Raw genomic sequence first — 72,089 nt, 5'->3', positions numbered from 1 at the left:
AGACAGGGGGTGGTATCGCTTGCATACACCGGAATAATATCCCAGTAAACAAATCCATGTCCCCTGTATTCCCTTCTTGTGAATACATATGCCTTGGCATCAATAGCAATGGCAAACCAATATGCTGTCTACGCACCCTTTATCACCCACTAGGTGATAACCCCACTTTTACCGAACACTTCATGGACCTAGTTTCTACTAATGCCGGACATCAAATTACCCAAATATTTCTCGGAGACCTCAATCTCCACTGGAATGACCCCAATGATGCAGTGGTCAATAGTCTCAAAAACTTCCTCGCTGACCTCGACCTCACCCAAATTTGCAACAGCCCTACACATGATAAAGGATCAATCCTTGATTTAGGAATCTCTAAAGTTGATTCCATCCTGCTAGATACGATCCATCCATGTGATTGGTCAGATCATCACATCATCACCTTCTTTATCAATGAAACAGTGAAATGCAACTCGGTTCAACCCACAAGACCTAAAGTATGGAAGAGGGATCTGAAAAACATTGACCCTAACATAAGCACAACTCCCAGCTACAACTCACTTCTTCCTCCTGAAGGAATATCTGATGTTCATGATCTCACCAACCACTACTTCAATTCCATGAACATGATATTAAATGAGGTAGCCCCCCTTCAACTGAAGAGAGTCTCCACAAAAGATTCCAAGCCGTGGTATGATGGAAGATTAAACGAGGACAGACGAGTCCTAAGAATAACTGAACGCAGATGGAGATCAGCTCCATCCGCCAATCATCTCAAGATACTAAGAAAGAAGAGAAACACATACGACAGAAAGATCAAGCACAGTAAAGCAGACTTCTTCACTCACCAATTAGACCAAGCAAAATATTGTCCCAGAAAACTTTTCGAGTTAGTTAAAACTCAATCTAAGGATGCACCTCACCGCCCCCAAGATAAATGTGGCCCACGACCCAATTGTGAAGAATTTGCTATCTTCTTCACTCAGAAGACCAACAGCATAAAGAAGGATCTTCTCAACGATCTAATCACACACACTGTCGCACATACAAACCCCTCACCTTCCCTTACAAATGCACAACAGCGAAACTCATCAAAGTTCGACTTAAAAAATAATGCATCTTGGTCTTCTTTCAATACCTACAATGAAGAATCTATTCTCAAAATGCTTACTGCCCTGAACCCGGCCAATCACTTCACTGACCCACTCCCTGCAAACTTCGTAAAAGACTTCACCCCGCTGCATCTATGGACCAAGATCATAAATAACTCTTACGCCAAGGTTGCATCCCTGACACCCTCAAAGCCGGGCAGGTATCCCCCATTCTAAAGAAGCCTACGGCTGACCCTGCGGACTTAAACAACTACCGCCCTATATCCAACATCCCTACCTTGGTAAACAGACATAATATCGAATAAAAAATATCGACAGGACAGAATATCGAGTTTTTAATATAGAATGGACAGAATATCGAATTGCCAAAATATAGTGGTGAAGAATATCGAAAATCAGGTAAGAAATATCGATTTAAATAATATAGAAGTATGTAATATCGACAGTCATAATATAGTTGTTAAAAATATCGAATTTTTTTATAGTGTTTTAAGTGTTAGTATATGTGTTAAAAGCATGTATTAATTTTGGAATGTATGTTTGAATATTTTTAAAGTAATGAATTTTAGGTTACTTAATTTTTGTGTAATTTAATTCCGTAGCGGGTTGTGGGTTTATAGGGGATTAGGGTGGGAAGTAATTTAATTATAGTACATTAAATAATACTTTTTAGGAATTATTAATTATTTTTAATTTAACTTTGCGTTTTACCTCTGTAGCGGGTTGTGCGTTTATAGGGGAATAGGGTGGGAAGTAATGTATTTATTATTAGGTAATTATTAATTGGTATTGAAAAATAATTGGTTGTTGATTAATTAATAATTGGTAAATAATTTTTATGAATTGGTAATTAATTTGTATTAATTGTTTAATTGATAATTATGTTAATTGTATTAATTTATTATTTGTAGCAGGTTGTGGGTTTATAGGGGAATATGGTGGGAAGTAATTTAATTGTAAATAATTAATTATTGAAATAATTTTTGTATATTGATAATTAATTTATTATTAATTAATTATTAACTGGTATTAATTGCATTTATTATTTTTTGTTATTGAAAATTATTTGTTTGTTAATTAATTATTAATAGGTAATTAATTAAAAAATACATTATTGGTATTTATAATTAATTAATTATAAAATATTGTGTGATTGGTAATTAATTTTAATACTTTTTTTGGTATTAATAATTAATTCATTTTTAGTAAAATATTAAATTATTATTTTCCCCACTATTGCACTCACTGGAGTGGGAATAGTAATTTTTACCCCTACGCTATCCAACGCTTTCCCTACTGTTGCACTCTTTGGAGGGGGAATAGTAATTTTTACCCCTACGCCATCTGACGTTTTCCCTACTGTTGCACTCACTGGAGTGGTAATAGTAAATTTTGACCTCCCGCTATCCAACGCTTTCCCTACTGTTGCACTCTCTGGAGTGGGAATAGTAATTTTTACCCCTACGCTATCCAACGCTTTCCCTACTGTTGCACTCTCTGGAGTGGGAATAGTAATTTTTACCCCTACGCTATCCAACGCTTTCCCTACTGTTGCACTCTCTGGAGTGGGAATAGTAATGTTTACCCCTACTCTATCCAATGCTTTCCCTACTGTTGCACTCTTTGGAGTGGGAATAGTAATTTTTACCCCTACGCTATGCAACGCTTTCCCTACTGTTGCACTCACTGGAGTGGGAATAGTAAATTTTACCCTCCCGCTATCCAACGCTTTCCCTACTGTTGCACTCTCTGGAGTGGGAATAGTAATTTTTTACCCCTACGCTATCCAATGCTTTCCCTATTATTGCACTCTCTGGAGTGGGAATAGTAATTTTTACCCTCCCGCTATCCAACGCTTTCCCTACTGTTGCTCTCTCTGGAGTGAGAATAGTAATTTTTACCCTCCCGCTATCCAACGCTTTCCCTACTATTGCACTTACTGGAGTGGTAATAGTAAATTTTACCCACCCGCTATCCTACGCCAAAAATATTGAATATTTTTAATTAACATTACGTTAATATATATGTATTATTATTTATCTTTTTTACTTACATTAATTATTTATTAATTTTAAAGTTATTTAAGTATTTTTAAGTATGTTTCAGTTAATTATATGTATTTGTGATGATGCTGGAATAGAATGTTCAGGGTATGATGCAATGGAGTTATTGTATTCCAATGTTCTAACTTGAGCCAGTATCAGTGTAATGCTGGAGGTTGTTATGAAGACTGATGCCAGTAAAGATCTCTATATCTAAACTTGGAACTGGACTTATTTATCACAAATTGGCGACGAGCGAACTTGTGCAGGGAACAAGCAAGCAACCTTCATCCCTGGAACGACACTGATGTGGAAATCAGTGCTAATGAAGCGATTTTAACGAGCCTGAGCTGAGCTGTTAAATTGGAAAAGAAGGAGGTAAACTGACGATTTTATCCCGTCCAGCTTTTAATAGCCAAATTTACTGCATATTTGAACTTGAGCAGTTGTTAATAACCGCGTTACGGTATAAGGTGACAGGATAAGGGACGGTTAATAGTTTGGATGCAAGTTGATGCTTCGTAAACGTGCCTCGAATGGTAAACAAGCCGGTGTAAGGAGGTTGGAGCACGGTAATTTGAGCCGTATTTAACACGACTAAAGCCTACGAAGTAGTCGATTGCTTAAAAGTAAACAAACAAATCGCGTGATGACAGTGCGCGTGTTTCCTGATGTTGGCAATGAAGGAGGATTAGCGCGAGTCAAGCCGTGTCTTTAAAAGTAAACACAGCGCGAGTTAACGCAGCGCGTGTTGACAATATTCTCGGTGAAGGAACTCAGCGCATGGCAACAGTGCGCACGTTAAGGAATTCATAGCACGATTCATTTACAGAGGAATTAAACAATTACCTTAGTAACAGAGCAGGTCAAAGATCGGCGAAATCTCGGGTGAATTAAGCTGGAAACAACAACGCTGGTACGAACAATGAACGTGTAGGTCCGTGGAAACAGCAGAAGGACTAACAGGAGAATCCAGATATATGAAAAACTGAAAAAGGACTTGCGTGCAAAGTGCCAAGAGGAAAGAAAACAGAATTTCAAGTTGCAGTGTATACAGTGATTATCATGATTGGTTGTTTTAGTTAATTATTTTAATTAATTGTTTTAATTAATTATTTTAATTAATTATTTCAGTCAATTGTTTTAGTTATATTTTATTCCTATTCATACTTAGAAAATGTCTGATGATTCAATGTCAGCTCCACCAACATTTTTGCCGGTGCCTGGTGATCCCATTATTCCATGGAATAGATGGAAAAATATTTTTTTCACTTATTTATTAGCCATTGGTGGAGATAAATATGGGCCTGTTAGGAGACAAGCCATATTATTACATCATTTGGGTGTTGAAGGGAGGCGCATTTATGATGATTTGCCAGAAATTTCTCTGGGGATGGGTGATGGGCAGCCGGTAAACATTTATGAAATGTCATTGCAGATGCTAGAGAAACACTTCTTGCCAAAAATTAATGTTGTGTTTGAAAGACATAAGTTTTTTTCTAGAGGACAAAAGTCTGATGAGGGCGTTGTATCTTATGTAGCGACTCTTCGAGGGTTAGCTGTCACGTGTGAATTTGGAATATTGTGTGATTCGTTAATAAGAGATCAAATAGTCAGATGCACGAATAATAAGAAGGTTAGAGAAAAGTTACTATCAAAGAATCCTACTTTAGAAGAGGCTATTCAGATCGCTAGAAGCATGGAAGATACAGACCATTGGATCAGAGAGATAGATAGTGAAAAAAAAGTTTCAGAAAGTCCGTCAACAGTGACGGTAAAAGAAATAGCAGCTGAGGTAAAAGACATGAAAAAAGATGTTAAGAAAACAATATATAAGGGGTATGGAAACACATCGATGAAACAGGTAGAGCGAAGGCCAATAATCTGCTACAGGTGTGGATGTCCTGGGCATATAAGTTCAAGCTTTGCATGTGGTGCTAGGAATGCTACGTGCAGGTCTTGTGGAAAAAGGGGTCATTTGGCTAAGGCCTGTAGGTCCAGAGGGAATGTTCCGACAACAAGTGTGAAAGAAATAGAAAATGAGGAAGAAAATTGTGGAGAGATATTTTTAACTGTTGATGGAATTGAACTGGGAGATCGCCAGTTGATGGAGGCAGGCGAGAAAGATAATGTAGATGTGGTTTTGAAAGTCAATAATAATCCGATGAACTTAAAGATGGAAAGCACAGGAAAACTGGAAAAGCCACATTGTGAAATTACTGTGGGCAAGGGTATTGTGAAATTATTGGTGGATTCAGGGAGTTTATTCACTCTCATTTCAAAAGATGCTTTTGTGGGGAACTTGGGTGGAGAAATGTGTGAATTTACAACCCCGGATGTGAAGGCAGTGGGATACGGGGGTTCTAAAATCAACATTTTGGGAATGCAATGGACAAGAATAGTTTTTGAACAAAGAGGGGTATATGGAAGAGTATATATCACGGATGAGGGATCTAACTTACTCGGGTGGAGACACCAGAAAGATTTGGGGATAATATTGAATCCTAATGCGCCAGAACCAGTAATGACAGTGGAAAACAATGTTGGGAGCAAGTCTTGTGATGGAAATGCAAAAAATGATTGGGGTGAAAAAATAATGAATAAGTACTCCAAAGTGTTTGCTGAAAATCTGGGTATGTTGAAGGGTTTTACGCACAAGATTGTGTTAAAAAACAATGCGAAACCTGTGGTACATAAAGTAAGGTCTGTACCTTACATGATGAAGGAAGCCTTGCAAAAAGAATTGGAAAAATTATTGCAAGCTAAGATTATTGAACCGATTGAGTCCTCAGAGTGGTTATCTCCGATTGTCGTAGCTCCTAAGGAGGGTAATAATATTCGTTTGTGCATTGACTTACGAGACTTAAATAAAAACATATGGGTAGACGTGCAACCTTTGCCCAATATTGGAGAAATGTTAAGTGGGATGGGTGGGGGTTGTGTTTTCAGTGTTCTGGATATGTCATCGGCGTACCCAGATTCACGACATTTGACCTCATTTGTCACACCACTAGGGGCATTTCGCTACCGGAGGATGCCATTCAGTTTGGCATCGGCTTCCGCAGTTTTCCAGAGAGTGATGCACAACATATTGAAGGGTTTGGAGAGAGTGATGTGTTTTCAGGACGACATCTTGATAGTGGGGAGGTCACACAAAGAGCATGATGAGATTATGGAGGAGGTTTTATGTAGGGTTGAGAAGTGTGGATTGACGATAAAGAAAGAGAAATGTCAAATTAGATTGGGAACGGTTAATTATCTGGGTCATCAGATATCGGCAGAAGGTAAAAGACCTAAAAATAGTATTGTGAGAGCAGTTAAAGATGCACCTTCTCCGATCAATAAAGAGCAGTTAAAATCTTTTCTGGGATTGGCGGAATATTGTTCAAAGTTTGTTCCCAATTTCAGTGAGATAGTGGAACCTATGAGACTTTTGTTGATAAAGGGAGTAGTTTTTGATTGGAACTTGGATTGTGAAAGAGCATTTGGAAATGTGAAGTCTTATCTTGCAGGGGCACCCGCGTTGGGGCATTTTGATCATAGGAAAAGAACTATTGTGGTTAGTGATGCAAGTAACGTGGGAATTGGTGCTGTGTTGTTGCAGGTGTCTGATGGGGAAGAGAAAATTATAGGTTTTGCTTCCAGGAGATTGCAGGGTGCAGAGAGGAGTTATTCCACAATTGAGAAAGAAGCCCTTGCATGTTGTTGGGCTGTAGCGCATTATAGGTATTATCTGTGGGGTATACCTTTTGTACTGAAGACAGACCATAAACCTTTGATTCATTTATTCAAGGGTGGTCGGGGTTTAGATGGTAGTGTGACTCCCCGAATTTCTAGGTGGTTGACATCGGTATTGGATTATAATTTTATTGTAGAGTATGTGCGGGGAGAAAAAAATGTCTTGGCTGATTGTTTGTCCAGAATGCCAGTGGAAGGAGATTCTGGTGTTCTAGATGTGGAGGAATTGGTCGTGGAAGTTGATGGTCAATTTGCCATAAGTCAAGATGAATGGAAGGAAGCGGTGGAAAAAGATGAGGAATATAAAGGATTGAGAGAAGTTATCATGAATTGCTGGGGTGAGTCTGATGTGTTGCATAAGTACAAACAATATTTACAAGTTAAAGATGAATTGAGTCTACAAAATGATAGAATTTTGCGTAGAAGTAGGATTATTCCACCGAATGTGTTGAGAGTTAAGATATTGAAGATTGTACATGAGGGTCATCTTGGAAGAAGTTTAACCAAGCGGAGATTGAGAGAGTCGTTTTGGTGGCCAGGGATGGACAAGGATGTGGAAAACATGGTGAAAGAGTGCTATGCATGTAGCAATAGTGACAGGATGAAGATTACTAGGAATCCTCCTTTGAGGTGCATGGAGCATCCAATGAAACCATGGGAAAAAATAGGTTTGGATATTTTAGGCCCAGTTGATAAATTGGGGAGTAACAACCGATACTTGGTGGTATTGGTAGATTACCATAGTAAGTGGTTCACGTGCAAATCTATGACAGATGTGACTTCAAGGAATGTGATAACATTTTTGAAGGAAGTTTTTCTTGAAGAAGGGGTGCCTAAGACGCTTCTGACTGACAATGGTGTTCAGTTAGTTTCAGTGGAAATGGAGAACTACTTGAAAAATATAGGAGTCTGTCATGAAAAGGTTGCTTTGTTCCATCCTCAGGCTAATGGGTTGGTGGAGAGGGTTAATCGCATGATTATGGAAAATATTCAACTTTCATTAGCAAATGGGTTGTCCTGGAAAGATGAGTTAAGGAGAATGATGTGGGTTCATAGGATTACTCCTCATTCAGTGACAGGGGTTTCTCCTTTTGTTGCGTTAAGGGGTAGGGAGCCCGGAACGAAAGAGTCACCAATGTGGTTGCAGGATAAAAAACAGGTTTGGATCGATAGAGAAGGAATGAGGTTAAGAGTGCAAGAAAGTCAAAAGCGGAATAAAATGGAGTATGATCAAAGGAAGGCAGTTAAGGAATTGGTCTTTAACAAAGGTGATTGGGTGGTGGTAAGGAGGTTTGGCTTTATAAAGAAAGGTGAAAGCAAATTTTCTCAACCATGCAAAATAATATCGGTGGAAGGTTCTGTAGCTCTTCTTGAGGATGGAAGGAAGAGGAGTGTGGGAGATTTATGTAAGGTAACTCATTTATGAAATGTTATTAAGAAGAGTTGTGTAAAATATTTCATGTGTGTAATGTCATGAAGGGGATTTATGTAAAGTCTCCATTAATGACTATTTCATGTGTGTAATGTCATGAAGGGGATTTATGTAAGTCTCCATTAATGAAATTTTAGTTAAGAAAAAAAAATAGCGAAGGAAAATATGCATGTTTATTTTCAGATTGCATTGTTTAATTGTCTATAGGGGGGAGATGTGTGATGATGCTGGAATAGAATGTTCAGGGTATGATGCAATGGAGTTATTGTATTCCAATGTTCTAACTTGAGCCAGTATCAGTGTAATGCTGGAGGTTGTTATGAAGACTGATGCCAGTAAAGATCTCTATATCTAAACTTGGAACTGGACTTATTTATCACAGTATTATTTCATTAATTTTACATTACTTTTAAGACATTTAAAAAAATCGATATTTTGACTAACTATATTTTTTACAACGATATTTTGGATTTTATATTTTTCTACTTGCCTGTTTGGAGATAGGCATTCGATATTTTGGCATTCTATATTTTTTCCTCTATATTTTGATAGGTCGATATTCTCCTTCTCGATATTTTGTCAGTGATCCCCCTACCTTGGCCAAACTCTTAGAAAAATGTGTACACCTCCAGTTGGTAAGACACATTGCACATTTCAACCTACTCAACAAATACCAATCAGGTTTCTGTGCAAGTTATAGCACTGAATCAGCCATGACCGATATAATTGATGATGCTCTACAAATCCTTGATCAGAAAGGAGCCTGCTTACTCATCTTGCTAGACCTTTCATCGGCCTTTGATACCATCAAACACGATAACCTGATAGACCTTCTGAAATACAGAATGGGTTTATCTGGATCAGTTCTAAATTGGTTCACTTCGTTCCTCCAAAACAGATCGCAATGATTTACGGTCAACCACTCATTGTCCAAACCCGTCCCAGTCACGTTAGGAGTCCCACAAGGATCTTGACTTTCTCCAACACTGTTCAAGTTATTCATGGAACCACTCACTGAAATTCTCAACTTGTCTAACGTGCTAGATCACATGTACGCTGACGACACACAATAATACCTTAAGATCCATACCCTAGAAGACATCAAAGCGCTCAACACAACTCTTGGAAAAACTCAAACTTGGCTGGCAGAAAACCATCTAAAACTGAATGCCCTCAAAACCGAATTCCTCCTAAACACTCCTCCCACCCAAGTACCCATAATGCAAGACTCGATAAAACACCTTACTGCACTCAACTGCCAACCTCTCATTGTTGACTTAGCAAAATCGCTGGGAATTACACTGGACAGAAACCTCAATATGCAAAAACACATCAGCAACGCAACAAAAGGAGAAAACTTTCAGATACATACTCTGAGAAAACTGAAACCTTTCCTGCCAGAAAAAGACTTCAAACTGGCAGTACAAGCTCTAGTCATCCCAAGACTTGACTACGGGAGTGTCTCTCTCTGTAGCTTGCCCCGAGCTGCAACGGCCCCTCTAAGAGCCTCAATCAACGCCGCAGTTAGACTTATCACTGGCTCCAAAAGAAGCTCCCACATATGCCTTGATCTAAAATCTCTTATGTGGCTACCTTTTGAAGCTAGAATACATCTGAAAATAGCATGTATGACACATAAAGCCATTCACCACAACACACCTAGCTATTTGGCACAGAAACTGGTGCCCTTGTGTGGGGTCAGATCTTCAAGAAGTGCTAAAAACCTTCTACTGAAACCGCAAAGATTCAACAAGAAGAAAACATATACCCAAACTTTTTCAGGGATGGCGCCTAGAATATGGAATGCTCTACCCCCAGAAACTAGACTTAATCCCTCTATGGCATCTTTCAAAAAAGAAGTGAAATCGCTTCTCATGGCTAAATTCACTTGAGCATGGACTACTGTTATTATGCTACACAACGTATCTACTGTCCAGCCAGGTTCCCTGGATACTGTATCTATATTTTGCTTGATATACATTGAATGTTTTGTTATGTACCTCAGACCCATTTATCCATTATAGGATGTTTATACTATCATTGACCAGCATTGAACCGTATGTTATTCACTTTGTACCTATGTAACTAAGACACCCTGTAAAGCGCTCTGAGACCCGCAAGGGTCTGGTTCGGGCTATATACAACTTTCAAATAAATAAATAAAATAAATGAAAATGCCAATTATAGAAAGTTGCGTAAGAGACTAGAGCGAGATGCACTAGACAGGGACTGCACTACTCTTAAAACTCAAAGCTGAGTAAAGAACAAGTTAAGCATCATTGATCTATTTAGCATAGCAGTAAATTGTGTTCATCATCAAACCATCAATAATCATTTATAAATGGAAGTAACAAATCGTCATTTCTTCTTGTCAAAGTGTTATTTTATTCACACTTCTACCAAGATCAAAGCAAACCACAAAATCATGTTTACAAAATCCTATAGTACATATAATATAGCTTAATCTTCCCAATGCATTTCGGGCGCAATGTTCGCCCTTCTTCAGGGGTTATCTGGAAGTGAAACATCAATCAGTCATATGCAAAATCATTAAAAGATTCACAACGAAAAAGATTTACGGAAGGCAATTCTGGCGTCACACGGGTATTAAGACAAGATGAAAAGTTAAGAATTGAGGCCACTAAGTTACGTAACCAACGAGTTGGTGAGGATTCTGATAGGTATATACAGAGAGGAGGGGTGGTCCCAAGCAAGAGAGCAACACGGATAGAAGCGGAGGAGTAAGTGAAACACCATGAGCGAGTGAAAGTAGTCACACGTAAAAAACGTGAAAGAATTAGACCATCACCAAACCAGGAGATCGAATAGTTACCTGGAAAAGCTAATGTAACTGGAAGCTATCCGGAATTGTAAACATTACAGGGGACAATCTAAAAAGAGTGAAACCTGTGTCTTAAAAATAGTCAAAATGAAATGTGGGGCTATTTGAGTCATAAAACAAACTTGAGAGAGCTTACCGAGAGTTCTATCAGCCCTAGCGAACACAAGAAAACAATCGATGACTGTGTTTACAAACACGAGGATACGGCGCTGTGGTGGAGAAGACAAGAGCCTGCGGGTAATGGATACGGGGGGTTAAACACAACGCTGTGTGCACTAAACGGGAAAATTAAATGCTTTTAAGAGAGTCAACCAAGGTACCTGGGGGTTTCTGTCGGTGTCTGCAAAGGTGGTCCGTAGGTTCGTGGAGCAGCGAGTAGTCCCGCACGTGGATTCCGGTGAAATACGGGTGCACGAGTGGGAATCACAGTATGAGAAAGTGAAGAGGGGCTTATAACGCGCGGGACCAGGAGCGGCCATATTGGATTGGGAAGTGTGTTCAGTTAGACAGAGAACGGATCGGAAAGTGAAAGGGTCCAGTGTTGAAAAAGCGTAAAAGGACAAGATGTGGAAACAGAGTGAAAAAACGCACCTGTGGTTTAAAATATCGACATAAGAAGTGCATGCACAAATTTTGAGAAAAATAAACGGAATCCTACCTATTTACAATCTAATAAGAAATAATATTCCCTAAATTAACATCCTACCTATTTACAATATGAATCGACGAGAGGTACTAACAATATCTCTGACAGTAAGAGCATTTCTATTGGCATCCTGCCTATTTACAGTCTGGATGAAAATGGAGATTCTAACAATGTATCTAACGAATGACACCATCGCACATGTAAAGTGTAGTAAATACATGGGTGAATACAAATATCTTTATTGATAAGTCAAGAGGTGATGTTAACACCATCGCACATGTAAAGTGTAGTAAATACATGGGTGAATACAAATATCTATATTGATAAGTAAAGAGGTGATGTTGACAAGTCTCCGAGTATAACGTGATATGTCCTAACTGTTACAGATATGCGTGTAAGTGTTTAGAGACAAAAAAGGTGGAATATACTGTGTGTGGCACAGAGCCCACGAATATATGAGGGGAAAGTGGGGTGAAACAGTGATGGAACATACCAAACTCCATAATGAAGCAAAATAAAAATATATTAGTGCTCTAATGCAAAGTAGGGACTACTGTGTCCCCCCCTTTTTTTTCTTTGAAAGTGCAAACGGAGGTGCTTACAGGAAGCATGTGAATTCAATTTTATCATTGAGACCCTAGGGACTCAAGGTATTAAGATACCGAATCCAGAAGGACTCCCTTTGAACAATGAACTTACTCATGTCACAATCATTACAACATTTAATGACTTCGATCACACTGAATTTGAGTTGAGCAATCGTGTGATGTGAATCGCACCAATGACTAGCCAATGGTGAAGATGTGGATCTATTGCGAATACGGCTTTTGTGCTCCGTAATGCGAGTACGTAAAGATCTCTCAGTTTTGCCTACATAATATAGGCCACAAGGGCATCGAATGATGTATATGACATTTGAGGTGTTACAATTGGCAGTGAAATTAAATTTGACTGGCTTACCCGACCAGGGGTGAGCCAGAGACACACCTGTAATAACATTATTACAGTGTGAGCAATTGTAACATCTAGTCATCCCTTTAGGTGCCACATCGGTGATAGGTTCTCGTTTTTTGAGAAGTTCCTTCAGGTTATTAGAGCGTTTGTATGCAAAAAGCGGTGGATTTGTGAACAGATTCCCAAAGTCTGGTTCAGTCTGCAATATATCCCATCTGGTGAGGATCGTTCTTTTGATGGCAGGAGAGAGGGTCGAGAACTTGGAAACGTAAACTTCCCTAGTTTGAGTGGGTTTGAAACGTTTCTCAAGGAGTGTTAGTCGAGACACCTGGTTCAGGCGTTGAACTGAAGATTCAATGAGTTTTTTGGGGTAACCACGTGCCAAGAACTGAGTTTTAGTCTCTTCAAGGGTGGTGTGGAATTGTGCGTCATAAGAGGTGATGCGTTTAATTCTCAAAAATTGAGAATAAGGAAGATGTCTTTTCAGAGATTGCGGGTGAAAACTGTCATAAAGTAGCGTGTTGTTGCGGTCTGTGGGTTTTTTGAACAAGGAGGTAACCAAATGGTTGGATGATAGTTCTATGTGTACATCAAGGTACGAAATTGAATGTTTGTCCAGTGTGTGTGTGAACTGGATTCTAGGATTGAAATCATTTAAAGCTGCAAGTTTTGATTCCAATACCTGTCTGTTGCCTTGCCACATAATGAAAATATCGTCAATGTATCTACGATATATGACGAGGTTGTCTGTCCATTCACTATCATTGAGGATGTTCTCCTGTTCAAATTTCATCATGTAGATGTTTGCGTAGCTGGGAGCTCCCGCAAAACCCATAGATGTTCCGTGAGTTTGGAGGAAAAATTTATTTTTCCATTTAAAGTAACTGTGAAATAAACAAAAGTGTAAGAGTTCCAAAAGAAAAATGTTGTTGGCATGAATAGTGTCCATTTGGAGAAGTGCCCATTCAATAGCTTCAATGCCCTCAGAGTGTGGGATCGAAGTGTATAAGGCAACGACATCAACTGTAAGTAACCATATATCATCAAAACTCTGAAGATTGAGATTATTTAGTATTTTCAGAAAGTGTGTGGTGTCTTGTATATATGTTGAACCAGCCTGAACAAATGGTTGCAAGAAGTAATCCAAGTATCGACCAATGGGGTCGTGGATGGAATCACACCCTGATACTATTGGTCGAAACGGTGGATTGATAAGACGTTTGTGTATCTTAGGGAGTGCGTAGATGACTGGTCTACGCGGATGTTTGTTGTACAGGAAATCGTATGTTTTGGTATTAATCCACTCCATATCTTTAGCATGTTTAAGAATGGTGGTCAAGATCTCCTGAAATTCAACTGTAGGGTCCGATTGTAATGGAACGTAAGTGGACTCATCAGACAGCATTTCATTGATTGCGGATTCATAAAAACTTGTGTCCATTATGACCAATGCGCCACCTTTATCGGCCGCTTGGAATGTGAGGGAGGAGTTGTTCCTCAAGCTTTTCAATGCTGTTTTATCCTGTGGTGTCAGATTCTGATGTTTTTTCGAGGGTATACTGAGATGTGATAAATCATGTTTAACCAGTGATTCAAAAGTATCTAACACTTTATGCGAAACAGGGGATACAAAGGTGCTCTTAGGTTTAAACTCTTTGTATTCCATCTCACTAGTTATCGGGGCGGAGACCATTTGGGTGGAAAAGAAGTATCGCAATCTTAGTTTTCTCATAAATTTGTAGAATTCAACCTCCGATTGAAATGGAGTGGTGTGATAAGTGGGAACAAAGGATGTTCCCTTATTAAGAAAAGCGATTTGGGAATCTGACAAGCTGGAGGAAGAGATGTTCACAACTAATGTTCTCCTGCCTGTACTTTGTGTTTTTGTGCTTTCCGCTACCTCTGCGGGTTTTGGTGGAATTGAGTCGAGGGAAGATTGATTCGTCGGTGGACTGTTGGCTGCTGGGCTTGTTTCTAAAAAAGAAACCTTAGTACTAGAGGTTGATGGAACTGCTGAAGTCCCTGACTCACTTGCAGAAGGTACTGGAGGTCTGGTTAAGCGGGTATCACTTACCGAAACTACGCTTTCCTCAGATGAAGCGTCTCCTGATTTGGCAAATGTACGTTTCTGGGCGTAGACTTCCGCCCAGGAATAAACTTCATCGAGTTTATAGTCAATAGTATCCCGCCTAAACTTGCGGACTTTGCGTTCGTGAATTTCCTTGGCGTAACCATCCAGCTTATTGTTAATCATTTCAAGGGAGTGTGACCAGTCTTCTCCAGTCATGTGTTTTTTTAAAGAGTCTTGTAATTCAGAAATTTCTGTTTCAAGATCAGCCAAGACTTTAGAAAGTTCTTCCACAATCAATAAAATTAAGTCTAATGAGCATTTATTGAGTATTGAATACCACTTTTCCATGAATTTCTTATTCATCTTAAACATCATGGGCCTTAGTGGAAGTCTCAGCCCTCTCAGAATCCTGCTGGCTTTGTGGTACTGTACTAGAGTCGTGGCATGCAGTCGCTGATTGATTTCGCGACGCATCAAGTATTCCAATTGTCGTAATTGTTGCATGGTTGAGCCCTGTGTGGCATCAAATGTGCGAGCCTCCCGGATAAGTCCGTATATTTCTTGTGCTTCAGTGTCAGTGTATGCCTTGGTGTCCGCCTTGTTGGCGGTGAGGTTGAGAATGTCCTCAAATGACATGTTGAGTGTGGTGCTACAGTTAGCTGTTGGAGGTGGAAGTTAATGCACTAAATGTGGGAGAGAGACAGACAGCTGGCGTGCACTCAAATATTTGAAATAATACCAGATTTAAGACATTGTTCAACAACTTAAATTAAGCTTGGTGTGCTGACCCTGAGGTGGTTCCACCCGCCACCTAAATTCAAAATAGCGTAAGAGACTAGAGCGAGATGCACTAGACAGGGACTGCACTACTCTTAAAACTCAAAGCTGAGTAAAGAACAAGTTAAGCATCATTGATCTATTTAGCAAAGCAGTAAATTGTGTTCATCATCAAACCATCAATAATCATTTATAAATGGAAGTAACAAATCGTCATTTCTTCTTGTCAAAGTGTTATTTTATTCACACTTCTACCAAGATCAAAGCAAACCACAAAATCATGTTTACAAAATCCTATAGTACATATAATATAGCTTAATCTTCCCAATGCATTTCGGGCGCAATGTTCGCCCTTCTTCAGGGGTTATCTGGAAGTGAAACATCAATCAGTCATATGCAAAATCATTAAAAGATTCACAACGAAAAAGATTTACGGAAGGCAATTCTGGCGTCACACGGGTATTAAGACAAGATGAAAAGTTAAGAATTGAGGCCACTAAGTTACGTAACCAACGAGTTGGTGAGGATTCTGATAGGTATATACAGAGAGGAGGGGTGGTCCCAAGCAAGAGAGCAACACGGATAGAAGCGGAGGAGTAAGTGAAACACCATGAGCGAGTGAAAGTAGTCACACGTAAAAAACGTGAAAGAATTAGACCATCACCAAACCAGGAGATCGAATAGTTACCTGGAAAAGCTAATGTAACTGGAAGCTATCCGGAATTGTAAACATTACAGGGGACAATCTAAAAAGAGTGAAACCTGTGTCTTAAAAATAGTCAAAATGAAATGTGGGGCTATTTGAGTCATAAAACAAACTTGAGAGAGCTTACCGAGAGTTCTATCAGCCCTAGCGAACACAAGAAAACAATCGATGACTGTGTTTACAAACACGAGGATACGGCGCTGTGGTGGAGAAGACAAGAGCCTGCGGGTAATGGATACGGGGGGTTAAACACAACGCTGTGTGCACTAAACGGGAAAATTAAATGCTTTTAAGAGAGTCAATCAAGGTACCTGGGGGTTTCTGTCGGTGTCTGCAAAGGTGGTCCGTAGGTTCGTGGAGCAGCGAGTAGTCCCGCACGTGGATTCCGGTGAAATACGGGTGCACGAGTGGGAATCACAGTATGAGAAAGTGAAGAGGGGCTTATAACGCGCGGGACCAGGAGCGGCCATATTGGATTGGGAAGTGTGTTCAGTTAGACAGAGAACGGATCGGAAAGTGAAAGGGTCCAGTGTTGAAAAAGCGTAAAAGGACAAGATGTGGAAACAGAGTGAAAAAACGCACCTGTGGTTTAAAATATCGACATAAGAAGTGCATGCACAAATTTTGAGAAAAATAAACGGAATCCTACCTATTTACAATCTAATAAGAAATAATATTCCCTAAATTAACATCCTACCTATTTACAATATGAATCGACGAGAGGTACTAACAATATCTCTGACAGTAAGAGCATTTCTATTGGCATCCTGCCTATTTACAGTCTGGATGAAAATGGAGATTCTAACAATGTATCTAACGAATGACACCATCGCACATGTAAAGTGTAGTAAATACATGGGTGAATACAAATATCTTTATTGATAAGTCAAGAGGTGATGTTAACACCATCGCACATGTAAAGTGTAGTAAATACATGGGTGAATACAAATATCTATATTGATAAGTAAAGAGGTGATGTTGACAAGTCTCCGAGTATAACGTGATATGTCCTAACTGTTACAGATATGCGTGTAAGTGTTTAGAGACAAAAAAGGTGGAATATACTGTGTGTGGCACAGAGGCCACGAATATATGAGGGGAAAGTGGGGTGAAACAGTGATGGAACATACCAAACTCCATAATGAAGCAAAATAAAAATATATTAGTGCTCTAATGCAAAGTAGGGACTACTGTGTCCCCCCCTTTTTTTTTCTTTGAAAGTGCAAACGGAGGTGCTTACAGGAAGCATGCGAATTCAATTTTATCATTGAGACCCTTGGGACTCAAGGTATTAAGATACCGAATCCAGAAGGACTCCCTTTGAACAATGAACTTACTCATGTCACGATCATTACAACATTTAATGACTTCGATCACACTGAATTTGAGTTGAGCAATCGTGTGATGTGAATCGCACCAATGACTAGCCAATGGTGAAGATGTGGATCTAGTGCGAATACGGCTTTTGTGCTCCGTAATGCGAGTACGTAAAGATCTCTCAGTTTTGCCTACATAATATAGGCCACAAGGGCATCGAATGATATATATGACATTTGAGGTGTTACAATTGGCAGTGAAATTAAATTTGACTGGCTTACCCGACCAGGGGTGAGCCAGAGACACACCTGTAATAACATTATTACAGTGTGAGCAATTGTAACATCTAGTCATCCCTTTAGGTGCCACATCGGTGATAGGTTCTCGTTTTTTGAAACAGAAATTTCTGAATTACAAGACTCTTTAAAAAAACACATGACTGGAGAAGACTGGTCACACTCCCTTGAAATGATTAACAATAAGCTGGATGGTTACGCCAAGGAAATTCACGAACGCAAAGTCCGCAAGTTTAGGCGGGATACTATTGACTATAAACTCGATGAAGTTTATTCCTGGGCGGAAGTCTACGCCCAGAAACGTACATTTGCCAAATCAGGAGACGCTTCATCTGAGGAAAGCGTAGTTTCGGTAAGTGATACCCGCTTAACCAGACCTCCAGTACCTTCTGCAAGTGAGTCAGGGACTTCAGCAGTTCCATCAACCTCTAGTACTAAGGTTTCTTTTTTAGAAACAAGCCCAGCAGCCAACAGTCCACCGACGAATCAATCTTCCCTCGACTCAATTCCACCAAAACCCGCAGAGGTAGCGGAAAGCACAAAAACACAAAGTACAGGCAGGAGACAGAAAAAACATTAGTTGTGAACATCTCTTCCTCCAGCTTGTCAGATTCCCAAATCGCTTTTCTTAATAAGGGAACATCCTTTGTTCCCACTTATCACACCACTCCATTTCAATCGGAGGTTGAATTCTACAAATTTATGAGAAAACTAAGATTGCGATACTTCTTTTCCACCCAAATGGTCTCCGCCCCGATAACTAGTGAGATGGAATACAAAGAGTTTAAACCTAAGAGCACCTTTGTATCCCCTGTTTCGCATAAAGTGTTAGATACTTTTGAATCACTGGTTAAACATGATTATCACATCTCAGTATACCCTCGAAAAAACATCAGAATCTGACACCACAGGATAAAACAGCATTGAAAAGCTTGAGGACCAACTCCTCCCTCACATTCCAAGCGGCCGATAAAGGTGGCGCATTGGTCATAATGGACACAAGTTTTTATGAATCCGCAATCAATGAAATGCTGTCTGATGAGTCCACTTACGTTCCATTACAATCGGACCCTACAGTTGAATTTCAGGAGATCTTGACCACCATTCTTAAACATGCTAAAGATATGGAGTGGATTAATACCAAAACATACGATTTCCTGTACAACAAACATCCGCGTAGACCAGTCATCTACGCACTCCCTAAGATACACAAACGTCTTATCAATCCACCGTTTCGACCAATAGTATCAGGGTGTGATTCCATCCACGACCCCATTGGTCGATACTTGGATTACTTCTTGCAACCATTTGTTCAGGCTGGTTCAACATATATACAAGACACCACACACTTTCTGAAAATACTAAATAATCTCAATCTTCAGAGTTTTGATGATATATGGTTAATTAAAGTTGATGTCGTTGCCTTATACACTTCGATCCCACACTCTGAGGGCATTGAAGCTATTGAATGGGCACTTCTCCAAATGGACACTATTCATGCCAACAACATTTTTCTTTTGGAACTCTTACACTTTTGTTTATTTCACAGTTACTTTAAATGGAAAAATAAATGTTTCCTCCAAACTCACGGAACATCTATGGGTTTTGCGGGAGCTCCCAGCTACGCAAACATCTACATGATGAAATTTGAACAGGAGAACATCCTCAATGATAGTGAATGGACAGACAACCTCGTCATATATCGTAGATACATTGACGATATTTTCATTATGTGGCAAGGCAACAGACAGGTATTGGAATCAAAACTTGCAGCTTTAAATGATTTCAATCCTAGAATCCAGTTCACACACACACTGGACAAACATTCAATTTCGTACCTTGATGTACACATAGAACTATCATCCAACCATTTGGTTACCTCCTTGTTCAAAAAACCCACAGACCGCAACAACACGCTACTTTATGACAGTTTTCACCCGCAATCTCTGAAAAGACATCTTCCTTATTCTCAATTTTTGAGAATTAAACGCATCACCTCTGATGACGCACAATTCCACACCACCCTTGAAGAGACTAAAACTCAGTTCTTGGCACGTGGTTACCCCAAAAAACTCATTGAATCTTCAGTTCAACGCCTGAACCAGGTGTCTCGACTAACACTCCTTGAGAAACGTTTCAAACCCACTCAAACTAGGGAAGTTTACGTTTCCAAGTTCTCGACCCTCTCTCCTGCCATCAAAAGAACGATCCTCACCAGATGGGATATATTGCAGACTGAACCAGACTTTGGGAATCTGTTCACAAATCCACCGCTTTTTGCATACAAACGCTCTAATAACCTGAAGGAACTTCTCAAAAAACGAGAACCTATCACCGATGTGGCACCTAAAGGGATGACTAGATGTTACAATTGCTCACACTGTAATAATGTTATTACAGGTGTGTTTCTGGCTCACCCCTGGTCGGGTAAGCCAGTCAAATTTAATTTCACTGCCAATTGTAACACCTCAAATGTCATATACATCATTCGATGCCCTTGTGGCCTATATTATGTAGGCAAAACTGAGAGATCTTTACGTACTCGCATTACGGAGCACAAAAGCCGTATTCGCACTAGATCCACATCTTCACCATTGGCTAGTCATTGGTGCGATTCACATCACACGATTGCTCAACTCAAATTCAGTGTGATCGAAGTCATTAAATGTTGTAATGATCGTGACATGAGTAAGTTCATTGTTCAAAGGGAGTCCTTCTGGATTCGGTATCTTAATACCTTGAGTCCCAAGGGTCTCAATGATAAAATTGAATTCGCATGCTTCCTGTAAGCACCTCCGTTTGCACTTTCAAAGAAAAAAAAGGGGGGGACACAGTAGTCCCTACTTTGCATTAGAGCACTAATATATTTTTATTTTGCTTCATTATGGAGTTTGGTATGTTCCATCACTGTTTCACCCCACTTTCCCCTCATATATTCGTGGGCTCTGTGCCACACACAGTATATTCCACCTTTTTTGTCTCTAAACACTTACACGCATATCTGTAACAGTTAGGACATATCACGTTATACTCGGAGACTTGTCAACATCACCTCTTTACTTATCAATATAGATATTTGTATTCACCCATGTATTTACTACACTTTACATGTGCGATGGTGTTAACATCACCTCTTGACTTATCAATAAAGATATTTGTATTCACCCATGTATTTACTACACTTTACATGTGCGATGGTGTCATTCGTTAGATACATTGTTAGAATCTCCATTTTCATCCAGACTGTAAATAGGCAGGATGCCAATAGAAATGCTCTTACTGTCAGAGATATTGTTAGTACCTCTCGTCGATTCATATTGTAAATAGGTAGGATGTTAATTTAGGGAATATTATTTCTTATTAGATTGTAAATAGGTAGGATTCCGTTTATTTTTCTCAAAATTTGTGCATGCACTTCTTATGTCGATATTTTAAACCACAGGTGCGTTTTTTCACTCTGTTTCCACATCTTGTCCTTTTACGCTTTTTCAACACTGGACCCTTTCACTTTCCGATCCGTTCTCTGTCTAACTGAACACACTTCCCAATCCAATATGGCCGCTCCTGGTCCCGCGCGTTATAAGCCCCTCTTCACTTTCTCATACTGTGATTCCCACTCGTGCACCCGTATTTCACCGGAATCCACGTGCGGGACTACTCGCTGCTCCACGAACCTACGGACCACCTTTGCAGACACCGACAGAAACCCCCAGGTACCTTGGTTGACTCTCTTAAAAGCATTTAATTTTCCCGTTTAGTGCACACAGCGTTGTGTTTAACCCCCCGTATCCATTACCCGCAGGCTCTTGTCTTCTCCACCACAGCGCCGTATCCTCGTGTTTGTAAACACAGTCATCAATTGTTTTCTTGTGTTCGCTAGGGCTGATAGAACTCTCGGTAAGCTCTCTCAAGTTTGTTTTATGACTCAAATAGCCCCACATTTCATTTTGACTATTTTTAAGACACAGGTTTCACTCTTTTTAGATTGTCCCCTGTAATGTTTACAATTCCGGATAGCTTCCAGTTACATTAGCTTTTCCAGGTAACTATTCGATCTCCTGGTTTGGTGATGGTCTAATTCTATCACGTTTTTTACGTGTGACTACTTTCACTCGCTCATGGTGTTTCACTTACTCCTCCGCTTCTATCCGTGTTGCTCTCTTGCTTGGGACCACCCCTCCTCTCTGTATATACCTATCAGAATCCTCACCAACTCGTTGGTTACGTAACTTAGTGGCCTCAATTCTTAACTTTTCATCTTGTCTTAATACCCGTGTGACGCCAGAATTGCCTTCCGTAAATCTTTTTCGTTGTGAATCTTTTAATGATTTTGCATATGACTGATTGATGTTTCACTTCCAGATAACCCCTGAAGAAGGGCGAACATTGCGCCCGAAATGCATTGGGAAGATTAAGCTATATTATATGTACTATAGGATTTTGTAAACATGATTTTGTGGTTTGCTTTGATCTTGGTAGAATTGTGAATAAAATAACACTTTGACAAGAAGAAATGACGATTTGTTACTTCCATTTATAAATGATTATTGATGGTTTGATGATGAACACAATGTACTGCTTTGCTAAATAGATCAATGATGCTTAACTTGTTCTTTACTCAGCTTTGAGTTTTAAGAGTAGTGCAGTCCCTGTCTAGTGCATCTCGCTCTAGTCTCTTACGCTATTTTGAATTTAGGTTGCGGGTGGAACCACCTCAGGGTCAGCACACCAAGCTTAATTTAAGTTGTTGAACAATGTCTTAAAGCTGGTATTATTTCAAATATTTGAGTGCACGCCAGCTGTCTGTCTCTCTCCCACAATTATAGAAAGTTGGCATTTTCCTGCCTTAGCCATTTGGTGCCAGCAGCCTGTCTCTGGTCACATGACTAGATGTAGTTAGCAATTGGGTTTTTTGTATTCCTCTTAGACAGTTACAGACATTGGGACCTTATGTGTGACTGAGTGGCCCATCACTGGCAGGTTGGGGAGGATGAGCTGGGCCCAACCTCACTTACAACTGAATATGTTGTGTCCTGTCCTCAAAGAAAGAGCTGCATACCCCTTGTAGTTAGACTGGACCCTAAGCAAGGACAGCAGGGCATCTGCACAATTCAAAGGTACTTTTTTAGAAGCATCTACCCACTTCAAACTGTGTATAGAAGAAGAACCTCAGACACCACCACTTTAGTACACTTCTGGACCTGTGAATACTCCAGGAAGGAGAATTGATGTGCTACTGAAAAGACAGCCACTCTGCTGGACGGAAATCTGTTGCACTCCTGCTTTGTTGTGCTGACTTGCTGCCTCCTCCTCTCTTGCTTGATTGAGAAGGATTGAACCCAGAACCCAGACTGACTGCAAGGGCTAGATGGTTGACCGAAGCTTTAGGGAAATAATAGGATTCAAACAACCTTGCACCTGTACTCTGCCATCTGTGAGTCCAACATGTCAAGTCGTGCTACCCTAGTCCTAGACCCTTGGAAGTGGGCCTAAGGTGCTTGCCCGTGGAACCGATGCATCTTCTCTGCTGAGTGACACATCCCTGAGCAGCACCGATGCATCTCCTCGGCGGAGCGGCGCATCTCCAAGCAGAACCGACGCATCGCCGCTGCTGCGTGGATTGGACCTGTCGCAAAGACTCGCATTGCCCATTGAGTTCTTTGGAACCAACACATCACCCCGACAGTGCAGCCCATCAACAGCCCAGTTCCTCACATCTCTCGCTGACTGCAGCCTAGACGACGGACTCTGCATTACACCTTCACAGTTCCTCAGAACCAACGCGTCGACAGCTGTGTGCCACATCCTCAACACCGGACTTTGCATGACAAGCTCTCTTGATGAGATCCTCGACGACGACGCAAAAGGACCTTGCACCACTGCATCTCAGAACAGACTTATCGCTTTGCATGCGCAATGCATCTTCAATTTAAGGTACTCTGTTCAGTGGGTCTACCTGGGTTCCTGTAGCTGGCCCACTCTCCATTGAGGTTGGCCTAAACTTGTGACTTTGTCACGGTCCGACGCGGTCAGATATCCCCAATTAGCGGTTGGTACTTTTTGGCTCTATTTTAACTAAAAACTCTTAAAATTCCATCTCTTCAGTTCTACTAATTCGATTTTTGTCAGTTTGGTCTTGTTTTATCCAAGAAGTGTAACACCATGGTGTGAAACCGATCACCTCCTAAGACGAGCGAAATTCACATGAGAAATGAATAAAATGGATAAAAATCTATCATGTGACCAACATGACCTGGGGAGACTGCATAGTCCATAGTCCAGCATGCAACACGTTGTGTGGAAGTGAAAATGGAACACTTACGTCCGTAGCACCAGTAAATGGTGTCAGCCCTGGTAATAGATATGGAAACCCTTTCTAAGTCAATAAGCAGTCACGAATTACAAAGATAAATCGGTGCGACCTAAAGTGAAATGAAAACTGAAATTAAAAGTGAGTCATCGATCGCGCATTATGTGACCTATACATGAACACTAATAGTGCAATATCTGCAAAAAAGATCAAATGGTGTTTCAAACGTAGTCATCAAGTTTATCATGTTGACACCTGACTCCAGTGTTTATCAACTGGCTGCGAGCAGTGGCACCTTTGATGGTCTGGTCAGCCATGCCTAATTGAGGAAGAAGCTATAACAATTAGCAAATGATCAACATTGAACTGGTGTGAACATATAACTCTAAGGCTATAAGGAACAAACATTTGCGGTGCGTGAAGGTAGTCATTACTTTAAATATCAACATGACAACTCTAGTAACAGTTGGCCGCAAACGGCAGTGCCCAAGATGATCAGTCGCGCCCAATTAAGGCAGGTGCTCCAAAGATAAACAATGGTAAAACTGACACTGGTGCTCAAATATAATTTGAAAGCTGTAAAAGTCGAGCACCGGTTGTGCGTATAGGAGTCATTACCTTAGGTAAGAATACGAAGCCTCCATGAGACCTCCGTACCGCCATGGAAAATCCCTGTGAGTGAACATCAAGACCATTGGCGATTTTTGTCTAACGTATGCACGTGACCAAGAGTGAGATCATCTGGGCCATCAGTAGGCTCAGTTACACAACAGCTGATGCAATTAGAGTATCTTATAAGGAAAGAATTGAATCAATTGTTACGTATTACCACATTGATATAATAAAATCAAACGCATCCCACGTGGTTTGCGTATAGCTGTCAAACCAATGCTATTTAAATTTAACAAACATTTCATGAGAGGGTAGTATGGAATTTTAAGCATATGTTCACTTGATTTAATAGTCCTCACACTGGAGGAATTATTGCAAGAGTTAAACGATCTAGAAGAGGAAATACATTATATCATGAGGGAGCTCAATGAGCATTTGGAACCAGACACATGGTGTATAACTTTAGATTAAATCAACAATAAATTGGACAACTATGCTAAAGAAATACACAATAGACAATTGAGAGAATTTACAGAGATACCATTGACTACAGACTAGACAAAGTGTACACTTGATCGGAAGTATACGCGCTGAAACAGAGCTTCATGAAAACACATCTTGTATCATCTAAGGAAAGCTTCGCCACTGAAGGGATACTCTATCTAATCATTTACCAGTAAATACAGCAATACTCTCTAACAGCCAGCATCATCCACTAATATTATTATATCTAAGATTGCTTCTTTATCCACCAGCCCAGCAGCAAATCACCAACCAGGCCCCATAACCAGCAAAACCAACACCGTGCCAGAAAAATCTACAGAGGACAGAGAAAAGGAAAAAGAGAAGGAACAATGAATGAATCTGAGGAGTCAGACAAAATCTTTGAAATTAATACATCTTCTACAGTTCTCGCTCAATTACAGGTATCAGTGCTTAACAAAGGAACATTCTTTATACCTCCTTCCAGCACTAATCTTCTTGAAAGCAAGATTGATTTATTCAGGTTCATGCAGAGCCTATGCCTTTCTTATTTTTTTGATAACTTGACACCAAACACTTATATGCAGAAGGAATCCCCATATCAAGAATTCAATTCAAAAAGTGTCTTCATGGCACCAACTTCTTACAAGACACTGAGGTGCCGATTACGATCCGGTAAAAACCGGGTACGAACCGTCGGTCGGAGCGTTTTCTCCGTCCGACTCGTACCCGGTCGTAAAACTTTACAAACATGGAATTACGATTCGCACGGAAACACCATTTCCGTACGAATCGTAAAAAACACCGACCGACGAAAATATACATACGAATGTGATCCGGGAATGCTGCGACGTGACGTCGGGACGCTTTCAGGCAGCGTTTCACGACCCAGGAACCACGATTCGAACCGACAGCAGTCCGGACGGCAATATTTTCACGGCACCCAAAAAGTGCCGGAAAAGCGAAGTACGTCGCGAAACGACCAGAGTAGGTGGCCCGGTACGCGCCGTACCCCCCGCCCCTGCACGTATGTGCTGACCCCCCCAGCCCCCGTACGAACGTGCCGAGCCCCCCCCGCCCCCGTACGTACGCACCGACCCCCCCAGCCCCGTACGTATGCGCTGTACCCTCCCCCGCACCCGTACGTACGCGCCGACTCCCCCCAGCCCCGTACGTTCGAGTCGTACGGGGTACGCACCGTACATACATGGGTGGGGGTACGACTCGAACGTACACGGGTGTATATACACAGGGGGGTTCGACACATACACGGGTGTACATACACGGGGATTCGACACGTACAAGGGTGTACATACACGGGGGGCTCGACACGTACAAGGGTGTACATACACGGGGGGGTTCGACACGTACAAGGGTGTACATACATGGGTGGGGGTACGACTCGAACGTACGGGGGCTGGGGGGGTCGGCGCGTACATACGGGGGCTGGGGGGGTACGACTCGAATGTACGGGGGCTGGGGGGGTCGGCGTGTACGTACGGGGGCTGGGGGGGGTCGGCGCGTACGTACGGGGGCTGGGGGGGGTCGGCGCGTATGCGGGCACATGTCTCCATGGTTGCTATGGGAGTTCGGTGCGGACGGTGTTTTTTCCATACGGTTGTAACATCGGACGCACGGGATGGATCGTAATTCCGCGGTCGGACTTCACTTTTCACATTTGTACGGTAAATCGTCCGTGGACGTGTCGGACACATTTTCCGACCCGAGGACGTGTGGGGAATGATTCCCAATGCAATTCGTATGGACTTTTTACCATACGAATCGTAATTGACAGTTTGTACGGCACTTGTACGATTCGTACGGTAAAAAGACCGGATACGAGTCGTACGGGGAATTTTTTTACCGGATCGTAATCGGCACCTGAATATGTTTGAGGCATTAATCAGGAAATATCTCCACCAAATAAACTACCAGCCACCCAAAAAAAGGAATATTGCTGTAAAGGGGCAAGGCCTTTTGCAGTCATTGGCACACAACAAGGATCTTGTATTTCAGCCATCAGACAAAGGAGGAGCCTTGTTCATGATGCATCAGGCATATTATGAGGTCAAAGTAACATCGCAGGTATCTGATGACAACACATATATTCATCTCAACCATGACCCCACTGTGACGTTTGGTGGAACTCTCATACAAATCCTAAAAAAGGCATTAGTTTATGATTGGCTTAATGACAACACTAAACACTTTTTGACCACTGTTTTTTTTTTCTCGCAAAGTCAGGCTCCAAATTTTGCCAAAAATCCACAAACATTCTCCAGATCCTCTATTCAGACTGACCTAATCAGAGTGCAGCTCTTTGCACGAACCGCAGGGAAAGTATTTGGACACTTTTTTCCAACCAGCCGTAACAAACTAGAAATCTTACATTCAGGACACAAAGGATTTCTTGAAACATGTAGAACAAATACCTACAATTGAACCCAACACGTGGTGATTGTGTACCATTAATGAGCCAGCACTGTATACTTTGTTACCCCATGAAGAAGGCATAGAGGCTGTAGAATGAGCTCTACTGCATAAGGATACCATTGTAAGCAATAAGATTTTCATACCGGAACTGCTTCATTTTTTTCTGTATCACAGTTACTTTTCTTGGGATGCTGCCTTATATGACAGAAGTGCAGCACCTCCGTGGGTTTTTCAGGAGCCCCGAGCTACCCCAACATCTTCATGGCTAAATTTGAGGACCAGCACATCTACTCAATACAGACATGGCAAGAAAATCTAGTGGTTCCCTTGGATACATTGAGGACATCGTCCTGATCTGGAAGGGCCCTAAAAACGTTTTGGAGACTAATATAACAGAACTAAATCAAAGAAATCTTAGGATAAAATTTACACACACAATCAGTAACCGCACAATTACATACTTCGATGTTCAATTAGATTTGTCACCATCTGGGTTAACAACAAGAGTTCACAAGAAGTGCACGGATCCGATACCTCTTTAGTCTTCCACAGCTTTCATCCACAGCCATTAAAACAACATCTACCTTTCTCACAATTTCTTTGTATGAGGTCTGTATTCAAACTAAGAAAGCATACAAAGCACCGTTCACAGAAAGAGGTTTTCCTTTGAATCAACTGAACCCTTACAATTTGTGAAAGAGATGGATTGCAAGAGCTTGTTGCAGCACAAAACAGTGGAGAAACCTGCACAACCAGTCTTTGTATCTAAATTCTCTACTAAATCACAATCAATTAAACATATCATCCACCGGGGGGCGTGGCTTGAACGCCGAGGAAAATGGCCGCTCTCCGTCGGAGCTCCGTGACGGAGTAGCACACTGGAACCCCTCCGGGTTATTATTTCTGCATTTTGGTCCTTTTCAGCGGTGGGAGCATGCCCGTGAATCTCGCCTGCCTCACCAGTGCTGTTTACCGACTGCGAGGATGACGGACTTCTGTGCTCTTTGAAGTTTTGGTCTACGCGCGGCTTTATGAAGGTCGCGGCCGCCATTTTGTGTGTTCCGGTTCCCCGCATTTTCCCGGCTGATGTGTTTCATCATGCTTGGACGCTCATATGAACAACGGTGAGCGTATGCGGCCTTTTTTGCTCCTATTTCTCTGCATTTTGATCACTATCAAACGTCATTTCTTTTGGGACTTTCTGAAGTACATTTTATTTACTACATTGTCTCCTCACACCTGGAGGCTCACATGACCAAAGGTTATCATATGTGACCTTTTTTGCTCGTCTTCTCTACATTTTGATTCCTGCCAAGCGTCCTTTCTTCTGTGACTCGTTCAGAATACTTTTTGAAGCGCATTTTCCCCCACTGGAGTGTCTCCTCATACCTGGTTGCTCATATGACCACAGTATTTTGAATGTGAGCATCTTTTCAGCAGCTTATGCTCTTTAACCAGTATATTACTGCTACATTCTTTATTTCTCTGTGTCTTTTAGCTCTATTTTTGGCACCTTTTTGAATACTTCTCCGGTTTGAATGGCAATGCCTCGTACCAGTCGTGGTAACGCCCAGCATACCAAGAGTACGTCAGTGGAAACTTCCAATCATTTCAGTATTTTACAGGATACTATGGAAGAGACTGGTACTGTCAATTCTAAACCCTTGTCATCTACCACACCGAACTCTTCCTCTAAGCCAATCTCTAAAATTCCTTCTGCTTCCCCTTCTTCCTCGGGTAAGCGGACAAAAGTTAACCCTCCATCTCCTCCTCATACTTCATCTGAGATCTCAATGGAGCTTATACTGGAGGAAATACGCTCTCTTAAACCATATATGACAGAAACTAACTTTCGCCTTCAGAGCCTTGAAGACAATTGGTCTAACACTGAGAAGAAAGTCGATGCTCTTGAGATTCAAGTAGAATCTATTCAAGCCATCACGGATCATGTTCCTGGTATGCGAAGGGAGATTTCAATTCTTACACAGCAAGTTGAGAATTTGGAAAATCGGAATAGGCGTAATAATTTGCGCATTTATGGTCTTTTGGAAGGCCTTGAGGGTTCTGACCCTTTGTCATTTTTTCAAACTTTTCTTCCAAAGCTTCTCGGTTTTCCTGAATCACCTCCTCTCAACATCCAACGAGCACATCGCTTAGGTCATGGTCCAGGCCCTTCTAATACTGCGTCCTCTTCTGTGAAGCCTAGAGGTGTTATTTTATATTTTTTTGGAATACACCGATTTACTCAAGGTTCTTCAGGCTGCTAAGCAAAAAGGTAAAATTCTTTGGAAAGGCTCCAATTTGTTCTTTGCCCAAGACTATTCTAAGGCCACAGCGGACCGGCGGAAGAAGTTTTTGGATATGAGACCTGCTCTACGTAGTTTGAATGCTCGATATGGTTTATTTCATCCCTGTTTGTTCAAAGTGACTTATAATAACAAAACAACTAACTATGAGGATCCTGCTCTTCTCCAGCACTTTCTGAATACCTGCAGGGATGAATCTATGGACATGTCTCGATCATAGATTTCTGTTTTGAAGTCTCATTTGTTGGTTACTATGGGGCCGATTACGATCCTGGAAAAACCCGGTTCAAACCGTGGGTTGGAGCGTTTTCTCCGTCCGACTCGTACCGGGTTGTAAAACTTTACAAACATGCAATTACGATTCGTACGGAAACACCATTTCCGTACGAATCGGAAAAAAGACCAACCGACAGAAAAATACATACAAATGTGATCCGGGACACCGCGGACGTGACGTCCGGACGGAGTTAGGCATGTTTTTACGTACCAGCAATTACGATTCGCACCGACTGCAGTCCGGATGGGAATATTTTTAAGGCACCCAAAAAGTGCCGGAAAAGCTAAGTACGCGGCGATGCGAGCTGATTAGGGGGCCCGGTACGTGCCGTACCCCCCCGCCCCCGTATGTACGGAGCATACCCCCCAGCTCCCCGTATGTACGGGGCGTACCCCTGTACCCCCCAGCCCCCCGTATGTATGGAGCGTACCCCCTAGCTCCCCGTATGTACGGGGCATACCCCTGTACCCCCCAGCCCCCCCATATGTACGGGGCGTACCCCTGTACCCCCCAGCCCCCCGTATGTACAGTGCGGACCCCCAGGGGGTACGCCCCGTACATACGGGGGGCTGGGGGGTACAGGGGTACGCCCCATACATACGGGGGGCTGGGGGGTACGCTCCGTACATACGGGGGGCTGGGGGGGGTACGGCGCGTACCGGGCACTTGTTTGGACATCTCCATGGATGCTATGGGAGTTCGCTCCGGACGGTCTTTTTTCCATGCAGTTGTACAATCGGACGGATGGGACGGATCGTAATTGCGCATTGGGACTTCAGTTTTCCCATTTGTACGTAAAAATGTCCGGGGACGTGTCGGAGACTTTTCCCGACCCGAGGACGTGTGGGGGAATTTTCCCAATGCGATTCGTATGGACTTTTTCCCATACGAATCGTACTTGGCAGTTTGTACGGCGCTTTTACCATTTGTACGGAAAAAAGTCCAGATTCAATTGGGTTGGGGACATTTTTTCCAGGATCCTAATCGGCACCTATGTGTTTCTAGCTTCGTCTTTGTCCAATATGTGATTTTTTGCATTTTTCTCTTGTTCCGTATATGGCTTTGTTGGTAACCATGTTTTCTTTTCTGCCTTTTTTGTTGTAGACGCATTATATAATTCCTTTGTTCTTACTCCTTCGTTATCCCTGGAGGTCGTTGTTCCTTGTGCCCTCGTCAGTCCTGGAGTTGTCCGTCTTGGTATGCTGCCTTTTCCTATGCGGCTTCACCCCCCCCATCCTCCATGTTTATCTGTGGTATGTCTTTATGATATATTTTATTGGATCTTTCTATCTTGCTTCTTTGTTTTTTGTTTTTCTTCTCAAATATTTGCGATATTTTGTATTTTTTATTCTATTATTGGCTTATTTTTTCTTATCTCCCCCTACTCTTTCTTCTGTTATCACAGTTATACTATACGTATTGAAGCTGTTGTTCTTTTGTTTTTTGTCCTCGTTCTTTCTCTCGCTTTCTTTTTTCCTCCTGTTTTGCCAATTCTCTTCATTTCCCAATTTTTGGTTTGTCTTTGGTGTTTCTCTCCTTATTTATTTCTAATTCTCATCTTTTTCACTTTATATCTTTCGGCTTACAATCTTTCTTTTTCAAGACTTTTTCTTATTTCATACTTCCTTACCTTATCCTATCACTACTCCTCTAATGATATTGCCATTTTCTTAAACTTTTATATGATGTTTTTTATTCTTATTTTTTGGTCACTCATGTTTTTAACTATCTTTTATATGTTTTTTGATATGAGCTACATATTTAGATGTCGTTGAATATATTTACCTGGAGTGTTAAAGGTTTGGGTTCCCCCATTAAGCGGCAACGAGTTTTATCTCACTTAGCGAACCTAAAAGGGGATATTGCGCTATTACAAGAAATTCATATAAAAGAGGTTGAAGTTACCAAATTACGTCGTAATTGGGTAGGTCATGTTTTTGCGTCTCCTGGTTCAGGAAAACGTAATGGTGTTGCTATTCTCTGTCATAAGCGCTTAAATATCAAAGTTGTACATCAAGCCAATTATTCTGATGGTAGATGGGTTACTGTATCTTTAGTGATTGATAAAATCCCTTTAACTTTTTTTAATCTGTATGCCCCCTCTATACAAGATAAATCATTTTGGCCCCAGATACTAACTTCGTTGATGCACTCCTCTGATGACTATCTCATTCTAGGGGGTGATTGCAATATGGTTATGGACCCCATTTTAGATCGAAGGTCCCATTCCCGTTTCTCGTCATCTCACATGCACACTCAATTTACATCCACTATATCCCAACGCTCTCTTGTTGATTCCTGGAGACTCTGCCATCCCACACTTCGGGAATACACATATTACTCACCGGCTCATTCTTCCCAGTCCCGGATTGACTACATTTTTATTTCTAAAGCCCTGACCCAACACATTACCCATTCTGAAATAGGTTCTGTTTTAATTTCTGACCATGCTCCAGTTTCCTTGCGCCTAGATTTACTTCCCCCCATAAAAGGTGCTAGAAGATCGAGATTTAATAACTTTCTCCTATTAGACCCCAAATTTACTTCAGCCTTCCTTGAATTTTCATCCCTATTTTTTACAGAAAATGAGTCTCCTCTGATATCTCCTCAGGTGCTATGGGACACTTTTAAGGCTGCTTCTAGAGATTTCATTATTTCGTTTGTTTCCCATAAAAGACGTGTCGCATCTCATTCCTTACAGTCCATCAACACACAAATTAAACAACTGGAACATTCTTATTATATAACTAAATCTCAATCTGACTTAGATAAACTTCTTAAGGCCAAAATCTCTTTTAATAAACTCTCCACGGAGTCTGCAAATTTAATCTTACTAAAATCAAGTGCCAAATATTACAGCGCGCAAAATAAGGCAGGTAACCTTTTTGCCAAGTATCTTAAAGTTAAGAGAGAACGCACAAAAATCGAATCTATTGTCTCCTCATCTAATATCAAGCTTTATAAAGATGAGGATATTCTGACGGAATTCACAAATTTTTATCAAAATCTTTATACTCCAGAGTCTCCTCCTTTGTTAACGGATATTGATCATTATTTATCCTCTATCCCTTCTCCCTCTTTTCCAGAAATTGATTTTACACCATTAGAAGCAGATATAGGCCCTAAAGATATCTTGGACTCCATTCAAGTACTTAAGAAAGGCAAGGCTCCTGGACCAGATGGCTTAACGATAGAGTTCTATTTACATTTTTCTAAGTTGCTTGTTCCCAGACTTCACCAGTTGTTTTCATTTTTTATATCGTCCAAAAAATCTGAAGGTTCTTTTCAAGAAGCCTTAATCTGCCTCCTCCCTAAAGATAATAAAGACCATACTCTATGTAAAAATTATAGACCTATTTCTTTGATCAACCTAGACTATAAGATATTTGCAAAAATTCTTGCGCTTCGTCTTGACAAAATTTTGCCTAAAATAATTGGTAAAGAACAATGCGGTTTTATTAAGGGCCGTCACCTTTCTGATAACACCCGCCTCTTTTTCAACGTACTTAGTAAGTCCCATTCCTACCAGCATTCTTTAGCTGCTGTTGCATTAGACTCCGAAAAGGCATTTGACAGGGTTAATTGGCAATTTATGTTCGCAGTTCTTGTTTGGTTTGGTTTTGGCCAGAAATTTCTTGCTTATATTTCTTTATTGTATTCTTTTCCTAGATCTTTTATCTTAGCCAATGGCCTTGTTTCCTCCTCGTTTCCTCTATTCAGGGGTGTCCGACAAGGATGTCCTCTTTCTCCTCTTCTTTTTATTTTGGCATTAGAACCTTTCTTGACAAAAATTCGAATGAATAAGGGTATTACTGGCTTCCCTTATGGGGATAAGTATTTGAAGCTTTCTGCGTATGCGGACGATATTCTTTTATTTATCTCTAACCCACAGTCCTCTATTCCATCCTTTTTATCGGAAGTCTCTGATTTTGCGAAAGTATCAGGCTATAAACTTAACATTGATAAATGTGAGATTCTCCCTTTGAATAAATTTTGTTTTCATGCAGATTTCTTGGCCTCTTCTTTTCATTGGAGTCCAATTAAGATTAAATACTTAGGTTTGTGGTTCAAGTCCTCTATTAAAGACACTGTAACACTCAATATTAAAAATCTACACACAACGCTACAAGATTCTACAACTCGTTGGCATCCCTTGTTTTTATCATGGTGGGATAGGTTGGATTCTATTAAAATGATGTTAGTTCCAATAATTTTGTTTTATCTTTCTAATCTTCCAGTTAATGTCCCTAAGTCTTGTTATAAACATATATATTCTATTCTATCAAAATTCCTATGGCAACATAAGAAAGCTAGGATGTCTTTTGCAAAACTCAGATGTCCTAAACAGTTGGGTGGAGTGAATTTTCCAGATTTTGCTTCTTATCATACCTCGTTTTTACTTAAGCATTCGGTTTCCTTATTATCTGAACAAGTGTCTGATCTCCCGTCACAGCCTTTGTGGGTAGACATTGAATCTTCCTTCTTTCACTCTTTCACTTTTGAAGAATTTGTGTCGCTGTCCCATATTCCCAAGAAATTTTCTCTCCCTATTCTTAAAAACTCTCGGAAAGTATTTTCCCCTCTTTTTCTGGAAGGTTTAGATGACCGCTCACGTTTCTTACAATCCCCCTTGTGGTATAACCCTCTTATTAAAATTAGAAACAAGACGCTTTTTTGGAAGGACTGGAAAGATCTCGGTATTGATTGGACTCATCAACTGTTTGATGAAGGTACTTGTATTCCCTTCTCTACTCTTCAATCCCACTTTTCCGTGCCAGAATCATTTGAATCCAAATATAAACTATTGCACACGGTTGTACAAAACAGTTATGATGCCCTTTCGGATTCCGTCTTTCACACCAATTCTTCTCCTCTTTCTCTCCCCTATTTACTTGCTTCGTCCTCCGCTTCCCAAATCTATAAAAAATTAAGGGATACTTCTAGCAGTCGAGATAAATCTAAAGTGGAACAAGATTGGGAATCAGATTTAGAGGAAGCATTTTCTGTCTCAATGTGGCAAAAAATCTGGAATAAGATAAGGAAATCCTCCAGAGCAGCAAATACAACTCAAACATTATTTTTTATATATAATAGACTTTTGTTCACTCCTGCCAAACTACATTTAATTGACCCATCCATTCCCTCCTCCTGCTGGTCTTGCTCAGCTTCACTGGCGGACCTTAAACATATGTTATTTACATGCCCGGTGATTTTAAATTTTGGACCAATGTATGGAATCAGATTAATAAGATTTTTTCCACCCATTTCCCTCTTACTTTTTCACATATTTTCTTGGGCAGTCTTTCAGACTTATGGTCCTCTTCCACTACTAACACTTCCATTATTGATTTACTTATAGCCATAGCATTTCAACAAATCACTAAGTCTTGGAAGGATACCTCAAATGTTTCATTTCAAGCTTGGTGGTATGGAGTTTGTTATCATCACAGATTAGACAGAGCCTATGTTTATCCTATTACACTTGCTATTAAGTGCGACTTACTATGGCTACCCATCACAAATTTCTTAAATATGTCTGCTCATTCCCTACCTTTGCATAATCCTTGTACGGAAGAAGTTCCCAAACCTCCATGAAAATATTCCGGATGGTTTCATGTATATACTTTTATTGACTGTCTTATGGTTATTTTTATGCATCGTTATTGGAGGAGTCCCTGTACAGTTTGTATATTTATCTATACTCTTTGTATAATTTTGTACACCAATAATTACATTCATAATGCTTATGTTTTGCTTTATTACATAATCTTTTCTTTTCCTTTCTCTTCTGTTTCTTTCTCTTATCTCTTTATTTCTCCCTCTTATTTATCCCATTTCTTTTTGCACTTTAGACGTGTTCAGATATTACGTTCTATTGTTTATTTTGTTGTGATTGAATTTCAATAAACTTTCCTTTTAAAACTAAAAAAACATATCATCCACCAGCGGTGGGAACTGCAACAATATGAACCTGACTTAAAAGGGTTGTTACAACATAATCCCATTTTTGCACACCAACGCATAAGAAAATCTGCAGGAGATTTTTGTTTCAACTACACCTCGACACCAACTACATTTCATGGAATGAGGAGATGCCAGAACTGCACACACTGCAATAACGTAATTGTGGGCGACAGAGTCATTCATCCCAAAATCAATCTGTAAAGTTGAGACATACTTCAGATTGCAATACACAATCTGTGATATACGGCATCAAGGGCCTTATGTAGGTAGCCCAATACCGGTCGGTAACGGCCGATTTTCGGTAAATATACCGTTACCGACCGGTATTTAGGCTTTTGATATGTAGGGGGATCATTTCTGTATTCGGTATTTTACCGATTCGGTAAAATTACCGAATCGGTAATTTTACCGATTCGGTAAATACCGAATACAGAAATGAGATGTAGGGGGAGTGTGTGGTGGGTGTGGGGATTCGTTATTTACCACCAACTGAAAGTTGACGAATGTCTCAGTTAAGGCATTATTTGGCCCTTAGATGTGTGCAATGTGGCAGACACACATGCCCTCAGGCAGAAAAAAGTGTTAGAGCAAAAAAAAAAGAAAATTAAATGTGCACTTTGCATGTTTGTAGAAAATCAATACCGCAAACAAGATAAGATGAACCATCTAGCACCCCAAAAGTGTGCTTGGTTAGTTAGAGAATGGTAGAGTCAATAAACAACGTGATTTTGAGACACATTTTATAACTAATGTTTTATATTTCTAACAAAGATGTTGTGAAAATGAAACATGAAAACGTAGCATTTCTTGCAGAGTGACTTGATAACATTTATCAGTGCAAAAAACGTATGTTACATGTTAGAGATTTGAAATTTTTAGTATAGATGCCTAATATTATATAGATTCTAGATTTATAAAAACGATTTGGTCAAATGTTTAAAAAAATATTTTACATGTTACTACCTTGAGAATGCAGTAGTAGGCCATAATCATAGTTGCATATTTATGTGTATTAATCACTGACAAACATTTCAGAATGCTTATATGTGATATATTTGAGTGATTTTATCATGGTTTTTTAACATAAACTAGGGGTTTTACGCTAAATAATTTATGAGATTAAAATATGTTTGAATTAACTTTCATTTTAAGCTATGTCTTTTCCATGCCTTGATCCAATGAACTTTGACACGTTTTCAAATGTTGCTTATTTGTCTGATCGTGCCACATTCCTTAAAGTACAAACCAGACACTTTTTCTTAACTCTCGTTTCTGTGAATTTCATGAGAACCTAACCTTTTGACCGTGCCCATGGACAAGCAACAATGTTAAAGCTTTTTGTCCACAAACCTGTATGGATGCAATCCTTGCTTAAATTGTAAAAAAATGTTGTGCCGGTGCTCTCGACAGGAGGACACTAGAGCTTTGTTAGAAATGGTATTTCTGGTTGGCTAGGGCTTGCGCCTAAGCCAGACAGAATCCACCACTCTAGTCAGGGCAAGGGAGTTACAACTGAAGATAACCACTGCTCACCCCATTGGTAGCTTGGCACGAGCAGTCAGGCTTATTCCAGAGGCAATGTGTAAAGCATTTATGCAACACACACACAGTTGAAACACACTTGGCACACCACAAAAAGGAACTCCACACAAGGTTATGTATGAAAATAACCTTTGTATTATCCACAACACATTAGAATAGTAATCACAGAATATACACTGTGCCAACTGGCACTAGGCAATATTTACAGGGGATTATATACACATGAGAGTGCCAATTGGGCCACTGTCAGAACCATCACAAGCACAAATAGTAAATGTAGAACACAACCAGTAATGACTGGCAAAACACTGTTCTCAGCATTATCTCCTGCAACATAAATCATTTATGCAATCCGTATCACATCAGGCGTAAAATACATTATGCGCCAACCTCATAAGCCTAAACACATTAGGTAATAATAACCTCACAAGCATAAACCTCAGATTAGGGAATAACCTCCTAAACAACTACACAGTATGCAAGTCATCACATTAGAGGCATAAATCAGGGTGCATAAATCACATTTCGTGGGCACCACACAAATCACATTAGGGCCTGGCGCCCTATCAACCTAACCCTGTCCCCCTGGCCTTCTCGAGGGGCTCAAATGACCTATGTCCATAATGTCAGGGCATGCTGCCAATGCAGCAGAATCCAAAAGTGAGCAATTGCGCTGGCCTAAACGTTGCAGCTGCCACTAATTGCTATGCAGCTGTGAAACAAAATGTGGGCATGGGCACTCACTGTGCCCCTGGGTGGGTCCCCACTGGGACTCTGAAATAATACTGCCAACCGTTGCAGCTTCCCGCACTGGTGTGGTGCAGCTGGGAATAAAATAAAGAAGCCCTGGCGCGACTGTGCCTCTCCTGTCCCACTCAGGGACTTTACAACAAAAATGTTGCCAAACATTGCAGCTGCCCACGCTGGTGCGGTGCAGCTGTGAATACAGTAAGGAGGCCCTGGCACGACTGTGCCCTCGGGACCTTGAAGAGAAATGCCCCCAAGTTCCACTCCGGGACTTTTAAGCAGGATGCGGCCCAAAATGTTGCAGCTGCCCTCTATTAGGCGGGACAGTTGTGAAAAATAACTCAAAGAGAAGGCACGGCACCTCGGGCCCTCTGGATCCCCACTGGGGCCCTAAGAAAAAATATGACCCAAAACGAACTTCGTACTGGCACTAATAGTGCCTGAGGAGCCCCGTTCACCGGGCTCCTGCTGTGACAATCACTCGGTCCCACCGTGTGCCTTCTGCAGCCCCACTCACCGGGCTGTTCTGGGGAGGCTCTTCTGACTTCGCTGGTCCCACACTCAGGTCTTCTCTGGCCTCCCCTGGACTTGGGACAGGCACTGGGGATCCCCTGCGTCATGCATGGGGCTTCCCTCACCTCACGGGAGCCCCGCTCACTTCCGGCGGCATGCTGCAGGCCCTGCCCACAATCAGGCAACTTGCCTGGCTGCTGGGCCGCGCTTGGCAGCGGCCCGGTGATTCCTCTCAGCGGCTTCTTTCCCCTTCAGCCGCAATGCGGGGTAGGCTCCCACTTGCATCAAAGACACTTGCGGGGTGGGCACCCCCTCGCAAAACACCATAAGCGTCACCCAAACAAAAAAATCACCATTGCAGGGTGGGTACCCGCCTAAAAGGTACCGATGCGGGGTGGGCTCCCACACGGTTTTCACGCAGGTATGCGGGGTGGGCTCCCGCTTCTCGCCCCTCAATTAGGGGGAATCCCCACGTCGGGATTCCCTGGCAAGGCTGGAGTCCCCCTCTCTGGGGCACCAGCAATAAAAGTATAGCGACACAGGGCCCTCCAGCAGGGAGGCAAGCCCCTGCTGCGGCTCCTCCTGGGCCCCCAGCAGCAGCAAGCCCCCAGCAAGCTCAAAAACAGCACACAATTCATGGGGTCACAGCTCCTATATTTATACTACTATTCTCCTTTGTCTGCTGTCCAGGGCTTGGGGGAACGAGCAAAAACTGGTTTGGGGTAATTGGAGCACTCTGTTTACCAGGCTCCTCTTCCCCTTTGTCAGGTGGGGGCTCGGTCATCAGACACACCACAGGGGGTGGAGCCAGCATTGTACAGGGTGGGCACAATCCTATTCAGGGTCAGGGGACTACTCCTCCCAATACTCCAAATGTAGATGCCCTATTCAGCCTAGTGCTGACTCACCCTGCCCCTCCTGGAGCCACACACACCTCCCAACCCCTGTCACTCAAAAGCCAGACATGCAATTCACATCAGGCAGGCAGACACATAGCACACAGAAATGCCAACTTCTAAAAGTGGCATTTCTAACATAGTTATAATAAATCTGCGCACACCATTGCGCAGCATTTATTATGACAATTCCAAATATACTAAACTTGACCACGCTGCTCCTCTCATATCAGGAATTACCACTGAAACACTTATCAGGGAATCTCCACTGCATTCCTATGGGAGAGCAGCCCCACAGTAGTGAGAAACCAAAATGGCTGTTTGTCACTACCAGGACATGTCACGCACTTAAGGTACATGTCCTATCTTTTACCCACAATGCACCCTGCCCATAGGGCTAGCTAGGGCGTACCTTAGGGGTGACTGACATGCAGGAAAAGGGGGGTCACAGACATGGCACACACTTTAGGTGACACGTCACAGCGGCAGTGACACTGCGCGCACAGGCCCTGCAATGGCAGAGGCCTGAGATAGGTTTGCAAGGCTACTTTGGTGGGTGGCTGCAAGCCTACCAGTAGCATTTAATTTACCAGCCCTGGGTATATGAGATACCACTTTACAAGGGACTGACAGGTAAATTGAATAGGCCAAACAGGTGTAGACCAATCTTACCATATGTAACACAGAGAGCGCATGCACTTTACACTGGACAGCAGTGCTAAAGTGCCCAGAGGCCTAAAACCACCAACACCATGTCAGAGAAAAGGCTGGGAGAAAGGTAAAAAGTTTAGGCATGACCCTGCAAAAAGGGCCAAGTCCAACAAGCTTGCACCATCAGTTGCCCCTGGCAGCATTGCCAATGACAGCACCAGCACACTACTAATCATCCCACTCTTAAAAGTGTGACAATGTATACTATTACAGGCCCCCAAAGCTAAAAGAATGACTTTGGAGGCAAATACTAATAATTGAAATTGAAATTGAAATAATAATCAGAAGTTGTTGTGCTCGTACCTAAATTGCCAGACACCACTACCATGTGGCAGGCAGTCATAAGCCCCGGTGCTGGCAATTAAGTGCCAGTGCTGAGCACCAGAAAGCACCGGCACAAATTAAGCACTGGATGCAATGTAATGTTCTTCTCATGATCCATATGGGAAAATATCTTGGAGTATCAATTTGTACCTGCTAACCGCAAGATTGATCACATGTGATCGCTCTACAGTGGACTGAAAACAGCGTGATGATGAAAAATATACACTGTAAAGACTACTGGACTTAGGAGAAGTCAGCCATTATTCTTGGCCCATTAGTCTGAGCCATTCTTTGCCCTTTTTGCTCACATCTCTGTTTTGGCTGCCTGAGGACTCTGTTGGCAATGCTCTTGAGACCTGTGAGACTGGGGCCACTGAGGTGCCAAACTACCTAAAAGATATTAAATAAGGAAAAAGTATTAGCAACTAAAGGGTTTGCATAGTATTCGCAGCCCACATAGTTTCATGAAGCGTACACCAAATGTATTCACATAAAGTAGTAGGACAACAATCCGTTAAATCCTTTTCCCAAGCTAGCTCTATCTTTGACTTGGCTCTATCCTTAGTCATCCTGTAATGATTTTTAAATGGCAGATGCTGATGGATTATTGTTTAATAATGGAAAAAGTATAGCTGATATGGAGGAAGGTAAGGATGCTGATGGCAATGTGGAAATGTACTAATTGAGGGATGTAAATAAAAGTTTATATTGTTTTCTGGATGTCTATGGCAGAGATAATGTTTTGGGGAGATCAAAAAAGGATAAAATGTGACCATTGGTAAGAAGTTGCAATACCAAGCACAAACCTTTGGCTCACCAAGTCTTCCAATATATAGAACGATTACTAATTTGTAGTGATGTATTATGCCAAACAGGTTGTTGTTGATAGGTAGCAACCGAGGGGTATGTTGATGGTACAAGAGGTATTAGCAGTTTAAAGGAATGGGAAATAACTGGAGAATGTGCTTGAGAAATATTTATTGTGAAAGCAAGAATTTCTTTAAATTCAAATGGGGTGATAAGAGATTTCTCAACCTGTAGCTACAAAGGAGGCTATAAGGGGAGATCAGAAGCGTAATGGTATTTTTTAAAGTTTGGGAACTTAAGCCCTCCATTAGATTTATGCTTTCTTAACGAGGATAAAACTATACGAGGAGATTTACCCTTTCAAAGAAAGTTTGATAAAGGGAGTCTATGTCTATTTTCTTAAAATAGATACAAGGATGTGGACGGGAATCATGCCAATAACATATAGTATCAGGGGAGTGAGCATAATTTTAATAGAGTCAATTCTGCCCCACCAGGGAAGAAATTGTGAGTGCCATAAGGCAATTTTATCTTTTTTTTTGATAATGTAGTCAAAATTAAATTTTAAGGTTTATTTAATCCTCCGTGAAAAACACAATTTTAAATACTTTATTTTGAAGGGTTGCCAAGCAAATCCTGTGTGATCAAAAAGTTGCTTATCACACAAAACATTTAAACAAAATACCTAACATTTATTACTGGTAAGCTGTATATCTGATAAGTGGAAAAAAGTGATAACGTGCTGAAGAAAAGGAGGAAGGGAAGCCGTAGGGTTAGAGCAATATAGAGAGATGTCATCAGTATAAACTGACATCTTAATTAGTTGAGACACAGTATGAAAACCTGAAATATGTGCAGCTTGTTGAATTTCGTTAATAAGGGTTCAAGTGCAATAATAAACAAAAGAGGTGATAGTGGACCACCTTGGCGTACCCCTCTAAATAAAGGAAAATAGTCTGAAAGCATACCCACAACAAAAATTGCCGATTTAATGCCTTTGTATAACAAGGAAATTAAAGCAATCCATTTTGGTTGGGAAACCAATCTATTTTAATGCCTGAAACCTAAAATTCCAACCGATCCTATCAAAAGATTTTTCTGCTTCCAAAGCAATCGCAGCAATAGGATGAGCCAATGTAGAGGCCTTGTTTAAGACACTGAAAAAGACTTGAGCATACTCAGAGGCCAATTGACCCTTAACAAAACCGGGCTGCTCAGGGCCTATGAGATCAGGTAGAATAGGGTCAATGCGCAATGCCCAAATTTTTGCAAAAATGTTGTAATCAGTATTAACTAAAGAAATAGGACAATAATTCTTGCATCGTGAGAGATCAATTATTATCTTTTGGAACTAAGCAAATCATGGCATCCTGGAAGGAACCTTGAGAGTCACCCTTGGTGACAAATGAATTAAATAAAAGTAAAAGGTTTGGAAGGAGAAGTTTTGTGAAATGGCTATAAAATTCAAAAGTGAAGGAGCTTTCCCCCTGCATAGTGCGATTTCTGAAAGCGAAATATCTGCCCCACGTGGATCGAAATCAAATCTGATTGCAATGATTGGGTTTCTGGAGAATATGTATAAAAGTTAACAAATGTATTTAAGATTTCCGTATCCTTAAAAAGAATAGTCCCTGTACTGTTTTGCAAACATTCTATTCTGGTTCTATCCCTCCTGATTTTTTAATAGTTTGCAAGCAATTTTTTCATTCTATTTTGACCCCCATAGTAACATGCACTGCTCTTCAACAGGTAAGAAGAAGCGGCATTTGTAGTTAATCTGTTAAAGGTGAGTTTGGCATCAAAAACATGTTGTAGGGATGACTGTTTTGTTTAGAGTAATACTAGGTATATTCAAATTTTTTGTTAATTTTATCAAGTAATTGGTTGGATGGATGTTCTATAGATTTTTCTTTTGCTATAAAAAATGTATCATAAAACCTCTTGCCGCTGCTTTAAATGAATCCCAAATCATTGCAAAAGAAGAATCAGTTGCAGTATTACCAACAAATTCAGAAGCAAAGGCTACAAATTGGAATGTGAATTTAGTATCTAAAAGTAGTGAATTGTTAAAGCGCCATCTACCTGCATGTGGTGAAATGGGTATAAGGTCAAGGTCTGTGAATGCTGGTGCATGGTCTGATATATAAATTGAATATCTATCAGACTGGAGAACTTCTGGGCCAATGATTTACTGAAAACAAGAACGTCTATGCAGGATTGTCTATGGTGCTGGCCGAATAAAAAGTTTATTCCTGGAGATCCAGATGACCTACCCTCCAAATATTGACTAATGATTTACGCTGGATAGTGGATTTGAATTGTAAGTGCAATTTAGTTTGGATAAACTTGACTGTTAAATGTCTATCCAGTATGGGATCACAAATTTGATTGCAGTCACCACCAAATATAATATATTAAAAATAGATAAAGGTATGTTATCGACAAGAAGTTTAACAATGGTCCATCAACCTTCAGAATAAGTCTTTTGGTTTTCAAGTGTAACATGTAGCTTTTTGTGGTAAAGAATCAGTACTCTGTTCTTCTTCCCTAGAGCAAGGGAAGCAAACCCATTACCTACAAAGCACCTTTTTAACTTGGCAACCTCTAGTTCAGAAAGGTGTGATTCTTGAAGTAATGCAACATCTGTTTTCAGTTTAAGTAAATTAGATAACACTCTCTGCTGCCTACCTAACCCTTTAATATTCCAAGTGGTAACCCGCAATGAGTTACTATAACAATGGCCTGCTCAAACAATATGTCTACAGTAACAAGATTAATAAAGAAATGAATCAAATATTGGGAGAAAAAGAGTTTTGCTTAATGAGGGGAGAACGGTGATAGGACGGGAGACAGGAAAGGAGAAAAGACAGAGGGAAACCATAGAAAGAAACATCAGTTGGAAAATATTAAAACGAAAAACAAAAAGACAGTACAAGTCATACAAATGTTGACTGAAGATCATACCTACAAAACACAAAAATGAGAGTGAGGGTGGCAGTAGCAGAAGACAACAGCGACAACAAAGTTTGATCAAGCGAGAGAACATCATAACATAAACATGAAAGCAACTAATATTTAAATATTATTAAAAAGAAAACAGGCAAGAGAGACAATATAACATTTAAGTAATCCTTGAAGTGTCCATATCTTCAGCTCCTTTTTGCTGGAGAAATCTCTTAAGTGTAGCAGGCTCCTCGTAAGTGGTTGTTTTTTCCTTGCATGTCACTTTAAACAGGCAAGGATGAATTAAACCAAATCTAGCTTTCATTGCTCTCAACTGAATATGCATATCCAGGAAATGTTTCCAGCAATCTGCAGTAACTTTGGTCACAATGATATTAGACATATCAAGAAATTTTGACAGAAAAGACTGAAAGTAGATGGTAAGATCAGAACCCTCAGTGTTTTCAGGATATCCATATATGGCAGGTTATTCCTACAATTTTTATTTTCAAGATCCTCTGTATGTTTTTTGAGAAGATAGATTTCCAACTCCAGATGAAAAATACGCGGTTGTAAGCTGAAGACTTCCTGTTTTTTGTTCTACCATTAAAGCTCGTGATTCTAAAGAAGATCATTTATCATTTAAATGTTGCAACATTTTGGTTGTCTCTTCCATGAAGGGTTTCAAAGCACAAATTTCTTCGAGAATAACATCCACAGAAGCCGTTCTAGATTTCACTGGAGATGGAGGATCTTTTTTCAGTCTTTTGTTTCATCCTATCTGCATTTTACTTAACAAGGAAGCATCTGGAAAGGTACCTGAATGAAACTCAGACTTCTGAGAAGTAGCGTTATCCATATCGTTGTGATTACAATCTGCGTCTGACAAAATAATGTTGCAGGAGGTACCAGAAAGTTCAAGGTTTCTTATTTTCCCCATATACAATAAGGGGCCAAAGAAAAAGGTGTAAATTCAAGGAAACTACTAGCTCCTACAAGTGTATGAGTCAAAGATTTGATTAGGATTACATTTGAGGCGCTTGTTATTAATTGAAAACTTGAGGTATGCGCATTATTACTGAATTAATCATGAGTATACAAATGAAAAAGGCTCAGAAAGCATGCATAAAACATTAGAGCATTTGGGAGAAAGTCACATTAGAGATTGGCAGTCGATAATATAGTCCAGAGACCAGTTGAAGAAAACAAAGGAAAGCGCTGTGTTGAGGCAACATGTTGATGTAGGGTGAGAAACTTCAAAAGTGCTTGCCACTTATTGAAGACACAAATAGCCTTAAAAAAATCTCATGGCAGAAGGGGCCCAGCTAAAAAGTGTTCCGCAATGCATTGTTTTAGGGAAACGAACTTGCCGCTTTTCAAAATGGGAAGCATGACCTCTCACTCTGAGGCAGAGTCCCCTAGGGCCAGATGCACATGAAAAAGAAGTAAAAGGAGCCTAAAAATGGTTCCAGTGACTCACCGGTACTTCAGGAGGAGACATGATTGTCTCCTACGCTGTGCAAGCGCCAGATCGGTCTCAGTAATGTAGAAGGCTCCTGCGTCTGTCGGAGCGTAGAATGGTGCCACCATCTTGATTGGCACCAAGACCACGCCCCCTATGGGAACTTTACTTTGTGGATGGACACATACAGATAATGCACTTCTGTATCACCAATGTGCCTTTTTGCTTATTAGGATTTCATAGACCAGTGTTGCTGTCAATTTCTTGTATTTCATGGCATGGGCATAAATGGGACAAAATGCTTTTATGCCTTTCATTCTTTGCATTATTTCTGTTATGCTATAGCAAGTGGAATGATATGCATTGTAGTTTTTTCAAATCATTCATTGAATGTTCTATGACATTGTTCGTAATCATTGTATTAACAATCAGGGGATATACAACAATGTATTGTTTGTTTTGTTTAAATACACTTTTTCCTGGGTCTTTCAGTTATTTTTGTTCCACACAGGGCACTTGGTCTCTTGAATACACTGGGCTAAAATGGCCAATCGTCTTGGTCTTCACTCACTGCGCATTTCCATGGCGGTACGGAGGACTTGTTTTTTTTATTTTGCAGAGTTTTATATAGCGCGAACTTGACCCGAATCCAATCAGGTATTAGAGCGCTTTACATAGCACCAGTTACGTTACATGAGGACACACATTCCCTTTTTGTTAGGCACGGGGAAATTAAGTGATGTGTCCAGAATCACCGGAAGTTCAGCGTCATTACCGAGACTCGAACCTAGTTCCCCAGGTCCGAGGTCGAGCGCCCTAGCCGTTAGGCCAACTCCTCGTAGCATTCATACTTAAGGAAATGACTCCCACATGCATCACAAGTGCTTGTTTTGATAGCTTTAGAATTATATTTGAGAACCTGTGTCAATTTGACCATTGTTTATCTTTACAGCTCCTGCTAAAATTGGACGTGTTGATTATCTCAGGCTCCGCCGCTTGCAGTCAACTGTTAAACACATGAGTCGTTGTGTCATGTGACAATGTTAGCCAATGGTCTTGGCGTTCAGTCACTGGGATTGTCCAAGGCGGTATGAAGGTCTCGTGGAGGCATCGTATTCATACTAAAGTTAACGACTTCTACACGCACTACCAGTGCTCATCCTTTACAGCTTTATAATTGTATTTGAGTGCCAGTGTCATAGTGCCAATATCGGCAACAGTTGTCACAAAACACACAAGTACATAAATAAACCACACGACACTGTATTGTAAGTGGAGAAATATTGCTGCAGGTTTATTAGCATAACCAATATGCAAACATGGTGGGTTATCTTACGGGCGATCCCAGGGCAGGCCAGCCCCTATGCCGCCTGCCCGTCTGATAAGCCTAAAGTCACCATGGCAACGCCAAATGGTGTATACCAAATATTGGGAGGGGCCACCCCTCCCATCCGTGGACCCCCAGTCCACTTGCTTCACCCCCCCCGTGAGGGGTGGGCGGAGCATACATGGCAGCCCCCGGTTGCTCAGACCCACAACCGCCTGTCGGCTAATGGGGCGCCGTCGTTCTTCCAGGGGACAACGCTAAGACATCCCTGGGTATCCTGGCTTAGCACCCCGCGGTGCTGCTGCATGATGAACCCCTTGGTATGTGCAGACCCTGGATCGCCCTGTAACTCCTCCTGCAACACAAAGTAACATGTTAGAAAACCTAAACCCCCCCCTTTGTACCTCCGGACGCTGGGTAAGCGGAGGGGCGGGCAAGGCGAACGAGAGGGACAAGAGGGTGAGGAAGGGGTGGAGACCGTATAAATACCCCTGTCCCCTCCCCACCCCCGCCGGAAGTAGCCATCTGCTGGGGTCTCCCCTGGTGGACCCAGGTACTAGACCTCTCACCTCTGTGCCTTCCTGTGGTGCTAAGGCAGCCGCCCTTTTAGGGGGGGGACTGCTGCGCAAACCCCCCCGGGCAGCCTTACATAGTGCCAGTATCGGCAACAGTTGTCACAAAACACACAAGTACATAAATAAACCACACGACAGTGAATTGTAAGTGGAGAAATATTGCTGCAGGTTTATTAGCATAACCAATATGCAAACATGGTGGGTTATCTTACGGGCGATCCCAGGGCAGGCCAGCCCCTATGCCGCCTGCCCGTCTAATAAGCCTAAAGTCACCATGGCAACGCCAAATGGTGTATACCAAATATTTGGAGGGGCCACCCCTCCCATCCGTGGACCCCCAGTCCACTTGCTTCACACGCCCCCCCCGTGAGGGGTGGACAGAGCATACATGGCATCCCCCGGTTGCTCAGACCCACAACCGCCTGTCGGCTAACGGGGCGCCGTCGTTCTTCCAGGGGACAACGCTAAGACATCCCTGGGTATCCTGGCTTAGCACCCCGCGGTGCTGTTGCATGATGAACCCCTTGGTATGTGCAGACCCTGGATCGCCCTGTAACTCCTCCACAGCCTAGGGAGTGGCCACCGTCACTACCAGGGCCCCCCACCAAGGTAGACCATTTACTTACAACCTGCTGCAGCCAAAGCTTCCCATAGGTCCAGTAGGAAAAGATACATGCCTAACTAGAGAGGTGCACCCCATCTCTCTCCAGGCACCCTGTGGACTTGGCGTGTATAAGACCATGCCTGATGAAGCCAAGACCTCTTGGCTCTGCGCAACTGCGCATGGCTCCAGGTAGGCCTTTTTACCTACAGCATGCTGATACAGGGCTTCTCCCAGGTCCAGCCAAAACAAGTCTACGCCCAACCGGACCGGCGGCCAGCATGCACCATCAGGACAGATGCCCCCATCCTTTCTAAAATCCCCCTGGATTTTTTACTGAAATGACCTTAAACCTAAACCTAGGCGTTAGTCCAATGTTGCCTTTGCATGGCTGAAGAACAATCCCTTTGACAAGACATTCCTGCCTGGCAGTGCCAATGCGGGAGGAGGTAAGAGTTAACAAGCCCGCCTTACTTCCTCTTTCACTCAGTTGGAGTATGTCCATCGCATTCCATCCGTCACCACCAAATGTGAAGCCTTGCCCTCCCAAAATTCTGCTAGTATACCAGGGAGAGACAGGACAGAGTGACCACAGAGGAGAACCAATGTGTAAAATTCTTCTCTAATTTAAATACTGGGAAAGCCAATTGTTCTCCTGCTAATTTGTAGCCCAAAAGTGTTACCCCGGGGTACCCTTAATCATATGGACCATATCGCCCCGTTGGAAGGCCACTTCCACAACCTGCATAGCTGCCAGCCAGTGCTGGAGGGCGGGAGAAGTTACCCGGTACCGATACTCGCATCAATGGTACCAGTTTCGTCGAACGCCGGGACGGGCTACTAAGTGAGCACCAGGCTCTGCCCTGGGGTCTCCCCTGGCGGACCCAGGGACTAGACCTCTCACCCCTGTGCCTTCCTGTGGCACTAAGGCGGCCGCCCTTTTAGGGGGGGGCTGCTGCGCAAACCCCCCCCCCCCCGGGCAGCCTTACAGTTTCACCATTGTTTATCTTTAGAGCTCCTGCCTTAATTTTGCACTAATAATAATCACAGGCACCACCTTTTGTTGTCAACTGTTAAACGTCGTGTTGGGACTCCTTTACTCACAGCGAGTGCTTGTTCCTTACGGCCTCGGAGTTATATGTTCACACTAGTTTAATTTCGATAATTTCCTCACTTTTATAGCTTCTGCCTCATTCAGGCACGGCTGACTAGACTAACCCGGGAGTGGCTTGTCAACATTATACGCTTGACGGCCACGTTTGAACCACCATTTAATCTTTTTACCAGGTGATGCTCTATTAATGTTCATGGGTCCGAGATCATTAAATCGATTTTAATTTCGATTTTCATTTTACTTTAGGTCACGGCCATTTATCTTTGCAATTCGTGAGTGCTTATTAAGATAGAAAGGGTTTCCAGACCCATTAACAAGTCTGAAACCATTGGTTGGCACTACGGATGGAAGTGTTCCACTTTCACTTCTACACAACGGTAATTCCCTCAATCAGGGACGTCACATTAAATCTCAGAGGTAAATTACTAGAGGGTGTGAATCAACCCCAAATTTACTAACTCTCTGTCTTGGTATTCTGCTGCAACTTTGTTTTCCAGCAGCCTGCAGTTCTGCCCTCCTCACTGCTACCACAGAGCTGCCATTTTATTCTCCAGTTCTGATATACAATCTACGCAAATTGTCCTACTTTGCTTCTCTCCCTAACTGGATGGTTTTGAGCTCCTTTATAGGTGAAGTGCATGATTCTGATGTTGAAGTGAAATGCTTACAGTAGTGTGTACCTTAAACACAAACCGTATCTGAACTGATATTTTGTTTTATTGTCCATCATTGTAGATGGCAGAGCGGTATTTAGCGTTAAGGAAGGGGAAAAGATGTGACCTAACGGCCAGAGCAGGCGATCTTGAAGCTGGGGAACCAGGTTCGAGTCTTGTCAGGAGGCACAAGCATTCTGTGATTCTGTGCAAATCATTTAATCTCCCCGTGCCTGAAAACTGAATGTGTCCCTCTGTAATGCAACTGGTGCTCATGTAAAGTACTCTGATACCTTCAAGTTGAGTTTGCGCTACCTAAAACTGCAACAAACAAAAAGAAGAACCGCTTCCAGTTTTTCTCTGGCACTATAATCGTCATTGTTTTCTGCTCTCAGCACCGTAGGGTGCTATTCCTTCAGTTTAAAAAAAGCAAACAATAGAGACCAAACAAGTGACCTGGAAGGTGGGGGAGATAGAGAGTGGGGGAAGCTAAAAGAGGGTGTGAGAAAAATATGAGAATGATCCATAAACAGAGGTAAGGTAAAGTAATTCATAGGAAACTGAAGAAAACAAGCATTGGCATAGCCAATAGGTCTTGCCTTTGGAACCTTATAAGTGTTTAGCTGGAGCTATTGGCAATGTTTTTAAGCTATATTACCCAAGCAGACAGATATGCCTAAGTGGAAAGGAGAGCCTTTTGATGTACCCAATGATTGAAGATCTTGTTAGTTTGGATTAAAATGATACACCGACCCAAATGTACAAGCACATGTTAAAGGTGCTCGTGCATGAAGCAAAGAGACTGTGAAGTTTGCAAATTTAGTTTGATGTGGGTGCAAATCCTGCATTGCCGATCCCTGGCGAGTTGCATTACTACTGCTGAAACAAGGCCAACGGAAGTACCAATGGGTGAGGTGGTCTGGGCTCTAGGGTCCTGTGACCTCAGTGACTGTATGCTTCGTAGCCCTGCCCACAAGACTAGATTGTGGTGGACATGCCTTCAAGGTTAGCCCACACTTGCCACCGCTACGGTCCACCTGCTGGTGGAAAGACACCAGGGCATCTAAGGTCTAGCGGGCCTTCTAAGGTCTAGCATGTGATTGTACTCCCTCAGGAGAGTGGTCTGGTAACTGGTCATGAATGCTGAACCCGGTTCCCCAGTTCCAAATTCGGCAGCTCTGGCCATAGTGCCACATTCTCTCCCGCATTGAACACTATACTGCCCCACTGAGAGAAACTCGCACTGCCTTCAGCTACAACCCAATTGTGCATCCCTGAACACAGATCCACAGTAAACATTTTATAACCTAAAATAAGGAAAACATCTGATAAGGATCACATTAAACGGTTTCCATTGCACACATCAAAAGAAAGACGAGAAAACAAAAGTATTGCTTCACTGGCAAACTCTGTAAAGTGTCTCTAATGTGTTTGGGTGTGTAAAACCAATCTGGCCACTTTGCGACCACTCTGTCTTGCTTTATTTACTTATTTTTCATATTGTTAAGCTTTTTTCTCTCTTTCCCAAGGCCACACTTTGGAATAGATTAATGTGAGAAAAAGATGACATTTCCAGCAAAAGTGTTTCTTTCTCTTTTGGATCAATTTTCACAGGGGAACAAATTAAGTAAATAGAGGTTAAAAGCAGTTTCTTGAAGTCATTGGTTCATTCAGCAAGTGAGGAGGAATGAGACAGCCAGAAAGAGAGCGAAGAAGAGGAAGAAATGGAGGGGCAGCTGACCACGGCAGAGCAGGAGAAGTGGACACTGTCTTTTTCAGAGCAGAAGGCAGAAGTGCCTCTTTCTGGGCATAGATGCCCAGGGACAGTCTGCGTGCCGACCGGTGCTTGAGTCCGACCTCCCATGGTATAAAAAATCGTCTACAGTGAGAAATGTTTTCAGCACATGACCAGCATTGCTTAGCATTCTGAAACCCACTCTGGCTTTTTAGTATATAGGAAATGCTATCAATAAAAATAAATACACATAGGTGCCAACTTCAAAGAATACCTACGAAGGAGGAGATTAAGTGAACTGCAAGCAGCGCCGTGTGCCAGCAAGTGGCAGGAGAGGGATGAAAGAAATAGTGCACTCAAACAAAATTTATATCCCACAGTGAAAGGATCAATGTAGCAGGGCCAGTAGACAGGGTGGGAACAAAACAGCCACAAGTTGGAACAAATGTACACTATTCACCAACGAAAACTATGTAACTTGTAAAGGCAGACCAAGCAACCAACGAATAGCGGTGGGCATGTTCAGTTTCCACAGAGGGAATACAGCATGCCTCACAGAGCAGCACATGCGCGCTGACTCTAGACTCGACCTAAACAGGAAATACCATCACTGGACTATTAGAATACATCAACTACAAACTTCCCCTGTCAAACTGTAGAAAAGGTCACTGGAGTATTCAATATTTTAACTATCCTCTTATTCAAACATTATCCTAATATCACAAACTATTGTCTGAAACTACTAGGAAATGTAATCCAGGCAAGCAATGCCTCTGTGGTGTTACTTTGATCTACTGCATCGTTGGCAAAAGGCACTGTCCAAAACTAAGCCCATACAAACTGTGTTTATGTTTATTTGAAATCAATGAAGCCTCTGAATGATTAAAGATGCTTCAAACTCCTTTTAATGACTGGATTTAATCCGCGGCTTGTTAAAGGTGTTTAAAACCCGCGTTTCCACATTGATCCGCGTCTGCATCTGAGGTCATCAGGGTCAGGCACAGAGAAAGAAGATCTTTTCAGAGACAAAACGGCCTCAGATGAGGAAAATGTCATAGTGAATTTCTAATGATAAAAATACATCATTAAAAGATTAGCGGCATGCTGCTTCACAAACATACAAACAGTTGTGAACACGGCGAACTCTCCTTGTATTTGTCAAACATATGTAAAGTGTGAATACCAGTCCAGGCAGTTGTGTTATTCAGATTCCGGTACATATTGTGCTGCTGTACTAATTTCTGTCTTGAAACAGATAACTGAGCTGCATACAAATACAACATAAATCCATTAGGATTGTAATTTATCAGACAAAAGAGGACCATGAGTTACATGCAACACAACATTTAAACTGTGAAATAGTTGATACATGGATGGTGGTGTTATTCCTGTGTAATGGTGGAAAATGACACATGGGGACATATTCACAACAGAATGGCGGAGCGCGGTGTTACGCCACAATTGGTAACGCCGTGCTCTGACGTTCTGAAAAAGCAGGGATGCACCGTATTTTCAATAATATGGCTCACCCCTGTGTTTCCCCTTGTGCTTTCACTAAATTTAGCTGCCTAATGCCAACGCAGATATCCTTGCACGATAGTGCAATGGTGCCTGCGTTGCAGGGAATGATTGTGCATGTGTAGGAAGGTGTCCCTTCTTGCACTTAAACAATCATTAATGGTGATTTGTAACTTCTATATGAGCTGCATGAGTTGCAACTCGTCATTATTTAATGATTGTTTATGTGCATATTTATGCCAGTCTTGTAAATAGGGGGCAGCGTCAAAAAGCAATTTGTATTTCGTCAGAATGCCGACTGCAACATCCTTTCACGCTAAGTGTTGTGTAAATAGGGGCATTATTTACAAGGCAGCGTAATGATGCCTTGTAAATATGGCAAAGAGGTTATCACCACTAGAACATTAAAAAAAGTAATGTTCTGGTGGCGATAACCTCCTGTAAATATGCCCCTTGATTTGTTCTGGCTTAACTGAACAGTTTCATCAATGTATATGCAGGACATAGGGGAATAACAATTCTAACGCCAGCTTTGGGGTGACTATTTCAGGAGGATCATTGGAGGATTATCGTTATTCAACCTGGACAGCATTCCCCGTTGCATTTGTTTGTTTTGAGATTATGGATTATGAGTTGCGTTTTCTCTGGGTTTCTCTGGGGCAGCCCCTTGCCCCACTTTTGCGTCACTTTTTCCATGTTAAAAGTGATGCAAAAGTAGCGCAAGGGGCTTGTAAATCTGCCCCTCTGTTTTTATGTCTGACAGGTGTTAGTACCTGAGCTGCGGTGCAGAATGATCCGGTTTCAGCCACAGCGAAGGCACCTGTTGTGACGTCATTGAAATGTGCCTGGTGCAGCGGTTGAGGGGAGTGACTCGCGTGAGGACTAGAGGAAGTAGAAGAGCTGTCAACGGTTTACCCGAGAAGCCGTTTTAGAGCTTTGAGTATTAGTTCAGGTGAAGAGAGAGAAGCAAAGGCGTAGGACAAGTAGGGATGTTGGACAGACTATTTCACCTGTCTGCTAAAAGTTTAAATAAACCAAATAACGGGGCATATTATCAAGGACTGTGTTAAAGTTATCGCCGGTTTAGCGGCAGAATACTGACGCTAAAGCGGCGATAATGGGCTTGATAATATGCACTATGGAACTCCAATTGAAGCCCATGTTAGATGTGAAGGACATCTAACATGGGCTTCAATTGGAATTCCATAGAGCATATTATCAAGCCCATTAGCGCCGTTTTAGCGGCAGTTTTCTGCCGCTAAAGCGGCGATAATTTTATCGCCTGGCTTGATAATATGCCCCTTGGACTTCTATTGGAATTCTCAAGGGCATATTATCAAGCCCATTATCACCGCTTTAGCGGCAGTTTTCTGTCGCTAAACCGGCGCTAATTTTTAACGCCGTCCTTGATAATATGCCCCCATGTTTGCACCCATAAAATGGCATGAGCAGCTGTTTATTAGTACTCGTTGTGTCCATGAATGACCCTTTTCTATATTCTGTGCAATGCAGACTACTAAAACTAGGTTTATTCAAGGACTTAGATGGAGTATTCGAGCCCCAGGATTGTGAGTTTACAAAGCACATAAAAACATAAACACATGATCCGGAGGTTAAAGGGTTCAGGTCAGAGTGGCTAAGGGAGTGAGGCCCCACTTCCTGTTAGCTGAGAGCATAAAAAGGAACTGGTCTACAGAGATCATTCCCAGTTATAGCTCCTAGATTCAGCAGCTCAAAGGGAGACGATGGAATGGTTGGTTGATTGGAGGGCAGTACCGAGGTCCTTTAAAGAAGTGTGCAAACATTTAATCTAATCTAAGTATGTGTGTGAATTCATTTTATTTACCGAGTACACTCATAGCTGTGGTCTTCGTGGCACTGCTGACAGCTGAGACCCAGGGTATTCCTTACATAGAAGCCGGTAAACAACCACGAATGTATCACTTTCCTGGATGTGAAATAGAAGGTCTGTTTGTGAAGCAGACAGCAGGAGAGACCCAAGGCCGGCTGCTTGTGCTTCTCAAGCTCTGCACCCCTCTGAATTGTAAGAAATAGACGAGCCCGAAGCAGCCAGTTACTTGCTGAATGAAGATTTTGGGTAGTCCCAAACTGATGATGACAGTGGGTGCCGGATGGGCTGGTCTCACAGATCAGTGTGTGGGCCGGTTTGTATTGTTGATTTCCCTGACATTGAAGCAAACGTTGCCTGCAGCAAGCTGAAACCCATGCAGTCTTCCACACCTTGTAAAACACTTACACTGCGCGTTCTTACAAATTAAAAACTGCCCACAGTGCAAACACAGGCCACTTTTTTTTACTATCTAATTCACTAATGGGGGGCACTTTTATTTTGGTGCCGAAGCCTATTTTGAGTACCAGTCCGACCCTGTTCAGACATACTGCTGTTTTTGGTGAATAAGGGAAAAACTGTAAATCTGCACCAGTGAGGGAGAGTAATCCTATGGGTGCAGATTTATGGTTTCTTTTGCAAATTGAACCCAAGGTACTTCATTTATATTTTGAATATGAACCCTGCTTTTACAGCATGTCTGCACTGCTTTGTATCTTTGTATGTGTCTCTTTGTTTCACAACGATATCCCCAAAGTCTATGGCTGACAACTATTTTCAGGCCTGTTATTTTAGGCTAATAATGCACACAATTACAGTACATACAGCTAAATGCTGATTAAAGCAAATTAGTCTCCAAAACAGCAAAATATGCAAAAAAAGAATAAGAATGGGGAGTATTTTCATTTCTTGGTGAGTAGTGAGCGGGAGGCATTCCAAGTGGCTTTACCTGACTGCAGGAGAATAACTGAAAGGTTTCTGTGGAGAACAAAGTCTGAAACACCAAAGGAAATGCAACCAGGGTCTATATGCCCCTTGCATTTCCAGCAGTGCAGAGGAGGCCTATCCTTCAAGGGAGCCCTGCAGGCCCCAAGGCATCTGTAAATCTGTGAGGTGGGCAGAGGGGTCAGGGACACTGTGCTGGGTAGGCAAGTGGAGGAACTCAATAATAATGGCCATAGGTCAGGTTTCAGGTGTGGCTTGGCAATGCAGCTGTCTATAAAGCATACTGTTACCAATTCTTTAATACATGGAGTGGGGCTTTGATTCCACCCAGGGGAATAATTCCTCCTCACCTCACGCTATTGGCTTCCACTTTCTCTGAAGTGCTTGCGTTGCAGTGCATGAGGGTTTGTTTTACATCTCCATTGAACACCGAATCACGACACATTCATTACCTTTTCATCTTATGGTTGCATTTTTTACATTTAGCAAACTTTTTTGTTTTGTTTTTTCAATGGAGAAGACTTTTTAAATATTGTATTCAAGAAATCCAGAACTTTTGGCCATGCCAATTATTGGTTGCGGGGGTTGGGGAGACCCTTCGTGCATGATGCTAGTGATTGCAAACGTCCATTTGTAAGAACATGTTATCAGTGTCTTGATATTTCTTGCCGTTTCAAGAAATGGAAGTGCAGGTGGCGGGTGAAAGTGCGCTTTACAAATACACACAACAATGGTGTATTTTGATCCATTTTATTCATGATAATACAAACGCTATTCATAAACGCTGCTTATGGAATGAAATATAAGCGAGTGAGTAGTAGCCCTGCTCCTCTGAGTCATTTCAGCTTCACATGAGTGGAAACAGCGTGAGAGGAAGCGCGAGCTGCGGTGTTACCGCCCCTCTCAGAAAGTCTCGCGCTCATAAATCTTCTACTTGTCCTTTGTCGATGTCAAGTGCAAGCCAAGGACACTCTCGACAAGACTAATCAGGCTGCTCTGAGTGGGGATTAGAGGAAGTCTTTTCTCCACTTCACTATGTGTCGCCATTGCTCCCTGGAGCTCCTCCATCCGCACTGCAATCCCAGGCTCATATGTTGCAGCAGCTGCTTCCGGTTACTCAAGGATCTCATTGCATCGGTGCGAGAGTTTACACTTTAAATTGTTTAGGCCCCCAGCGGCATACAGAGCCCGATCACAAATATACCAATTCTGGATTTCCTCCTAGATTTGTGCACGTCAGGACATTCCAAAAATCATCAGGATTGAGCATGAAAACTCATGCAAATTGCAGATTTCTATGAGTGCACTGATTTATGGGTCAATATAGAGTGGAAATGCAACTTTTTCTGCATGGAAAATACATGAAATATGTTTTGCATTCAAGAACCCTTCCACTATCCCCGCTTAAAGAATGAGGTGTGCTTGCCTGCCCCTTATGACCAATTTACACATTTAATGCAGCTTTTGTCACACCAGCTCTAGGTGCATAAAGTGGGTTTAAATATCAGTGGACAAGTTTGTGAAAAACACAGAAATGTACAACACTGCTTATTCCCTCTCTTCCCAAGAGGCATCTCAATGTCTCCCCCAAGGACCATTTATTTTCCTGTCCCTACTCCTTAACATAGTTATCACTGGGAGAAAATCCACTGTGCTGCCAGATTCAGGCCTGTCTTCAGATCCTACTCCTGTGAATCAGGAACCTGAAAGTGCTCCCAACTTAACCTTTGTCTCCAGTTAAACTTTAAGTGTGCTTGAAGGTTTGTGAGTGAAGCTCCTGCAGAACGATAAGCAGCACTTGTGTTAATGTTAAGGGGCACCCCGTGCATGGAGTTGGCCATTCTACTATTAATTCGAGTCAATAGGCTTTCCATTTAAAACTCCACAGGTCGTTGTTTACAATGTGATAGGAGCATTAATGGAAAGAGCAGCTATTTCCCTCACTATAATAAGGTAATAGAGATAAATTCATTCTGTCAGGCGCTAATTGTGATATTCAGCAGTTTAATGCTCTTCTCAACAAATTCAAACTTTTATTATCAATACTTTATTATCTTCACTTCCACCCTTTTTGTTAGGTTTCGTTTGCACAGCGCTTGTGATGTGCTTGAGAAATCTATTGTTTTTAATATAAACTTAAAAGGGACTTATATCTCGCCTCTTCTCTTTCCTGGCTTCCAATTGGTTCCTGTGCATGCCACTTACCTTTCCTCCATTTCTATTGGCTGTAGCATATTTTCCTGCATTTACCAACGTTATTTTCTCATCTGCATCTCTTATCAGTTTCCAGCCGCCGAAATACTGTTAACATCTGCTTTGGTGGAACTATATTTTCATAAAGTTTTGCCTTTTACTCTTGCAGCATACTTATATAACAATTTATCACCAGGAGAGATTAAGTAATTTGCATAGAGTCACAGGATGTTGCGCGGCGCTACCGAGACTCGTACCAGGATCCCCAGTTCTCGAATCAGCAGCTCTGGCCAATGTGCCACATCCTCTCCACTCCTGTGTTATCTGTCAGGGAGCTCTTTCCCTGTCCCGGATGATGATTGATGAAAACAGCTCTTTATTCATTACATAGGCGAAACTGATGCATTACCAATGCTTGTCTTAATTCCTTTAACTTATTTGCTTTGTTTTTTGCAATTCACCTTGCTTAGGTATATGTAATAATTTCAAGATTGTTACATTCTATTAAGGCCTCAAATTCCAGTGGCTCAGATAATTCTGACAGTATTTGCATAGATGTCAGAATTATGAGTATGTTGAAAAAACCGACAGTTAGATATTTCACCTCCTAAATTTGGGTAGGTTATATCTGGTCCATTTTGAAGGCAAAATTCCTTTTTATTGGATGTGATAAATAATAATACAATTACAAAAGCTCACTTTCTACCATACTATACCACTGCTTGAAACATAGGTGGACTGATTTTCAAGTGACTTCCAAGCACTGTGGTTACTGTGTGCAGACTCCGATGGGTGGGGGGTAGTAGAGAGCACACAACATTGAGTATCAGTCCATAATGCCACCCAAAATAGAACCCGCTCTCTTTATTTAAATAGTACTGAAAGATTTTCCAACACAGAAGCTGTAACAAAATGCACCCCACCCTGGTGTAGCGTCAAAGGTTACATTCGCTACCCATGTCGTATGATGTGCCTGCTGCGTGCAAAGCCTGTTTGGGCACTGCGCATGTGGATTTCTCTATTACAGAGTCGTGGGCCAGTGCTTTGTTTCAATAAAAGCCTTCCATAACAATTTGAATAAGATGGAGTTGACATTAAAAAGCCTAATTCACTGTCCCTACATTCTGAAAGTTCATTGCTTGGGTTTTGCAGGGGTGTGCACCAATATAGCTCAAAGTCTTGCGAGTAAGGACTAGAATGGTAATTAGAAGCACTGTAACAGAATTTCAGGCCCAGATGCATGAGAGGGCCTACAACAAGGGAGGGGGCCTTAATGATAGGCATAGCCAGAGGCAGAAGGGCTAAAATGCTATGAAATATTAAACTCACTGAGGATGCAATGTTCTAAATTAAACAGGGAGGAACAGAAAGACAAACATTGAAATTGCTGGAGCAGAAGTTCCATGCCAGGCATCAATGGCCCTGTGTTCCACTCATGTCTTCAATGAAGCTCAATACATCCCAATGTCCTGATAATTTGCAGGCAATCTAGATGGTACACCCGCACTTAAGTAGTGACCATTGTTTTCATTTTTATGTAGCAGCCAAAGATGTGTGCTGTGTGAATAGGTAACCTCACAAGAATACGCTAAATGAAGTTATATTCCTGTTGGTAGGCATATTTCATCTGTTGAGTACACATAAGGGCACTGCTGTAAATTTAGCATTGTTTTAAACACTGGACAATCTCTCCTATTAATGATTCCCTGTTACTACATATGCCTATTTGTTCTAGACTCTAAGAGCTCAAGCTTTTTATGCAAATATGTAATTCTATAGTTCATATTTTCCAAGTTAATAAAGTATTCCAAACCCAGACTAATTGTTAAAACTGTCTATCAACGATTTAGCTCCATCTGTACAACACAATTTCTGCCTATTTTTTCTAGAGTACACGAGGTCAAGCTTTTCCTGCAAATATGTAATTCTATAGTCTTCTAAAGTTTTTATTTTTCAAATTAATAACGTTTTCCAAGCCCAAACTAATTGTTAAAACCATTTAGTAACGATGTATCTCCATCCACACAACGCAATGTATTATTATTTCTAAATTAGCATCTAACCATTATTATTTTGTCTTTTATTAAACAACGGTATAATTACAAATTATACATTTGGTCTCCAAAAAGTGCAATTTTTTTAAGGATTGATGTAGACAGCAGATCTCTGTGCAACTCAGTTACCAACATTTTCAACTAGACGAGTCAAGCTTATATGGAGTGAGAATAAAAGTAAAATTATAAACTCGGCTAACACATTATTTATTCCCCCAATTATCTCTTTCTAGTATGTGTATTAATGTGTCCGGTCAGTACATTAATAACGGTCATAACTTCAGCAAAAAGTTGAATAACAAGCACCAATGGCTACAAAACTCCCGTAATGTTCACATCTAAATTAATTAAAAAATGTGTATTAATGGAAGTTTTATACAGCCATATGTGATATAAATCAACCAGGCAACATATCCCATTTTTAAGGTTGCAATGAAAAAGCTCTATATTACCGAGGATCATTTTTTATTGCATTCAGAATCCTTTTTTTTTGCGGTAATGAGACTGCTACGAAGATAATTTAATCTAGTTTGTCATGAGGCACCTCAGCTTATTAGATAAGTTAATAAATGGATGTGCATTAATCAAAGTGACAATGCTGTGAAGAGCCAGGAAGGCAATTCTTGTGATAATATTAATTAGTATTTAATTAGAAACTTAGGGCCTATAAATAAAAAAGCACATTGGAGACAGGTATGCAAATTGCTCTGCAGCTCTGGTAGACTCTGACTTGCTTTTGAGGAGGCTAATTTTACATATACAAAGAGGGCCAGATAGCATCGCATTGATTATAATTAGATATTGCATTGTTTCCAATTTGTTCCAATTATGGACCTGTAAATGTAAACCGTTTCAATACTCACACCGTTGAGATGCAGTGTCTTATAATGTTCTTGACTTGAGTCCTAAAGAGAACAAAGGGCGATGGCTTTCAATGCATTTCTTTAATTAAAAATCCTCCATCCATTTCTCAGCGAGAGATGTCTCCAAGGAGCGAGCACTCGTTGAGCCGGTGCTCTCTTTATGCTGGGCTCGCTTGGTGCTGTTTGCTGCACAGCACATGGCATGAAGTCAGTGTGGGGCGCACTGCAGTCGCAAACCGCTATTTACTATCATTTGGATGTGGTTATCCACCACCACACTGTGTGTGGGGGAGGGGAGGGGAGGCAGTGCACAGAGTCAGGGGTGGCTGCTGCCTGCCCAGGGGAGCATTGTCGGGGGAGGGGTCGGGCAGGTATGGTGATCACTTGACATGAAGGCAAATTGTGGTCCGGACTGTAAAAAATTCAGGACAAACGGACAACATTCAGGACAAAAAGTCAAAATTCAGGACAAAACCTTAGGACAAAAGGTTAATTTTATGGAGACATCCAGTAGAGGCCATACCCCTCTATTTACTATTTTCTGCAAAGCACCATTTATTCACTTTGGCTGTTATGTGATTGTCTGTAGGTATGCTCCATCCATGTGGCACATTATGTCCTTGTGCAATAGTAAATTAATGCCCTTGAGCACGTTGTCAAGTTTATCTCCCCGTTCCAGATTTACCCAAACTTTCAAAATGTTGGTTATGTTTCTAAACATTTTAAAATCTATGGCGGAAAGTTTGGGAAACATTAAGGTAAGTGACCTGCTGCTAGTTTAAATAAATTGAACAAAAACATCTGTCTCACCTCAATCTACAGAGGACTTTAAACCTAAAAAAAAATCAATGAGGCAGAGCAGATGGTGTGGGCGGCAGTCTCACATCTAATCTACATGTCTGTAGTCTTACAGCACTAGAGTGTGGAACTCTACGTTTAGCCCAAAACTGAGAGCCCAGAATACCAGACAAATAGACTTAAAGAGCAGGATGATATCGAGATTGGATGGGAGAGCCACACTGACTAATTCAAAGGGTATTTGCCAAGAACCAGACAAACAAGGAAGAACAAGGTGGGACAGTTCCTAAAATAAGACAAGAATGGAATGCCATGAGTATCGGAAAGTATTTTGTACCTGAATATTTGTCTCAGCAGAGAGGAGAGAAACAGAAAAGGCACTGTTAAGTGCTTCAACAGACATCACTCACCCACCCTGGCAGACTCTTCTGGTGCAATGTTGCACTGGTCGTGCTTGTGAAGGGTGAACAGGGGCCAGACCCCTTGGAAGGTTGTGCTGAGTAATTGCCCACTCTGTCCATGTCTTAAAATGGTTCGTCAGTCAAGCAGAGGCCAAAATAGTGATCTGGTTCATCCCTAAGTGCCAAAGTACATGCAGAATCTTCTAAATATTTGAGATGTAAATTACACAAGCAAAATGTAAGCATATGATAAGGATTTTATAATGTAAGAAATGTTTCTTTAACCATATGTTAGTGTTTTCCTTAATTAGAACTGGAAATCAGCTACCTTTCGATACTTAGGGAATAATATTTACCATTACCCCACTGATTTGCAGGATGGAAATCTGGGCAGAGCGACATGGTCCCTCCGATCCCAGTTTTCTTTTTGGTCTTCTCTTCCACTTTCAGTAATAGGCCACATGGCACTAGTGAAGATGGCTGTGCTACTCCAGTTATTGTATTAATTTATTAGCCTTCACCTGCTCATCAATCATTCTTTCGTCAGACACCTCAACACGTCCCACATCTGAGTTGATGCTGGGGCACTCTAAAGCCACCCATTACTGCAGGTGGATTAGCCCACCGGGACTTAGAACACCACTATTAAGCTGCTCAGCTCCAATGGGCCTCCCCACTCACACAGGATGATTTTGCTCAGGGCAAGTCCGTCAGGGGCATGTTGAAGGCCTCTCTGAACTGAGGTATTTTTTTGTTGATGGCAAGCTACTAGCTTTCCAAACAACTAAGGCAGACTAGAGTCTTCACCTGGGTAAATTCCCTTCTAACGAATACCTTAAACAATTATTAAATGTCCTATTTCATGTGTGCGCCACCTATCACCAACCCCACATGAAGTGTCCATATGCTCTACACCATAGAGCTGGTGCCAAACTGATAAGACGGGTGTATTGAGCTTTCCTGAAACATGGGGACCATTATAGGCCTTCCCTCCTTGCTAACTGGGAGACTGACATGGACAAACCTCTGCATAATGCAGACTGGGCTAAAATATTGAAATACCCCCACAAAGTATCACACGACTTCGGTTTCAAGTATATTCAATTTATATTCAAATTGTATTCAATTTAATATTCTGAACTGAGCCTACCTTAGATGCCCGAATTAACAAAATATATCTGGGAGCTGCAGCTGCATGTCCTCGCTGTATGCAATTAGATGCCGGTTTGCCTCATATTTTAGAGTCTTGCCCCACACTCCTTTCATACTAGCAGAGAGTTCTGGAGGTGCTGTCGACTGCGATAGGCCATGAGCTGGTCTGATAAAATATTTTATTGCACAGGTGTGGGGTATTTTGGTGGAGGGCTTTAAAGACTGCACACCTCCCAATACATCCACTCTCGGTTTGTATGTAGTAGTTGTTCTTGCCACAACTAGATAACTACCTAAGGCAATGGTTTAAGGACGCCTGTCTCCGACACACTGTCAGGATTTCCTCTCTAGAACACTTTCTTCTAAGCATCACAGTTTTCATTGCTATGCTTCCCCATGCTGATAGTTAAAGCAGTGGCAACTGGGCAGGGGGGTGGCGAGGGACAGACTAATTTGGGCCACTTTGTTACACAGAAAATTAAACAATTGTATGCTAACTCTTCATAAATAGCTCAGCACTGTTCCTCTGTAATTGCATGATGGAATCTATTGCTACATTATTGGCAACTATCATGCTTTGTAACCTCATTTGGCATACAACAATAACATCTTTTTTAAAAATATAAACTTTAAAACATTCATTAAACTCCCTCTTAACAACACTGGGAGTGAACAAAGTGAACCAATTATCTGGTGCCCCTTACATCATGGGTAAAGTAAATGTAAATTGATACTTGTATAGCGCACTACTCACCCGCAAGGGTCTCAAGGCGCTTGTATGAATACCGCTGTGGAACCCATTCTGGCTTTCCCTTTGAGGCGTCCACTCCTGGGCACCCCCAAGGTGGAGGCCAGGCATCCTTAGCGTTGTGGGGCCGTTGTGGAGATTAAGCAAGCTATTGCCCAGAGTTGCAGAGTGGGACTCCATGATTGGAATGGCACCGAGGCGAGAATTATCAGGTCCGTGGAATTTTGAGCCCAAGACCCGCCGAGGCGGGGAATTGAACCATGGTCCCGAGCTAGACCTCTGCATCAGGGTCTGCCGCTCTAAACATTGAGCCACACTTCTCCACACTGTGGGTAGTATTATTGTTAATAATGATGTAATTTTCCAGGCTAATAAAACAGACAAGTGAGTTTTTTGTGCCCAGTCCATCTTAAACTGAATTACTTGAACTTGTTCTCGAATGTCCCTATCAAGTAGATTAGACTCATGAAGTAAATTGAGTTGACTAAGATCATGCAATTTAGCCATGCAGAAAATCCAGGATTTGAACCCAGGCTTCGCAATCACACCTAGTGCACCGCTGACTAGATTTATTTATTTTCCTCAATCTCCTTTAAAAACAGGAGACAGTGTTTTTGTACAACCCTGTAAAATGAATAGTGCACTGTGTTAAGTAAATACAGATCACAGGCTAATCTGACACAATATCTAAAAAATAAAAAAGTTCATAATGAAGGTAAGGGAAGGCAGGAGGCCATGTGCAAATATCACTGACTTTTAGATATTATAGAGCTATTCTAGAGCCTAGAGAGTTGGAACCTTAAACCTTGAACGTGGAGCCGATAACAAACCAAGCTTTTATGTGGCTTCTGGCTACCTCTTTACCTCCACGTTATCAACAGGGCCGCTGACTTTGGAACTGGGAACAAGTTTCAAGTCTCGGCAACGGCTCAACATCCTGTGATTCTGGGTAAACCCTTCAATCTCCCTATGGCTATAAACAATGACCTTGTGTAATGCAAGTGGTGCTCATGTAAAGTGCTCCAATACCTTCGGGTCGAGTTCACGTGATATGAAAACTGCAGAAAAATGCACACAGAAGTAAAAACAAAGCCCTTAACATAAGGAAAGTAAAATACTCATTTCCTGACTGATTTGTGTGAAGTTATGTAAGAAAACCCGGATAAAACATGGGTACCCTGCCTAAATTGTGCGATCTTAGGCAAATGTTTTACTTCACCAAAACTCTTTTTTCTTCATGAATGCATAGAAAGCACTTTCAAATATGTGAGTTCTGAACATCAGTTGTACACAAACCTACTGTATTTGATTTAATAGACTTTATTGTGACTTATTAACGCCATACTTCAAATACACTTCTCTTGAATTATAGCATATTTTACATGTTGTTTGTTATATGATTTACACAGTAAACATACCAGGGCTTGGCTTGTGCACAAGCACTAATATCTCAGCCAGATCCTTGGCTAGCTCTCATTTTGTAATATGTTGTGTCGCCCACCTCGGAGCTATTCAATGTAGCGGTTCAAGTCCATTAAAAAAGTATGGGCACTGCCTTGGGGACGGGGACAGTGAGCACGGAGGTGGAATCAAAGGCATGGCTAAAATGAGCCAAATATTCTGTAACTATCTTGTTGATCTTTCACCACCAGGTTACATACAAACTAACGCAATAAAAAACGAATAAAAGTTCAACAAATCAGTGGGAAATGCACTGTTTTATGTTTTGAAACCTCTATTGGTTAATGCAATCACTACAGATGCATATGTGTGCAACCAGAGGCCCACAAAATGCAATCCTGTTTGGTGCAGCAAGGAAAAGTGATGTGTACTTTTAGTGCTAGGATCCCTCAAAGCACTGTGAATGTTTGAGTCATTATTTTAAACCTGCATTATATACAGTATAATAATACATTTAGGTTGAAGATAAAAAAGTGCTCCTAAAATATAGATTTCATTATTATGCAGACTATACTTAGTGCAAACCTTTTTTATAACTGTCCTTTAAAAGGACACACTCAATAGCTCAGCTTGGAACACCCTTGCAGTATCTCACAAAAAGAAAATATCTTGTCATCAGGAAGTTTCAAGTGATTCTATCAATTAACACCTCACGAGCAGCCTTTACATTTGCCAAGCAACTAATTGCACACATTTGCATTTCTTTGGGGAAGCAGACACCCTGACAAGAAGTATTATTTCTCTTTAAGCCGTCTGCCCCTCCGGAATGCACCACAGGAGGCTCCCAACCTTGCACATCAGCTGGGAAATCTCAGTTGTAGGAAGAACTTTTGTTCTTTAGCCGAGAGATTATAATTGCAGACAAATCCCATCCATTAAGACATTCATCACAGACAACAGACTTTAGGGGTAGTTTACGGACAGTCCGTGAAAATTACAGATGTTTGTCAGCCTACGGGCAGGGCTGGGGTGTATGCTGCATGCAGCCCCTGCAGCAAGCAGCACAATGAGATCTTTTTTGGCCCAGAATGATCAGATCTGAAGTTTGCAGATTCGATCATTCCTGCCCTGGAGACAATTGTAATTGCAGTTGGAGTTATCCTACCCAGAGTTATCGGTAGAGGACTTTGGAGGAAACCAATTTTCAGATCTGCCTTATATCCCAATGCAAATGAATGAAGAATGAGAGCTTGTAAAGGAGATAATTACCCGGGTCCCATGGTGCTAGCATCAAACAGCAGCATTACCTGGGATGTTTAGCAAAAAAGAAGTGTTTTAATTGATTCCTAAAGGTGAGATTGTTAAATATGAGAAGACTGATATTGCAGAAGGAGAGTTCTAGAGGTATGTGAGCTAAAACAGAGGAAGAGCAGCTGCTGAAGCGATAAAGTCCACAATAGAATTAGCTGCTGCTTAGCCTCACATGAAATGAAGCCCACAACAGCAGAACTTTTGTGTCAACATCGAGTCGCAGATCTATTAAGGTAGAATATTTCTCCAGGACGCAGATAAAAAAACCCTGCTCAAGATTTAGTAAATTAAACATCGGAAACTGTAAATAACAGGGATACTTTTCACTGAGAGGTTCAGAGTGATATCAAATATACAGTGAGATCAAAGCTTGAGTTATTTATGACGTCACTCAGTACCCTGAGGCGAAACACATCAGTTGTATCTTTTTACACGTGTATATTTTTAGGTTATGTCCACCCCTGCTCTCAACTACTACGCAGAGGCAGAGGAGTAATAGGCGTAACTGGGATTCATGCATAACTTGGCTTCTCAACAATGGATAAAATGGGGGGGAAAAAAAGATATTACTTTCACCCACCTAACCCACCACCTTCTGTACCATCTCACACCGTTCCCCCTAGAAACTGTGTCTACCAACCATTAGAGCAGCAAGCCAGCGATGTGCTGACAGATTCTCAGGGAGCAGAATGTAATTCCTTTATGACGAAGCAACAGTGGGAAACAACTTTAGTTACCCACTCTTGTTACGTCATGTTAGTGAACGATTTGATTTAGAATCTGGTTTTATGCTAGGGGCTCTCATTGAGAGTCATTTGTAACATACAGATTTATAGATGGTCAACGGTGAATGTTATGTTTAGTCATGTGTATTTGTATAACGTGCATCTCACACAGAAAAATATCCTGGTGCTGAAGGACGAGCTGCATGGACGAGTCAGGGCCGACGCTAGGAGAAGAGCTAAGGAGACAACTCTGATGTGCACAGGCAGATTGTTCCAGGCTTTAGTAGTAAGGTAGGAGAAGGCACAGCCACCAGATCTGTTTTTTGCATGCAAAGGGCATGTTCGAGTGGGAATCAAGTTTAGCTTAGGTATCTGGTATGTTTGTGGAAGTTTATGAAGTTGTTGAGGTATGTTGGGCCAATGTTGTGTAGGGATTTGTATGTTTGCTTAAGGAGTTTGAAGAGTGCTCAGTTGTAGGTTGAAAGCCAGTGTTGATCTTTGAGGTGCGGGCTGAAGTGAGTGCGGGATGGGAGGCTGAGGGTGAGCCTAGCTGCAGAGTTTTGTATGGTCTGGTGTCTTCTGGTTAGTTATTCCTTGATTCTGGCATAGAGTGTGCTGCATTAGTTCAGCTTGCTTGGTTGACAGTTATGCCTTGATTCCTTGATTCCGGCATAGAGTTTGCTGCATTAGTCCTGCTTGCTTGGTTGACAGTTCTGCAAGTGTTGGCGGGGGTTGGTTGGGGCATTTGAAGATCTCCTAGAGCATCTTGAGTGTGTGGAAAAAGGAGACTGTGTTCAAATAGCCGGTCATGGAGAATTGGTTTTCGATTACTGTTCTTAGCTTCTTTGTGTGGGTTGCTGGGAGGGGTATGGGTCCAGTTTCAGTAGCCCACTAGGTACAGTCTGAGAAGGAGGTGTCTATGCAGAAGATTACTTCTTCCATCCTGTGGCTGTCTAGGTGCTTAATCTCTTTGGGCTCTGAGGTAGTCAGCTCGGGATATTGTGAGGTCTATTAGTCGCAACGCCAGGGAATATGGCTGGGAGTGACCCACGAGCCTAGTGAATTTCCCCAAGAGCGTAGGGGTATGCAGAGTATTTTGGGGAATGGACCCGAGGGGGGACGCTCTCACAAAAGGATGAATAGCAATGTCTCTTCCCTTTGTGTGCTACTGTAACATCCCAGTTCTTCCTGGTATAGACCGGCAAGCCATCGGGCCAGCCATTGCACCTGAGCGATGATGTGGTACAACTCAAAGTTTGGGACTCCCAGACCTCCTTCCCTTGTTGGGCATTGGAGAGTGTGCAGGGATGCCCTACACATGCCTCCATCCCATATCAGCTAACATATCAAGGAGACCAGGGATCGGAACCAAGATCTGGGTATACAGAGCGGGAGACTCACAAAGAAATATAATACCCTGGGCAGTACCATCATTTTAGCAAACTGCGAGGATCCTTTTCGACATTAAAGTGTCAAGTCCTGCTTAATTGTCATATCCTGCTTGAAAGGTCTACTGGTGCTTTTCATATGACACTTGGATCGCACTTCAAAGAGGCCTCCCTTGTCACAATTAAATGTTAGCTTACACTTGGGCAGAACCCTTCTGTTGTCAAACCAGCCAGTCAGACTGCAATCAAAATGGGCCTCTTTTGACATTAAAATGTAACAGCCTGATAGACATGTCTGCTAGGTTTACATATAACATTTGCAATGCACTTCAAAGGGGGAAAACAGAATCCCAAAAAAATGTATGTGTATCCGCTGCCTGGTAATTAAAGGCTCAGCTTTGTTATACCAGAGTTCTCTCTCTGAGGTTGTTGTGGGAATAGGGGCTGCATCAAACAGGATTTTTAGAGCTTGATAGGGAGGACACTGGCATTACCATCGTACACTCCCCAAGCACATTCCCAGTTTTAAGAGCCCACATTTAGTGTGGCTGAAGACGTTTGCCATCTTGAAAATGCCAAAAGTAGGTAGGCTTAGCCCTGGAAGACTTAACCTTATTGGTTAGGGCATCTCCAGGGGTCCTTCCCACCCACTAGCTCGTGCCAGGCATTAATGTGGCACCTCCGGGCACCTACTTCAGAACTCCCCTGGACCTGAGGAAGGTTAAAAGAGGAATGGACCTGCTGGCTGCAATCTGTGAAGAGTCATGGAGGACTGGACATCCTCTCTTTTGTACCCAGGACAAAGAAGTGAACTCCAAGGTCCATAAGTCTGTCCTTGTAGTAAAGCTACAGGGACACAACAGGCTATAGGAGGCAACTGTCCAGCAGACCTGAGGGGTGGGGGGCATTAGAAGTATACTCCTATAGTGGTTTTGGACTCAAATGACTAAATTCAGACAATAACATCATTGACCAGAATCTGGTTAGTGTATTAGACCTACTCGCCATCGCAGTCAGCATTAAATTACACCTAGGTCCTGTTCTACCGTGACCATTGACTATCATTGGCACTTTGTGCTTCTTGTCACTATTTCTGCTTAAAACTTTAAAAAATCATGGAGCATATTCTCAAGGAGCTATCGCCAAGTTATCGGCACTTTATCGCAGCCAAAGTTGTGATAAATTTACCGCCCCATTCACAAGCGGGTGCGACCAGCCCATATCACCAGTTTTTCGGCGATAGCATCCTCAAAAAACATCACCACGAATGACCCTGGCAACTATCGCTAATGAGATGCAGAGTAGGCGTTCACGAGCAAAATTCCGCGACAACACCACTCCACAACATTCTCAACGACCAGCCAATTCGGCGATAAGATCCCAAAACAGGCGATAAGGCGCGTTAGCAGCAGGAAACTAACACCTGCTCTGACCTGGTGTAAAGTCAGACGCCAACCGGCAGCAGCCAAGGGAGCACAGCCCATGGCCAAACATGAAGAACAACAGATGCCCCCGAGCAACTGAACATGCAGTCCGGAGCCCCAATAGGATAAAAACACCCACTGCCACCCCCCCAGACCCCACCACCCACCCCCCTCCCTTTGTCCAAGGAGAATGCACATCAACCCCACGAAACCATGAACCAAACAAATCGCCTGAAGTTGCACAATCACAACACCTAACATACAGGTGTGGCCAGTAAAATGGAAATCATACATTCATATCATATAATCCAAATAAAATGTTTATTACAGAACAAACAAAAAACAACAATCTTGAAGAGGCACGGCAGGTCTTCTCTGGGCATTCTGTGAGTCACAGCCTGCAAGACAAAAATCTAGATAAGAAGGTGTGTCATGCGCCCATCAAAGGACAGAGAGAGAGCGAAAAAGAGAGAGAGAGAGCAGGGGAGGGAGAAAGAGAGGGAGAGAGAAAGAGAGGGAGAGAAAGAGAGAGGGAGAGAGAAAGAGAGGGAGTGAGAAAGAGAGGGAGAGAGAGTGCCGACACTGCAGACACAGGCCTCACTGCTCACCTGCAGCCACCGGTGTGTCTCCAACCACGTGCCGGTACACACTGCAGTCCCCCAGGTCCCTCATCTGAAACAGTTACCAGAGACATGAATGGCAGTGTCCATACAGTAGCACACGCCATCAGTGCTTGCCCGCCCCTGCGCACACAGGCTGATGCACCCCGGCCCCTCCTGCCGCCCAGTGGTGATTGCCCGCACCTGCGCAACCAGGCCTCACTGCTTACCTTCCATCACTGGTGTGTCTCCAAGAGGGCCCACCACGTGCCAGTGGGAGCCCCAAGCCCGGGGCCCGTGACCATGGCACCCTCCATATCATGCAGCCCTGCACCGCAGGCCACCAGGTCACACACCTGAATCTGGGTCTTGAGTTCGCTATGGCAGAGAACATATCAGTGCCCTCTGCCTCATCGCAGGCTGCACACCCGCTCAGCGCTTGAGGTGCCACTAAT

Source organism: Triturus cristatus, chromosome 2_1, assembly GCF_964204655.1.
Source record: "Triturus cristatus chromosome 2_1, aTriCri1.1, whole genome shotgun sequence".
In the NCBI taxonomy this organism is placed as follows: Eukaryota; Metazoa; Chordata; class Amphibia; order Caudata; family Salamandridae; genus Triturus; species Triturus cristatus.
The sequence above is the reverse complement of the archived record's forward strand: the minus strand, read 5'-3'. Positions refer to the sequence as shown.